Source organism: Gossypium hirsutum, chromosome D09 (assembly GCF_007990345.1).
Source record: "Gossypium hirsutum isolate 1008001.06 chromosome D09, Gossypium_hirsutum_v2.1, whole genome shotgun sequence".
NCBI lineage: Eukaryota > Viridiplantae > Streptophyta > Magnoliopsida > Malvales > Malvaceae > Gossypium > Gossypium hirsutum.
This window is the reverse complement of record NC_053445.1, coordinates 40,470,053-40,533,354: the sequence shown is the minus strand read 5'-3', so window position 1 is coordinate 40,533,354 and position 63,302 is coordinate 40,470,053. Positions and strand designations below refer to the sequence as shown.

The following is a 63,302-nucleotide window of genomic DNA, read 5'->3' as shown; positions in this document are numbered from 1 at the left end:
GATCCTTCCACAAAGCCGGTTAGTACTTCACCATTCAAAAATTTAATATCTTAATCTTTTAACTCCCTCATCGTTGTCCTTTTCTGTTTGCCTAGACTCTTAAGGAGTTTGTTTTTAAAAGACATAGGTTCTCTCACATCGACGGAATCTATAACCACATCCTCTCCACCAACTAGGTCCCCATCTCGTTGTCGAACCTTGTTCGTAACTCTTCCACTATCCTCGGGGCCGGAGGTGACCAGGACCACCGAACATTGACATATAAAGAAACTTTATACATTTACCTTTTAGTTACCAATATTCCCAATTGAATCCCATAATTTTGTTGAACGTACACTAAGCATAACTTCGTTTTCGTTCCAACATATACACCTTCTTTCTTTTTTAACCTTTTGATCTCACAGCTTCTGTCGAAAAGTAGGTTCACCGCCTAATTCTCACTAAATTTCTATTGCTATCATCATATTATTTGAAGTCAAAAGCAACATAATGTGTTTTAACGAAGCAACTAAAAAAAGCATTTAATAGTTAAATATTATCTTAGTATTTATTTTGAAATGACCTAAAAAATATTAAAAGATCCTAAACGAATCCTAAATTGACACCAACCTTGATATTCATCAAGATATTTAAGGAATCTCCTTGAGTCTATTCCCTTTTCTCACCTGATCTGGATTTCTCATATTTCTTCCCTATTTACTATACAGGGACTTCCAATTTATCACGGTGATTGCTACTTTTCCTTTACCATTGGCTTGCCACCTTTCTTATATTCCTTTTAAACTAGCAGGATTTTACAAATATTGTTAATAGATCTCATGTTGGAATTTTCTATCAACAGTCATCCAACATTAACAAGAAAACAAAGGAAACCTGGAAAAAGAGAAGATCCCAGTAAGTATTGAGATGGGGTCTGATTCTAGTAACATCTCTTCTTAAGGGTTTAAAGATCAACGAATGCCCAAAATAAAATACAACACAAGTTCTAAGAAGCAAATAATCAAACACCTGAAGGAGGAACAGAAAAAGAAACGAAAAGCAGAAGTAGGGTTTTTACAGATTTTGTAACGTTCTGTTGGTTACGAAATTAAAACAGAATAATATAAGTTTAATTTTTAAAACATAATGATTGATATTAGACTGAATTTAATTAAATGATATTTTAAAATTATTTTAAAAATATAAATACTAGTAGGTTGTGTGAATTTCTATTTTTATATGTAGTTTCTAACTTAATTTTAATTATTAATTAGTGAATGTAGATTGGTAATTAAATTTAAATATTGTGATTGCTAAACAATTTATTGTAACATTATTTATATTTTTAAATATCTATTTTAATTTTAATAGTGTATTTAATTTGTAAAAATAGTGATAAACTTAAAAAGGCTTTTTAAACAGGTTTTACAATTTACAGTGATTTATTATATAAAATTGTAAGTTGAATTATTGAATACAAACCAATTGAGAGGGACTTATTATAAAAATATGACTTGCAAAACACCATTAAAAATTATATAAAAAAAGACTGAGGGATTGGTACTACAATTTTTCCTTCAAAAAATTATTAGTTTCTTGTCATAACTCAATTTTTTATAGGTGAAAACATTAGAAGCTTAATAACCTTGCAATATATATATATTATCACTTGAATCTTATGATGGCCTGATAATTAAGGGTGTTTACCGTTTTAGGTGTGACTTGAGTTTGAATCATGCTAGTCACGTTTGTTGTTCGTGTTTTACCATCAAAAAACATATATTTTATTTATTACATCCACAGAATACTTAATTGAACTATTCAATTACAAACTAGTATATATCTAAACAACTTTAATATAAATATCAAACCCGTGAGACCAAAACCTAAAACATGCACTCCTTGTATAATTGGTAACATTCAAACTCTCTCTTTTTAGTTACCTATATATTTGGCTGAATTTAGAAAAAATAACCCTTAATGTGTCTGCAAATTATATATCCAATGCATTTAAATTTAGTTGTAGGTTATGCCAATGTAAGAGAATATTGCTCCCAAAAGCCATAATTAAGCACTTTAGCTACCAAATATCTGTTTGGTAGATGGGGAATCATAACCCTCATCCGTGGATTGCCTCCATAGTACCTCCTCCATTCTAGAAGCTAAAACCTGTTGCCTTCACATTGGTTCTGACTTTTATCTCCAATATACATTGAGAAACTATAATGAAAAAAGAAAACTAAAAAAGGGTTTGTCCCTTTGTCTAAAAAAGGTGCATCTAGAAGGTCAAAGATATCTGTTGATCCATTTCTTATTCATCCTTTTCACCTACCTTAATTTTGATTAATCTTATAAATTATGTGCAGTTCTGTGAAAATCTTACTTAGGCAAATGAAATTCATTTTTAAATCACAGTTCCTACTTAATACACTAGGTTCGTGCAATTGCATATATCACAATGTATGATTATTATATGATGTACACAGTAGAACTTTTAACTGTACAAGTAGTATGGGTTATAATTATTTTATTGTTATAGAAGTGCATGTCTATTAGAATAAGAAATTTTATATATTATAGTAAAATTTTATATCATGTATACTTTTTGTGTCTATAAATATAAATTTTGAAGAAAGTTATAAATATTCTCATTTGCTATTGTATTTTTATTCTTTTACTTTTTATTATTATTTATCTCATAACAACATGTATTTTAAAATTATATTTAAAAAGTAATAAATAGAACCTTCAACAAATTTAGGAAAGAAAAACATGTAATCTAGATACCAAACAAAAACTATAACCATTGTTCTAATCAAGTTTTGATAGTAATTCTTATTGATTTTTTTTTGTATTCTTCATATCCGTTTTGCGGTCCATGTTCAAGGGTAGTGGTTGACCCTCCCAATAATATCGTCTTCAAAGTTCAAATCTACATTCTCCCCTTAGGAGTGTAATGTGCCTTACCATTGCACCCAATCGCCTATTGGATAACAATTCTTATTGATTTTAAATGATCTTGTCTTATATAATTAACCACGTAATTAAATAGTTGTTTTCAATTTTTAGATAATTTATATAAATATAAGATCCATTGAGTTAGTCGTGGAAACTAAAAAAAGTTGTGTTGAAGCTTCCGATTAACATTAGTCCTAATTTCAATTTTTAGATAATCCCTACTATTACTATAAAAAATGTAGGGTAAACTACATTCAATGTCACTCTAAAATAGGAAAAATAGGAATTTTCCTATTTTAGTCTCTCTAAAATTATTTTTCAATTTAGTCACTTTAATTAAAATAATTGCGTGAATTAGTTGCTGCCATTAAAATTTCGTTAATCACTAATGGATTAGGTTTATCAGCAATCTTATGTCAACTGAAAACTCTAGTCTCCCCTTTGTATTGTCGACGTCTTCGCTGCCTAAGCTCCAGCACCGTTGCTCGGCCTCCAATTACCTTCTCCGATCGCTCTCACTTTTGTTGTCCCATTCTCTTTTTTATTTTTTGTTTTTAAAACCCCTGTCTGTCGCTTCCAAACTCACCATCGCCACAAGTCTCATTCTTTAAGTTTTTAGGACTCTTCAAAACAAGGGAATATATATATTTATTTTTTATTGCGGCTTTTTGGTTATTGGCTCAATGTTGCTATTGTTGGGGTATGATAATGGGTACAAGGACTTCAATGGGTGGGGCAATGGTTCACGACAGTGGTGATGGTTTGGGAAGCGGTGAATTGGGAAACGACAACAAAGGAATTCTTAGAAGGCATGTTCCTCCTTTTATTGTTTTTCTTTCTCAAAAGATTGAGACTAATGTTGAATGCAACAGTGACTATCTTCTTCTTAATGTTGTTGGGTCTAAGCATATTGGCACTACAATTGTTTAAACATTTATTCCAAGCACTTTGAAATTTAAGAGGAGGGGTCGAAACAAAGTCGGTGTCACAACACGGAACCTCTGTGTTGCAACACCAAACACAGGTTCATAAAATCGAGCAATTCAGCTCGATACGTGACACAACCCCTCCGTGTCTCGACAAAGAAGTCAATTTACCTTAGAATTCAAAAATTCAAGGCGTGTCGCGACATCGGTATCTTGCCAGAGGTGTCGTGACATGGAACCCTTATGTTGCGACATCGATGCAATTTTCTGCAAGGTCGACCCGAACCATCGCACAACCCAATGGTTTTAACCCTTATTTTACCCGATTTTTTACTTAAAAACACTAATTTTTTTAAACTTAAACACTTTTAACCTATTTCTAAATTCCCTCTAATTCTAAAACCTCTCAAACTCTTCTTTTTCTTCTTTTTTTTTCTTATATTGTGCAGGGACAAAAGTGTCACACCAACAAGGTAGTTACAACACACCTTCGTGAGGAATCACGAACTTCCAAACCGAGGTTAAGGATTCCTATCTTAACTATTTTATTACATTATTCTTTTGTTTATCTAAATATATTGTTTGATTTCGATTAAGTCTTCTAGTTTAAAGATCATTGAAAATGCCTTCTAAAAAGTCTAGAAGAACTATTGAACAAGAAGCACTATTGGTTTTGGATCCCTTGAAATTTCAAAACCCAAATGTCCAAAAATATTTTCTCGAGTTGCAATGCAAGACATTTATTCAAGAAAGTGAGAAGGCCCGTCGGAATAGCAAATGCGGGAAGATCTACTAAGAATGTAAGATGTGGGACCCCAATGGGGAAGCTTTCTATATTAGAGGTACATCATGGATTAAGATCTAAAGAACAACGTGAATGACACAATAAATTGCATGTATGCATAAGCGAGGTGCGTCTGAAAGGTGTGGATCTATGGATTAATAAAGGAATTCGCCAAAGACGATGCAAATTATGGCCAACAGTACATAAACCAAGTCCGTCAGAAAGGCGACACATATTATGAGAGTAGCAAGTGGCAACAGGTGATCCAGTGAATCCCGAACAATGAGGATTCGTAAATAAGGGTCCGCAATAGGTGAAATAAGCTCGTTGACTACCTAGCAGATAGCAATTCGCCATAAATAACCAAGAATGGGTAAGAAGGTAAAGTCGGAGTATGACAGAATTAGGTCGCCCCATCATGTGATCAATATCATGAAGGAATGCACTTGTTCTTATAAAAATATTGAGTTGGGACAGTTAGAGGCTATAAGAGAAATAGAGAGGCAACATCTCGGGCAAGCTCTGTAATATACCAAGAGGAAATAGGGAGTTGAAATATTTGCCCAAAACTTGTTTATTATCGTTCTCTTGCAAATTGGCTATATAATATTGTTTAGCAGATTCTCACTAAGTTCATCAGAACTTATAGGTTTACTGCTGAATTGCAGGATAAAGTGTGACAAGAGAGGTAAATGAAGGGACCAAGCTAGCTATCGTCTGATCAGTGTAGCATAGAAGAAGTTAAAAGTATATGTAGAGTGGCACCTATAGAGGCTTCGTTTTGGGGGTTAAGGCAAACATAATAGTTGTGGGATTAAATGTAAACAATGAAACTAAGCATAGAAACTAAGGTCATAAGAAAACATTATGGAATTTCTTTAGTGTTTGATGTTAGTGGTAATTAGACCAATGTGTTAAGGTGGCTATTATATGTAATTGAATTTATCACGGGTGTATAGTGAAATCAAACAGGTTCTTGTAGCATCTGGTACCCGAATCCAGCGATCGAGTCGAGTATGGGATGTTACAGTATCAGTGTCATATTTTTTATTGGCAAGTGATATGATATATATGTAAAGTTCAAGTTGATTTAATATTAAATAAGTGAATGCTTGATGTTTGATATGTTTTCTTGAAATTTCAAATGAAAAATGATGTTTCTATTGACTTGTTGATATGTTTTGGAAGTTGACTATTTTGAAATTATATGTTTTAATTGTTACTAGCCCTATTAAATGATAATGGATAGTTCTTGGGTATAGTTGACATGCCATAGGATATGTAAAGCTCTTTTAAGAATTTTGTATTTATGAGTTAGCCTAATGTGCATGAGAGATTCATTTTCTAGCACTTTGCACCATTCTTGAGGAACAGTTGGTTAAGTCATGTTATACACGCACTAGAGATTCGTTAAATTATGTACCTTACTATTGTACGTATTCACTACTTTTCAAGGATTTGATTTGATATACGTGTATCCATTTACGATTCAAAGCTCAATTAAAAAGGATAATGGTCTAATAAGAAATTATAATGGAATTTGATATGTGAAATTTATTAGTGAATGCTCATGTTGGTTTAAGTGGTGCAATGTAACTAAATATGCTATTGTGCTTGTTGTGAAAAGTGGAAATGTTATGGTTTTAATGTATATGCTAGATGATATAATGTTTTAAATGGCCTTTTTATTATGTTTAATGATGATGTGATATTGTGAAATGATATATGTTTATTATGCTTCAAATTTAGCTTATTCATAAGGTTTATTAGATATGCATCATTGAGCTTTATTGGAAAAGCTTAACATGTGGATTTGTGTTTTGTGTACAAGTTTAGGAAGATTGAGAGTGTTTCGTGAAATTGGGTAACAGCATTTCAGAGTTCTTAGTTGACATTTTACCTTTATGATGACACTTTTAACTTTTTATTAGTTTTGAGCATGTACCTACACGTAAGAGATTAGTTTAGGTATTGTTTATATCTTATTGGTATGTAAAATTTATTGGTATTAGTTTGGAATTATGCTAGTATGTTTTGGTATGTGTTTTGGAACATGTGATTGTCACTAAACTAACTATAAATACGACTAAGGCAAGCACACCTATCGAACAATAGTATAGTTACGGTGAATAGGGAATACCGTATCCATGAGGACTAGAAGCATTAGTAATTACCGTTTTTCTATTATTTAGCCAACAAATTGGAGTAATTGTTTTTAATCTAAAATTACTAAACTAATTTAACTAAGAACGCAACAGAGAATAAAATAGGAAAATACTAAGAACGCAACAGAGAATAAAATAGGAAAATAACCGAAGATACCAATGAAAGAGACAATACCCAGGAAAAAGTCCACCTAGACTTCACTTATTATTATGAATCTGAATTAAATGATTTATTCACTTGTGCCTTGATCCGTAAAAATCCCTAGATTATGTTAATATCTCTTTCGAGAGTAAGAACAACTGACTTTAGGTTGATTAATTGAAATCTCTTTCTAATTAAAACCTCTATTGTCACATTAAGTTGATCTATGGATTCTCCTATTAGATTTAACTCTAATTCGGTAGATTTATGTCGTCCTATTTCTAGGATTGCATGCAACTTCACTCAATTATGCTAGATCTACTATTAAATATGGACTTTTGCTCTACTAAGATAAGCACATTAAACATGAACTAATATCCTTAGATTATTAAAACATGAAATAAGCATACATAATTGAGAACAAGAATCAAGTATTTATCATGTAATTCATAAATCAAAATAATAAGATTCATCGTAGGTTTCATCTTCCCTAGGTATCTAGGGAATTTAGTTTATAATCCTAAATAGAAACATCTCAAAGTTAAGATAACAACAATACATAAAGAAACCCAAATAAGCATCTAAAGAAATTAAATAGAGATCTTCAATCTTGAAGAAGATCCGCTTCTGAGATGATTCTAATGGCATTCTTCGAGTCTTTTCTTCAATCTTCTCTGTGTGTCCCCTTAGGTCTTCTTCTAATTGATATTTATAGACTTTAGAATGCTCACAAACCCTAAAAATTAGGTTTTTGTGTGTTTGGGAAATAGGGTACGAAATTGACACGAGTTGGCACATGGGCATGTGTTTAGCTCGTGTGGCCAGCCCATGTGGAAATGCCTAGGTATCAATATCGATATCTCATACCAAGGTATTGGAATCTCATAGTGGGTATCGATACCTAGAGCTCAAGTTCTGGTACTTTCGAAGTCAATAGCCAAAATTTTGAAACAATAGAGGCTTGTATCGGTACGTAGACTTGAAAGTATTAATACATGCTCTCAACTATCGATACATCCTTGTTGGGTATCGAAAAAGGGAAACATCGAAGCTAAATTGTTGAAAAATTGTCCCAAGTTCTTATATACATAGGACCCAAGTATTCGTACCTAGTCCACTACTTATGTATTTTAAGCCTCAAATATTGTTCTAAGGATCATTTGAACCTGATTTTCATTCATGTTAACCTATAAACACCCAAACATTCATATATCATATTTCAAACTCAATTTAAATGCTTACCTTTTAAATGTTTGATTTTTTTGAGTAAGTTCAATGTAGAATGTGGCATTCTATATATGATTGTTTTTTGAGTATGGTGTAGGGCGTAACATTAATCATATTCATCAATATAATTTTCATGATCGAGTATTGATATGATTTGCATATTTAGAACAAAAAACAACGTATCAAATGTGAATTTGAAACTACAGACTTTAGATATACCATGTCGTAAAACACCTATATCATCAGTATGATTCTGCATCACATCTGTAACAGCCATAATCTACAACATAATAGTCGCAATAGTGAAAAATAACATTGCAATGTTGTTGTAATGCCATTTCTCTTCATATTTGCAATGAAATGTTGTAGTTAGAATTATATGTATTCAAATTTGTTATAAAAATAATGTATGAAGACAATAAGTTCAAAAGGAAAGTTATTTATTCATTTTAGAAGAAAATGTCAAGAAAAAATGCAGATAATGTGAAATATATAATTAGTAAATATGACTATATCTTGAAAAATGTTCATGGTAATTTCTAACTTTTAAGTTGAGTAATAAGTATAGAACTTCATTTTTCTTGCTTTTTATTGAGTTTTTATGAGTTTTCAAAGTTCTTCAAAGAACAAATGAAACAATGATAATGCAGAGGTTGGGTTGCACTATTCTTTCTCTTAAACTCGCCAACATCCTATTATTGTTTTCAATTTCTTATGTAACTTTTAAGTTTATCTAATATATGGACAAGGATAACTCCTCATAGTTTATAAATAATGAACTTATTAGTTAGTTAAATAATATTGTAAGTTTATTTTTACTCTAAATTTAATCAAGGTAAATTAATTCAATTATGATAATTAAAAATTAAGGTATTTCACAATAAATGTGATTACATGATAATACTAGGTTAAGATTTTTAAGTACATTATTTTAGAAAGAAATATGTAATGTTAAAATAACTTCACATTTGCAACAACCGTGGTGTTGTAAAAAGTGGTGATGAAAATCGTAACAAGTATGATAAATCATTTTAAAGCTTAAAATAGTACCACTTTTCTTAACTGCTTACAAATATACGACGAAAAAAATTCTATTGAAAGAAGTATTTTAAAGATTGAACCTACTAAGAGATAAAAAACCAACCAAATAAATTAGAGAAAATGGACACAACTTAATTAATTAAACTAAATTAAATAATAAATCTAAGAACTAACTAAGACCAACTAAACAACTAAAATGAAGTCCAACTTATATAATCTATTGACTCTAACTAGGAACATAAAAATAAAATCTTAAGTAATTATTAAGAGAATTCAAAGAGGTGTTCTGGTTAAGAAAACTTTAGTTGATGGAATTTAATGATTTATTTCAATTATTGATAGATCTAGGTTTCATAACTAAGATGGTTATCAAGGTGCAAATGTCACGGGCCGCGATTCAAAGCCCCTGAACAAAGTACAAAGAGTGTCTCATGGAGGTTTACATATTAAACGGGGCTCATTTGACCAATTTGAACTGGCTCGATTCGAAGAACAAGTGAAAAAGTCTATCTACTTGAAGCCTTTGTGGCCCAACGAAACACTTATGGTAAATTAGGGCTACCTTGGTAAACAAGGAAAGTAATTTTAGAAGTAATCTAATAAGATTTGGTTTTGTAATCTTGGGGATTATATAAATCCCTTTATTGTAAAAAGGCTTCGATCTCACCCGTCGATGTAACTCAAACTATATTGTCGATTTTTGGGGAGCTCAACTATAAACAAAGAGCCTCCCCCTCATTTGTAATCATCCATTGTGTTCCATTCTTTAGTAGTGAATACTAAATTGAGAGCATTTACTTAAATACCTTGTGTGCATTGCTTTTCTGTGGCTATTTTGCTCTTTCGAGCTTTTTTATCTTTAAGATTACTTTTGATAGATTTTGGTGCCTTAGAGAAATTTTACGAGAATTCTCACTTTACAAGAGTTAGGCTAACTTAGGTGTATTTGAAGTGAAGAAAGTGCCTAAGTCCGCATGGATTGCGAGACGAAAAGTCTAGCCATGTGACACAAGTATCTTAATTTTGTATATAGTTTAAAGTGTCTAGAGAGTTCCTAAGTTTATTTATATCTTGTATGAATTAATTAAACCATTGACTATCATTATCACCGCTACCTAAGTTGGTGTATATATTAGTAAGTTGAATAACTATCCAATTAGTTCACTAAGTTTAACAAATCATCTCTCATTGCACTATTCCCCAGGATTTTCATTAATCTATCTAACACTTAGGTTAACTATTAAAAGCAAATTAAATAATTAATCTAGTCATGATCTAAACCCATATTTAACCTATTTCAATTATTAATCCATTAACCTACAATTTCTTAAACAATTGAAAAGATTAGTTCATTGTGAAATTCAAATCAACACAAAACATAAACGAAAACATAATAAAAGTAAAGAAATCTTATTCAATAGAAGAAACACTCTCCTCAATTATCCGATTCAAGAGTTGGTTGAAATCAAAAAATGAAATCTCCAAGCGACCACTCCTGGGAAAACAAATAAAACTGAAAAGAAAATGTCTAAAAAAATAACATAAAAGTTGTATCCTTAATAACACTTATTTAACCTAACCTAAAATATGATATTTGTAGGTCTTTGCATGACTTTTCTAGGGTTACAAATTGTGTTGGGAAAATCGGTTTGCTAATCTTGGCCTCAACTACTAGAGGGTTCTATCCGCAAATTGATGAAAACTTTAATGAACCTTTCAAGAGCTAGAAATTGAAGATGACCTCTATCAAAATATAAAATCTATTTCGGGTAAATAATTGACTACATTTTGACAGAATATCAACATATATATAGTGTATATTTGACTTAGCCCTTAGTTATCTATATATAGAAAAAATAACAAGAGTTTCAGTTAAACAAGTTGTAAACAAAATAATATTATTTTAATAGGAAAATCAAATCTCAGTAGGAGAGTACTAGTAGGGCGATGGTGGAAACACCCTTTTCTAGGATTAAAGTTTGTCGCCCCTTCCCTTACACCGGGCCTATTTGGGCCTCGTACTTATTGGGTCAATTATATGTATTATTTAGTCTTTAAACCAACTCATATAATTTATCCAACCAAATAAATATACTTCCTATGCCCAAAATATTGTTTTTTTCATTTAATTAATCAAATTAAACTAATTAAATTATTTTCAACCCAATTTTAATTTTATTAAAGTCATGTCGACTTTATCATACTAGAATCTATGAGTAAATCAATTTAATTAACTTGCTCTTGTGAAACTATGATGACTTCATTAATTTAATTTTCACTTCGAGCTTCAATTATTTAATTACAAAATAAATAATAATTTGAAGAAATTAGTTTAATTCTCGAGTCATCTCCTGTTTATAGTGAGAAATCGCATTCACTACGGATAGTGATACAAGCGATCTATTTCTCTAGTTTGTCCTTTCTTATTTTCATATCATCGATTAATGCAAACCATCAAGGTTGTACCAAGCTAACGGAGGGATTGATTGAACATATATAATTAGGGCTCATATAATTTATAATTGAGTTTCGGCTCTTCGTCTATTAATTACAACATTATTTATTCATGTAGTCATTACACTAAAGTACCACGACTAAGCTTTCTCCATTATATACCATTACAAAAGCTACTAAATCAAGTGTTCATCCAATGGCCTTGTCATATGTGTGTTACTCTCATAAGATATTATTTATCTCTTTAAGATAAAATATATTCTCCTAATATGATCCTATTTTATCTCATGATTATGTCTTCCTTCATGAAAAGTCAATTGTTAACAAGTAGTATTTAAACCATTCATCTTAAGTCAAATGACTCATGGCCGTGTTACTTTTCATCTATCGTGTAATGCCAATGAGAGAATATCATTTACCATTTATTGGGCTATGAGTTCCACTATTATAAGTGAAGTTGTGTCATATAGAAGTTGTATACCTAACATTCTAGATTTTGGCTCTATTGCTAATTGAACTCAAGCTTTTAATACATCAAAGCATACAAGTCATACACACATAATCTGTCACTTGCTTAGGATTAAGGTAAACTGCACTATGAATGTTACATTCGAATAAATCCATAAGTGGATCTAGGATTTATTCTATACTCAGGTATTGTCTGATGTACTGTTAGTCTAATCAATCACATCTATATTTATCTTCTAAGAGTCTTCTACTTCAATACCCAAGACAAGATATTTCCCTATTTAGACTTTATAAATGACAAAATAGTCTTTTAATCAACTTGCTCAATTTCGATTAAACTACGGACTTGTTTAGATTATCTAATAATACAAGTTGTCTTCTTGCACTATAATTTGACCACATAATGCAATTTAGTGTTAGTTAAATGTTAGATAATTAATGAGATAATATTTTCTTTCATTTTATTTTTCGTGCAAAAACTATTTAAAGATATTATATAAAAGATATTAATGATAATGATGGAATTTCTTAGGCCAACTTATTCCAAAAATTACAAGTACATAAAGTATATAGACGGGATCACGGCACTAGTGTCACGGGGCTAGACCTTTCGTCTCGCAAACCGTGCGGCCTTAGGCGATCCGTTTGCTCCAAACTCGCCTAAGTCAGCCTTTACGCCCAAAAGTGAGGATTCCTTAGAACTCCTCCAAGGCACCAATTTGTATAGCGGAAGCGATTGTGCCAAAAGAAGCTACAAGAGAACAATAGAAAGAGCGCTCGCAAAGTGTTTGAGTAAGTGCTCTCAATTCTTATTCACAAAGAATAATGAAACAATTCAGGAGTGAGTACAAATGAGGGGGAGGCTCTCTATTTATAGTTGAGCTCCCCCAAAACCGACGGTTAAGATACAATTACATCGACGGATGAGATTTAACCATATCCCTTAATTTTAGGGATTTACAAGATAAGCCTTATCAAATCTAATCTAATCTTTACAAGATATGATTCCCTCTATCTTCTAAGATTAGTTACCATATTAGCCTAAGTTGCCATCTCTTCATTATCGGGCCAACCAGGCTTCAATTTGACAGGCTTGTCCAATATCTCTTTGAATCGGGCCAGTTCTTGTGGGCCAAATGATCCCCATCTGAGCAACAGACCTCCATTGGATGCATTTGGTGCGCTGGTCACGGGCTTTGAACTGCGGCCCGTGACACTAGATCCCAACAAATCCAACTTAGCATTGAAGGGCCAACAAGGGTTGAAAGTAGATGAAACAGGGCCAAAACACCCACACCACAAGACGGGGCACCGCAGCACTCGGACCAGGTGTTACAACGCCTACTTCCAGCCCCTCCTTTGGCCATTTCACGTTTTGCTTCCCTATTTTGCCTTCTACACGTTCTCGATCCTTAGTTTCATGCTCAATTTAACCTACAAACTTGTCATAAAATACTTAATTCTAAATACTTAAAAACACATAAAATATTTTTAAAAATCTACTAAAACTATAAAGAATGCAAAATATATGCATGAATGCAAATTACACTGAAATACTATGAATAAATGCAACTTAAGAAACGAACTAAAACTAAATAATAATAAAAAGGCTTAAATTATAGTTACAATGAGCACTTATCAATCCGCATCATGCTAAATAATGTTTGCGACACTTACATCCACAACTAAATCCGCAACCATTATCCAATTAACTTCTATTATTTTTAGTCACTCTTACCCATATCTGTAGCTTCAAATTCACGTGTGTGTTGGGGGTTCATGAGATGGGAAAAGGAAGCATTATGTGAGTTTGAAGCAAATTAAAATCTTGGCTTGGTTACAAACCAATGTCTCTATTAGATTTATTTTTATTTTTCCATTCTTTAGTTGCTTTTCATTTTTTTTTAAAAATCATTTTTTTTTCAATTTGTATTTATAAGGAAATGAAAGAAAAGATCCTAGAGTCAATGACAAGAGGATCACCCTCTCTTTTCTTCCTGTATCATTATCTTTAACTCTCTCTCTCTCTCTCTCTCTCTCTCTCTCAAGTCCCCTTCCAAACCGTTGTCTACTTAGACCCATCAACCAACTCTCTTTCTCTCTCCTTTCTTCCCTGTATTCTAAGCAAACCCCACAACCATCAGCATCATCATGAGCACCATTTCCGCTCCATGAAGCCTTCTCCTTTCTCTCTCTTTTCCTCTTTTAGTTCCAATCTATAAAGCGTGCCCACTAATCTATATGATCAAACTAGTTAGGATCAACAAAAATAACCCACCAAGATTATTTATTGTGGTTGTTGGATAGGATCCAAGGCTTATCTCTCAATTAATTTCTCCCTTAGGAGATATTGGTTTGATGATGAGGAAGCCTCCATCCATGAAGGGTAACAATAGTAATGGGACCAATAAGCATAAGAAAGGGTTATGGTCGCCAGAGGAAGACGACAAGCTCGTCACCTATATGCTAACAAATGGCCGGGGTTGTTGGAGTGACGTGGCTAGAAATGCTGGCCTGCAGAGGTGTGGCAAGAGCTGCCGGCTTCGATGGATAAATTATCTCAGACCCGATCTCAAACGAGGCGCGTTTTCGCCTCAGGAACAAGAGCTTATCGTCCATTTACACTCCATTCTTGGCAACAGGTGCACTTCTATATCTTGCATGCAAAGCTAATTATTTTACATTTTAAGGTAACTTATTTCCCTTCTCGTTGTTCATTTTCTTGGAATTCAGTTAAATTTTCATTGAAGTGAAAGAGCAAAGTAGAGTGATCAGATCTTTTTCTCTTCCAAAATTTTATGCCAATCACCTACAGTAGTTAACTCTAGCATGAACCTCTTTCTATGCCTTCTATTTCAAACTCTATTTTTTTTTCTAGGTTATTAGCTCTATAACATTCTTACCAGGTATAGTACAACTCACATTCATTAGCTAGAAATATTCTAATTGCTTGCTTCATCGGGTGAAACGGTGAAACCCTTTTTTTTTTTAGTAAGCCAACGTTTTATTCATTAAAACCAACATATAACAAGAAGGAGATGCATACATATATACATATGATCATAGTCTTCTACATAATTATAGGGTATATACAATCCCCTCAGGCCTCAACCTCGATTATTGTCTAAAGAAGTACAGGGGCAATAAGCAGAAGCTCCGGTTGGCCTCAGAACTTTTGATAATCCTTGCAAATATCTTAAATTTTCGCTTGCAAGTAAGGTATAATTATAATTTTCCCCTCCCCAGAAAGTTCAATTTGGCCTTCCTTTGTAAAATTCGTACATCCATAAGGTAAACTTATTACCACTTCTTAATTTTGATTGACCTCATTTTTTATTAGCACAATTACCTCTATTCCTTTCTATTCGATTAAATAGATATTCTAACATTATTTATTATGTTAATATTTTTTATGCCAATAGAGAAATAGTTAAAGAATGTACTTAGCTATAATCCTTAAGTATTCTTTTCACATGGAAAATTTTTTTCCTTTAGTTATTTTTTTAGAATTGTTTTTTTATCATCGAGCCACCACATGGGGTTCGATACCATTATATTTAAATTTAAAGTTCTCACAAGTAATTTCATTTTTCATTTTAGTTATAGCATTATACATACATAACACAAATACAAACTTAATTCTCCTAAATTGAATTTTTGGTTTCACCTTTAAGTGAGTGTGTAAGAGATATTAGTAACTCAAAATTATAAACTTGATGACATGAATTAAAGGAAATATGGGGTTTATTAGATGGAAGAGGGCTTTCTTTCTTGTGTAGATTAATACCTACATAAAGTGATACTTGTTCATAAGCTCCCAAAACTTATGAGGAAATTCTAACTAAGACAAAACATGAAGGGCTAAGTGGGAAGCTGATGTGGAAAAACCTGTGGAGTAATTTGAGGATAAAAAAAGATAAGCACCAATCAAGAGCTCTCTTTGTTGTTTGGTAGCTAATTTGCACATGCATGCCATAAAGCACTCGAATCATGGGTGTTTAGGATAGTTGGTGGAGAGATAAGAAGCAAAAAGTAATTATAAATTACAAGTCTATGGACATATATAATATATGCACATGCATCAGTCAAAGTTTGTCCATTTTTAGTATTTGGATACTCTATTTATGGAAATATGAAGCTGAAAGTAGCATGAAAATTTCAGGGTTTTTTTTTTTATAATTGTTGAACATGATTTGAGTGTTTGGTTTGCATACTCTATATACGGATACATAAAGTTGTAAGTGAAATGAAAGACGTTTTTGTAATGTATCAAGAATCTATAACCAAATCTAACGTTTAATTTGCAAGGGAAAGATATTATTTAGAAAAAAAAAGAAAAGGCTAAACAAAAACATAGATCCTCTATATGATACACCAATATTTTGAGATGAGGCTTTTGCACTTCCTCGACGTATACATTCCTTTATGCAAATAGCAATGTAAACTCTCTTTTTTTCAGAGGCATTTTTGCTTTGGTCTTTTGAAATCATGTCGCACTATTTCAATCAATTAAAATATTCTATTAGTAATACCAAATAATATATATCACTTCTAATATACATCTAATATAAGATTTATGTCTCCTCTTTAGGGCCATGCATGAAAAAATGCATGTGATTGCCATTACTATACTTAATTTAATTAGTAGGGCCATGCATGAAAAAATGCATGTGATTGCTATTACCATAGTTAATTTAATTATATATTTAAGAGGGAATATTTGATGTATTATCTGTACATAAGTTTCACGTACTATCAATGGATAATAAGATGACACATTATCATTAAATAAATAAATAATAGTGGAGGGCTTATAAATTATGCTAAAACCCTAAAAATTAAATTTGAGACCTAGACCTTAAGCCCCATTAAACCTAATATCATAAATCCAAGAGTTATTAATATTTATTTATAATAGTTACGATTAATGTTCAATATGTTTGAATAAAATTATTAGTGTTTTTAATTGTTTAATTTAATGATGATGAGTCATACTATTATTCAATGATGGAGTATGAAACTTATACACCAATGATCCATTAAGTATTATTTTTAAAACAAAAATTGTGATTGTTTTAAGCTACTTGAATAGGAAAATGGCATTGAAAATGGTGTTGTTTGCTTCTAACCTCAATTTCAAACACACTCTTGTTTAGAATTTGAGCATTCATGCATTTTATTTATTCAAGAAACATGCAAAACCCAGCGACACTTTTTCATATACTACTGATGAAAACGTACTGACTCTTTCAAACCCCTCAAATCAGGTGGTCTCAAATAGCGGCTCGCCTACCTGGTCGTACGGACAATGAAATAAAGAACTTTTGGAATTCAACAATAAAGAAAAGGCTAAAGCATTCATCATCTACTGCCTCACATAACGCCAGTGATTCATCGTCGGAGCCTAACAAAGATGCCATGGCGGCAGGGTTCATGACGATGCTTGAACAAGAGGTTCCGCCAATTTACCTGGATTTATCATCGGCTTGGTCGAATTCTTTCTTGCAATCCATGGTCCTTAACCATTCCGGCAACTCTTTACCGATGCTCCAGCATGGCAGAAACGTTGTTGGGGCTGTCGGATACTTTGATCCGGCAGGCTCATGCGTGACACAGGCTGAGGTGAACGGGGACAGTTCCTTGGGTGAAAGTGAGATATTTGGAAGTGTTGATAATGGGATAGAAAGGGAGTTATATGTGCCTCCGTTAGAAAGCATTGGGAAAGACCTTAAAACTGAAAACTCAGTTGATGGGAACATCAACAACGGTTTCAATATCATAAATACTAGCGGTGTTAGAAGCGACAACAATAATAACATGTCGAAAAACATGGACAGCGACGACGTTGGGAGTTTTTGGATAGGAGAGGAGCTAAAAGTTGGAGAATGGGACATGGAAAATTTGATGAAAGATGTTTCTTCCTTTCCTTTTCTTGATTTCCAAAGCTGAAAATAGTTAATTCTAAACTTTAGTTATAATTATAAACCTCCAATATATATATATATCCATGTATTTGAACAACTTTTGGAAAGGAACATCTCAAGGAATGTTATTGAGATTGATGTACAAAGCAAAAAAAAAAAATCTTTCTAAGCCAAAAGTTTTATTAATAGCTAGCATAAGACTAAGTCATAGAGTACAAGCTCAACCCAAAAAAAACCTAAATACAAGGAAACAACACCTAAATAAGTAGCTCACATCACAGGACACTAAGAAACAGAAAAATGATATAAAAAAACCCAAACAAGACACAAGCAAACACCAAAATACTCAAAAGACTAGGAAATCTCCTCAAGTATACCCCTCCTCCAAGTCAAAACATAACTCACTTCACCAATTCAAAACAAAAGAAAATCTCAGCAGAGATGTTCCAAGAAGAAAACAGGATAAAACTGCTTCTTTTGCTTTAACTCAATTGCACTTGGCAATATGAAAGTGCTAAAAAAATAAACTTCAGTCAAATCAATTGACCACTCATCAATTCGTGAGATCATCTAATTCAAAGCCTTGACAATCCACGGTAATAAGAATATAAGAAACATTTCCATTTTTTTTCAATATGATTCAACCTCCAACCATACTCCAAAAAAAAAAAAAATTGATGCAGAGTTCCCCATAAACGACGTACACGCCCAGCATCTCCATTCACCAAAACTCTCCCAATATAAGTTGAGATTTTCAATAAGCCTAAATAATTCAACACCAAATCGATGCTAAGTTGAGAGAAAAATATCCCAGAGATTATTACATTTTAATAACAAATATAATAAAACCTTGATCTCGAATTTTTATGGTAATACTCATTTTTAAAAATATGTTATACATGTGATATTGCGAATTATAATATGATACTTTTTTTTATATAAAATGTAACTAAAATCATTTTTATTATTCTGCATTAATTCCATTTATCTTTGTTACTATATTGTTGTTGCATTAGTTATTAAACCAAGGAATAGGACAAAATAATAAAATGTGAGTCCAAGCAATTTTAAACTTTTCCATCTCTCTTCATTGCCGCCAGTGGATAAATTTTAATCCACCTTAAATTGATTCCATTTGTACAAGATTAAAGGCGAGGACGGCATCATCAAGGAACAAGATCAGCATGGAGAAGAGCGGTTGTGTGAGTCTTTGTTAGCGATCTCCCATATAGAATGAGTTGCGATGGCTGAAGCAATTGTTAATTGGTTACCAAATGCCTTCGTACTAAGCAAAACAAGTATAAAACGTAGAAGATTCGGTTTCATTAGATTTTCTTGCATGGAGGATGCTAGAAGAGCCATATGGAGACTGAACGATTGTTGGATGTTTAATAATCAGTTGACTGTTAACTTGGTAAATTTCAAAGGTCATTCACTTTTTTTGGAGAAAAAAGGAGTCGAGGACCCCAGAGAATGTCAAGGGTGTTTAAGACGAGTCTAGGGTAAAGGTTAAATTACCATTGGTGTGATTGATGTGGAGAAATTATATGTTTTGCATACAAGTTTGATTGGGTGGTGTAAAAGGTTTTATAAGAGTAAGGAGCTAGCAAAGGATATTGCAGGAAAGGGTATTAGGGGGCGACGATTATGAGATTATCTAGGTCTATGACTCTGTTGATGTTTGAGAGTGTGGAAGTTTTGAATTATGTCAGTTCAAACCATTGGGATACTCTGGATTTTTGCTTCACAAAGAAGTAGCGTTGGTCGGGAATATCAAGGTGGATAGTCGAAGAGTGTGGCTAGCATGTAGGGGGTACTGATTCATGCGTGGGTTCCCTTACTTCTCAGAATATTGGTGAAAGATGGGGTGAATATGTATCTGTTGACAGTGTGACTTTATATCCTAGTTCCTTTATGAGAGCAAATATACAAATTTTAACAGTGTTCATCTCGAATTGATGAGATGATTCAACTTCAAGTGGGAAATGAGTGATACAGTGTTCGTGTTAATGAATTTGGTCCCAATGTGATTAATCAATATCATGAATGTGATATTGATTCGAGTTTTTCCATGGAAGAAAGGTAGAAGCGATGGGGAAAAAGACACTGGAAAGAAATTCTAATAAAGATGAGGGGTCGTCAATGGATGTTCACGCAAACCAAGGGAAGGATGATTGAGCCAAAAGAGGGCTTGTGAGGAGGGTAAGGTTATTTTAAAAGGTGCAGTGGGCTTTGAGACTATGGTTTAAGGAAGAGGAGAGCCAGGGTGATTCCCCTAGGACTACGGAGATTCTAAGTTTCCCAAATTGCGTCGAGTCAAATGTTGGTCGTGGTCGGATTAGAAAAGTTAAGTTGTTGAGAGAGCTAGAAGAAGTGGATAATAGCCTAAAAGAAAAAAGAAAAAGAAGGGTTGCAAAAGGTATAATCAAAGGAGTTTCGAGGTGAAAGCCAAAAGAAGAAGAGCAAGTGTTTGGTGGCTAATGTCTCATTATCAAATACTGACTTTAGAAATGGAAAGAAATTTATCTAAAAGAGAGGGGGAGGAGACTCTAATTTTGGGAAATTAGTGGGCTACAAACAGATGGTTACGACGATCTTATTAAAAAGGACTTAGTATGTATTTTGGAAGCTAGGGGAGTTAACTGGGAACTACGTTCTTGGATTTTTGAGGCGCGAGTAAGTTGGTGAATTTGGGCACTTTGAGGAAAGTACTACGAAGCATTGCTAGATTGGTGTTGATTCAAGAGTATTAACTCATCGGATTGATTTGGTATGGCTTAATTCTGATTTTGGTTTCATATTTCTCCTTCTCTAGGCAGTTGGGTGGGTTTATTGCTATTTGGGAGGGGTAAATTTGTGTTGAATGATATTTTGGTGCTATCTAATGTGGCTGCTGATAAAGGTGAGTGGTGTAAGTGTAATGTGGAGGTGATTTTTGCTGCTATTTATACTCCATGTTGTTTGGAGGGTCAGAGACTTATTTGAAAGGTATTTGGTGTTTAGGGGGGATTTTATGATTGAGCTGTTGAGGAGATTTTAAAGGGGTTGATGCATTAATCATTTTCATTTTCATTGTTTTCTGATGTCCAGGTGAGTCGTGTTTGGTGGCGTTGGGATCGTTCTTAGTTAATGGTATTTGCATGATTTCGATTGGGGTCTCAATACCTTCAATGCCTTAATTGGCTGGAATGAGGAGGAGCTGATGATCGAGAAGGTTAAGCATATTTTGGTGTAATAGGAAATGTTTTCTTCTAATAAAACTGGAGCTTGCTTTTAAGTTTTGAAGTTTTAAAATATTCTTTAAACAAGGAATCAGTCTGATTTTGGAGTAGCAAAGAGGGACGTCTATTGAAGCTGAGATTGGGAGCAATGGGGTAGGCCAGTTGGAACTATGGAGAACCCATAAGATTAGGAGTCGACTTGGCATTAGTTTCAAGTATTTTGTGGTTGAAGGCATTCTTTCATAAGGCAGCAACAATCAAAACTGAGAAATACGTTGGCGGGAGATGCTTCGGTCCTCTAAGGTCATAGGATTTTAATAAAGCAGAGTTTTTGCTCGGAAGTGGGAACAAGGTTGCTACATCTTCTGTTGTAACAGTAGGAAGCACATTTGCTTCTAGATTTTATTACAAAAATATGTGGATAATTTTACAAAATTTTGTTTATTAAAATGATAGAAACGTTAAAAAATTATAATTCTAAGATAAATTAACATTATCAGTATTTTTAATATTATTTATTAAAAATATGTTTACTATTTTATAAAAACAATTTAAACTAGAAAAGTAAAAATAATTTCAATTAGAATTTTTATAAATTATAAAATATTAAAAATAATTATCTTTTCAATCAAGATTAAATTTATCTTTTCAACAATTTTTTTTAACATTTTCCCCTAAAAAATGTTTAAATGATTTAAAAACATTTTGACGTTTTGTTAAAAAACTTTACACATTAATATCTTGAAAAAATAATTTTTAAACATTAAAATTGAAATATCTCTTTATCAATAATATTAAAATAAAACCATTTTAAAAGAATGTTTTAAAATGAAATTTCCATATACACTTTTAAAACTTCTTCAAAATTTTAAAAACTGAATTTTTAAACTATTTTACTCTCAAAAAATAAATAAAAAATATTTTTAAATACGATATAAAAATAATTTATCAAAAGTTTTATTACAAGTTTTTAAAGTTCAACATATTATTTATTAAACAACTAAATAATTTAAATAAATTATATAAGTTTAAAGTAATTTTTTTATGACAGTGACTGTTAAATATTTTTAATTGGTATTTAAATAACAATTTTTTAAAATATACAACAAGCATTGCATAAAATAAAAAAATAATTAATTAATATAACACATGACAAAATTAAATATTACATATAAGATATAAGACTATATTAAATTCTTTTAAAGAATAGTTTTAACCTATTTTCATATATTTCAGTATTATCGTTTAAATTTTAATTCTATTGTCATCGTTATTGTTGTGCAATTTGCAAAATATGAATTCGAATATAATTTACCGTAGATATTGGAGGATATGAGTAGTTTAAGTATTAAATTATTATTATTTTTAAATTGTTCTATAAAAAGAAGGATAAACTACATAGTTGGTCACTTAATTTTTATAAGTTGTCATTTTGGGCTTCAAAAATAGAAAAAATTATAAATTTGGCATTGTCGTTAACAACCATTTTCATTTTAGTCACTTAATTTTAATATGTTTTCCATCATTAATTTAATGTTATTTTACACTCATTTAGTCGCCCAATTTTAATAAATTTTTATTTTGGTCACTCATTTAGCTATTTAAAAATTAATTTTAATTTTTCTATTTTTTGAAATTAATTTTAGTTTTTTCGATAAAGGGAAAAACTTGAGGTTTTATAGGGAATTGTCTAGCTTTTATGGGAATACCTTGGATTATTACAAGAAAAAAAACATTTAATCTTTTAATTTCCTTTATTTATTATTTTTTTATTTTTTAGAATTAATTTTATTTTTTTAGTAAAAGGAAAAATGAGATTTTAGAGGGAATCATCTAAGTTCTTTTTTTAGGAAAAACCAATTTATATTTTTTATTTCATTTATTTTTCTTTTTCTAAAATTAATTTTGATTTTTTTTCCTTGGTAAGAGGGAAAACCCCTGTGTTTTAAAAAAAAATTATTTGATTTTTTACAGGGAAAATCATTTTATCTTTTAAATTTTTTAGAATTAATTTTTAGTTTTTTAGCTTAAGAAAAAACCTAAATTTTTACATAAAAAACTTGTGTGTTTGTCGAGAATTGAGTTACAGAGAAAAACATGGATTTCATCTCTGCAACTAAATAACTCAATTTCTTGCAAAAAAAACCTAGATTTTTTTGGAAAAAATAAAACTAAATTTGAAAAAGATAAAATGAGAGACTAAAATGAAAACTTATTAAATTGGGTTACTAAAATAAGTGTAAAATAACATTGAATTAACAATAGTGATCAAAATGAAAACTTATTAAAGTTGAGTGATTAAAATAAAAATGATTGTTTATGATAGTGCCATATTTACAACTTTTTTAATTTTCAGTGCCCAAAATGAAAACTTATAAAAGTTGAGTGACTAACTGTGTGGTTTATCTTAAAAAGAAAAAAGTATTTTCAAAATGATTGTTATTGTATACGTACTCGTTTCTCTAAGATTTTATTTAGCATTATTTTTCAAAAGTGCTTTTGGGGTCAAAAGTACTTTTCAAGCAAGAAGTAATGCTAAATAAACAACTTTTGGAGTTAGAACTGCTTTTGAACTTAAAAGCAAAAACAGTTTTTTTTTTTTTGCTATTAACAAAAGTGCTTTTAGACCAAATGACATTTTAACCATTATAATATATTTTATATAATATTTATATTTTGTATGTAATTATTTTCCTATTAAAATTTATTAAATTTTTATCGGTTATATTTTATTATTTAAAATATAGTATATATATTTGAATTAAATTTTATGAATAATTAATATTAATTTTTTAAATGTATTTAAAATTTATATGTCATATATTAAAATATTAACAACAAATTATAATAAATTATTTTTTAATTCTTACTAAAATATCATAATATTAATCAATTTGAACATTATTTAAATGCATATTAATTACTTTATAATATCATGTTTAAAATAGACATTTTATTTCTAAAAAATACTTTTTGACAGCAATACTAATACTTAAATCTTAAATCAAAATTTTCAAAAACATTTCTCAAAATTACTTTTCCATAACACTTTTTAAGAGTATTTCTCAAAAATAATATTAAATTAACCCTAAGTAATAATAGTTAGAAAATCAATGTTTTTGAAAATGAATTGATTGTTGAACTATTTAAAATTTAAATCAACTGCTCGAAGTTTGATTGGTTCAACCGATTTAAATCAAATAAATTATTAAAAATTTATAATAAAAAATAATAACTATATATATACTTAGTTTTTAATCGTATTTTGGTCGGATTTAAGTAATCTCCACTGATTCGTAGTTGAATCACCTTGGGGCGGGTGAAATCGGAACATAATAGTAAAACCGAACTTGGGATGGCAACGGGGCCCCACCACCCACCGCACCTACACATCACATGCTCTTCGTTTGCTTCTTCTCTGCTTTGAAATCTAATGAATCCTATTATATATTTCGCATCTAGTATCACTGCACATGCATTTCTGCGGCTCATATTCGCTACTCACCGGGCCCTTCAGGACATCCTTGTCATTTCACTCCGCCCTTTTGGCCCCCCATAGCCTCATACATCCAAATACCACAACATAAATTAACTCCCACTTTCTGTGTCAGTGGTGTCAGTCACCCGAAACAGAAATCACTCTTCCTTTCCGGATCTCCCCCTCAGAGCTCCTTATCCATTCATAGCCCGCCACGTGGAAACGTTTATTCCCATTGGTCCACCTACCACTTCACTGGGAACAATACTATCCAATAATCAGAAGGCACGTGGGCGAATGTTATACATGTGGGCGGTCGCCAAACCATAGAAAAATTTGGACGGAAATCCCAACCTCTCCAAAATGAAATCTCTTGTAGACCACGACAACCTCATCGAGGCTCACTCTGTTTTTTCTATCATATAATATAATAATATATAAAGTTCACATCTCAATAGCCAACCATAAATTCCAAACCTCCACACCGACCGTTTGATCAAAATCAAACGGCCAGCGTTAACCCTCTCCCATCATTTACCCTTTTAAATATAATCTCCGCCTTCCTTCACTCAGTTCCACCATTTCTCGTTTTTCCGCCGTCGACGCAACCGTCTTAAATGGCCTCCGTCGCATTCACCTCCTCCTGCCCCCTCGGCTACTCACGTATCAAATCACTTGCTTTCTCTTCCAGATCATGTCCAAACCCGGTCTTTTCCCACCCGTTTCTCCCAAAATCCACTTCACATAATTCCAGCTTCATTAAACCGTTAAGTCTCACTCCAATCATAACGAACAATGGAATCCAGAAAAGACACAGCAAGTTAACTGCCAAAGCGGCGGCGTCAACTCCAGCCGCCGTAACTCCGCCGTCCCAGCAACCATGGCAAGGTGCAGCATTAAAGCCATTGATAGCCTCGATTGCTACAGGTGTCATTCTCTGGTTCCTTCCCGTCCCATCCGGTGTCTCTCGTAACGCCTGGCAGCTACTTTCCATTTTCCTCGCCACAATCGTCGGCATCATCACTCAACCATTACCACTCGGAGCTGTGGCTTTACTTGGACTAGGAGCTTCCGTCCTCACCAAAACCCTAACCTTTTCCGCTGCCTTCTCCGCTTTTGGCGATCCCATTCCTTGGCTAATCGCTCTCGCCTTCTTCTTCGCTCGGGGTTTCATCAAGACTGGACTTGGTAATCGAATCGCTTACCAATTCGTTTCCTTATTCGGATCTTCCTCTTTAGGTTTAGGCTACAGCTTAGTCTTCAGCGAAGCTTTATTAGCGCCGGCAATTCCATCCGTATCCGCACGCGCTGGAGGAATTTTCCTACCTCTAGTCAAATCTCTCTGCGCCGCGTGTGGCAGCAACGTGGGTGACGGAACGGAAAATAGATTAGGATCTTGGTTAATGCTGACATGTTTCCAAACTTCCGTTATTTCTTCTTCGATGTTTTTAACTGCAATGGCGGCGAATCCATTAAGTGCTAATTTAGCTTTCAATACCATTAAACAGCAGATCGGGTGGATGGATTGGGCTAAGGCGGCATTCGTGCCGGGTTTAGTTTCGTTGCTTGTTGTGCCATTGATTTTGTATGTTATTTATCCACCAACGGTGAAAACTAGTCCCGACGCGCCAAAGCTTGCTAGGGAGAAACTGGAGAAGATGGGGCCGATGTCCAAGAATGAGATTATCATGGCTGGGACTCTATTTCTAACGGTATAATAATATTAACATCTATTGATAAAATCTTCTTAACCTTTGATTCTTTATGTTTTAATTATACCTAATGCCTTTACAACTGTGTAAGTATGTTTTGTCTGCTATCACAATCTATCAAGTGGAAATGTCGCACTTAAAAAAGAATTATAGGGGACAATAGTGACATGTGATCACGAGGTTAGCCACATTTTAGTTGGAGAGGCGCTCATTTTCCGCCATCATTTAAAGTTCTTCATCTGTTTTAGATTATCTAGTTTTAGCTGTTGCTTGTGGTAATCGTTCTGTTGGATTCTACAGACAGTAGTTGGCCTTGACCTTATGACACTGGCACATGTCTCTGTTCCCTGCTTTGTCTTTCCTTGGAGAGCTACACTTAGCAGCTAGTACATCCTATTAGTGCGGAGGGAGAGAGATACTATAAAAATTAGGATTTGGGGGAAAATGTAATTTTCTATGCTCAATCTGTTCATGTGGTTATATATTTTGCTCTGCTTCAGTATTTGCGTTTAATTAAGTTGTTACATCAATTTATGTTGTGTTAGTATGGTATCCACTAAGAGTTCAAGACATGGTTGTTACAGTTAACTCCTACCATCTTAATGGACTAAAGAGGTATAAAGTTTTCGGAAGTTTAGATGAGAGCTATGTTTGATCTGGTTATATTTTGCCATCTAGGAGTATTCATGCTAAGCAGGTCTCAAAAGAGTTTTTGGAATATAAACATGGATGCATTGCCACTCAATGTGATTTTGGAAGTGAACTTTTGAAATAAATCTGTTTTTGGAGTTAATAGGTTTGACAGATACGGTAGTAAAAAAATCAGGTTATGTTGTGGATTCATAATCTTGCTTCCTAGATACTTCTTAACAAGTAATTTGGTCAAATATAAAATTTATCATGCCATATTCTCTTTGTTAATGATTATCAAATAAAATAAGCATGATAGAAATGACTTAATGTTCCCCTCACAAGCTCATGAAAATCTAGACATTATTATGCTTTTTATGATCTTGCAGACTTAGCATAATTAATATGGAATTCTTCTAAAGATGTTAGATATATGTAGGATTTTGAGGAAATACTGCAATTTTTCAGGTTTTCTGTTTGCCATATTAATTGTTCGCTACATAGGCCTCAAAGGTTTTCATATTTTATGTGCTTCATAGCTGGATCCAAACCTCAGAGGTGCTGCAATTTCATTAGCTGGAAATGAATCATGCATGTGATAGTATCTCTAGGTGCCTTGATATTGATTTGAATCCTTGAGTATTGATAAAGGAAATACTGAAATATGGCTAGGTTTTCCTGCATTTCATTCAATTTTATGTTCTGCAGCAATATTTTGATTGCTCTCAACTGATTAATAGAATTTCAATGCTTTTTCTGGTTGTATTACTTTCTGCTCTCATTTGATGCGAATCTTTTACTGGGCGTATAATGGCATGAGTAACTATGGCTACTACTGATGAGCGTGAAAGCTACTTATGTGAGAGTTTGTATGTTCAACTATCAAGAATTTTCTCTTATCTTCCTCTGTTGCATTAGGTGGGGCTCTGGATTTTTGGAGGGGTGTTAAATGTGGATGCTGTTACTGCTGCCATTCTTGGGTTATCTGTCCTACTTGTGACTGGGGTAGTAACATGGAAGGAGTGTCTTGCTGAATCAGTTGCATGGGATACACTTACTTGGTTTGCTGCACTCATCGCTATGGCTGGGTATTTGAACAAATATGGTCTCATCTCATGGTTTAGTCAAACCGTTGTTAAGGTTTGTCCTGTTTTCCTTGTACTTTCGTCTTATTTTCTCTCTGCCATGTCCAATTACTAAAACTTTTTATGGAATCACCAAAGAGCCATCACCATAATCTACATGCGGTGCTTTGCTTTTTCTGGAAATACTTGGGGTCACATGTTTTCTTAAAAGGAAAATAGAAAGGAAAAACCAGAATACCATTGGCTATTTATATCTTCTCTTAAATAATGCAAACTATTGAAATACTTGTGCTCTACATTGTAATATATATATCTAGTCAGTATGATTATTTGGCTCTCTCTAGTTCTGTTTTCATGTTCTATTAATATTTTCATATTACTTTGGCGTGTCCATTTGAGTCTTATTAAACAATGCCCTAGGATGTTCCTTTTCTTTTAGGCTAAGTTGTTCTGACACTGCTGTATTCAATGCTTCTGCTTTGGCAATCACACTAGGAACCTTTTTTATGAAGGTTGTAGCACAGGTCTGATGGAAATTAAAAATTCAGATGTTTGGAATTGCCTTTCATGTCAATGATCTGCTCATTTTTACAGGTCGTAGGTGGATTAGGTCTTTCATGGCAAATGTCATTTGGCATTCTGGTTCTTCTCTATTTCTACTCGCATTACTTCTTTGCCAGTGGAGCTGCTCATATTGGTGCCATGTTTACAGCCTTCTTGTCTGTGGCTAGTGCTTTGGGCACTCCATCGTATTTGGGAGCCCTTGTTCTATCATTCCTCTCCAACCTAATGGGAGGCATTACTCATTATGGAATTGGATCCGCACCTGTATTCTATGGGGCGGGCTATGTACCACTAGCAAAATGGTGGGGATATGGTTTCCTGATATCGGTGGTGAATATTATAATCTGGCTTGGAGTAGGAGGCATCTGGTGGAAGGCTATCGGCTTGTGGTAAGGCAGAATGTCATAAAATTTGCTGATACTGAGCTAAGAAGGATTTCTCACCTAACTTGAAGTTTACAGTTTCTTCTTCACATCGGAAACTTATTTGTCTTTGATTCTTTACGTTGCAGAAATAATTTTTATAGTGGGGTGGGGTTTAGAGGGTTGGAAAAAGAAGAAAGATTTGAGTTTGAGGTGGAGGTATTAGAGCAGAACTTAGATCTTTACCACAAATTTTGACAAATGGAAAATACATTATTATTTTGAATACGAATTTTTGGGTTATGGATTATGAGGCAAGGTAAGGTGGTGCAAACAATGTCACGGTTTTATTGTATTTTTTAAAATGCCTGTTGGGTTCTTGTGTTAGAAATGTCACACGCAATTCATTTTGAGTTAGAACTCTAATGGAATTTTTTGCCTTCATCCTTTTTTCTGGATTTCTTACCTCTGTTTACTTTAGAAGAAAAAAAACATAAGCGTTTTTCCTCATGCACTCCTTTCATTAAATTTTAAGAAAATAACACTCCTGGGTCTGTAGCAAAACCTTTTGTTAATAAAAATAAATTTTATTAATTGGGTTCTGATTTAAATATCAAGGAAAAGTGAGGGCAAATATGAGTTTGAGAATATATATTGGAATTCCTAATGAAAATGTTGAGCGATTTAGATTTGATAGTAGCCATGCTTGCCTTAACTCTGTAGATCAACTTGTGTTTGTTTATTTTGAAGGTGTTCAGGTTGAGCCCTCAATTAGACTTGAAATAACATTACATTTTGCCACATAATTATTACTTAATTTATTCTTGCTCAACTTGCGCCACTGCTATACTCAGTAAGGTTTGGCTTCTCTTCAATATTTTTATATCTATTGATATTTATTTGAAAGATAGATGAAAAGGTAATGGACTGGCTTCAATTCACCAAAAACATATTCCTTACACTATGTTTAGACTAAAAGTAAAAGCTAAACAAGTATCTCGTTTAGATAATTAAAATTAGCCAAGGAAAGAAATTTTAAGTAATTTTAATAGTTTTTGTTCGGATGTTATCATTAATTCTTACAATTGTAACATTTCCATAGAGCCATTCATAAAAGAAGAAAACAACATTTTTCTTCTTACAATTGATTTTGTTTTCCTTCCCTTAGCTTTCCTCCCAAATTTAACTTCCCAACAAAAGAAAAGGATACCCAATTTCCCTTACTTTTCTTGACCTAACTTATAAAGTCTATCACAATCATCCTTTCCCTTCCCCTCCCTACTTTCAATTCAAACGTAAGCTTAGAATTGAATATTATAAAGATGTAGCAGCTGGGAGATGAAATAGCTTTACCCACCTTTTCCTAAATAAAAAAATTTAGCTTTATTTATCGGATTATAGAAAATTTTAGATATAAAGATTTCTGGTCTCTCTTAATTTTGTTATTGATTCAATTGAAGTCATTTAATCCTACATATTTTTATTGGCATAATAATAAATTTAACTATCAAAATTAACATATTCAATCAATTTAGTCTTGATTTAACAAATTTATTCTACAAATTTTATCAATTTAATCTTTATTTAACAAATTTAATCTATAATATTTATATATTCTATCAAATTTTCATAGAATATAAAAAGATGGATTATAGATGGCACCAATTGTTCGATGTAAGATGTGGCGGTGGGCTACAATGATGCAAAGATCCATTAGTGATAACTTTAGAAATCAAGCGAAATCTATACAAAATCTGGATAATATTAATGTCTTTGGAGTTTCTTTTAGTGAAAAAGTGGTATTTTTATAGACTAGACCTTGTTATGGTCCTTGAGTAAAAACTTTTAAGTTGATTTGATGTAACAAGTAAAGATAGAACAACTGAGAAGTGGAGTGACGAACTGATGTTCCCAAAAATTTCCTTAAAATTTGACAAGTCCTCTTCCCATAAGTTCCTCTATTCGAAATTTTTCGGTAGGATTTTATGTTAGCATAACAAATATATCGAGTAATTTGATAAATAAAGTTTTGGACTTTTTTAGTTAATTTGGATATAAGTGGAAGTTTGGGTATTCAAATCTTTTAAATGTTGTGTTTGGTGAAGGAAGATTTGTAAGGGTTTGTTAAGCTAAAACTTTCAAAACAAAAAATATAAAAATAGACAAAGAATAAGATATGTGAAATGACATATTTGATCATGCTTGCTCTAAACTTACGCAATTTACCACATACTCTCAAACCTAATGAAATATGTATCTATTTCTTGAATAATGATGTACTCTTAATATAAGTTCTTCTCTGCTCATCTTATCGAAAATTTTTAGGTTTAAAGGAAAAGCATGGACAGGTTATTTTCGTTATTATTAATAATAATTTTAGATTATTATGAGTTGCTATGTTTTTTATTTAATTTTAAATGTGCTTAATTTCGTTGGCAGCATTTGGTTTTTTTTTTAACTGTTGGGTGAATATAATTTTTTATTTTATTATAAAAGTTTTGGTAATTGTGTATCTAAAGTTTTAATTGTTTTTGACTTGATGGTGGAGACAATATTAGTTCATTGATATTTATAATTGGGCTTTATATGCTTAAGAATAAATGGTTTTATATTTAATTTTGGAGTTATATGTAGATGCAAAGTGAGTCGGTAATATTTTTATGATATGCATATGCATAGCAATAAATTTAAGGGAATAATGTATGATTTTATTTTGCATGATTGAGATTGATTTTAATGGTACGGTTATAAACTTTGGTCGAATTGGTTTGATGGGTGTTTTTATATAAACTCGTGATAATCATGAGTATTAAGTTCATTCTTATCAAATTTGATTTTGAATTTTATTATAAAATTTTAATAGCCGATTGTAATTTGTTATTAAGGCATTCGGTTTCTCATTAAGCAATAAATTAACCTTATTTTGGGTTATTATTATGAATATTTTAAATTTAAATATTGGTATGTTTATATATTTTTTAAAATAACTTAATTGAAATAATAAGTTGCCAATGTGACCTTCTTTATTGAAATTATTTTGTTTTAAAATATAAAAGGTTATGTGCATGTAACTTAAGCTACATTAATATTGATCGGCCCAAAGGAAGGTTCATGTTTAACAAAATTATATGTTTTTATTGGCAGTATTTGATTACTACAATAAGATATCACTTACAAGTTAATATTTTTGTCCAAAGATGAAATATTAATGGAGTGTCCGATATCTTGAGATGAGATTTACCTTTATTCAAATTATTTTGATTTAAATTTAAAATATTTTCAAACAAATAAATTCAGATTTTGACTTTAGGATTTAATTAAGGATGTTTAATATTTTAAATAAGATTAGTTGACACAAAATGTCACCAAAGTGACATCTTTTGCGTAGATTAGTTTATTTAAAATATCAAGATGATTATATATTTTTGTGATTTATGTGTTTATTAATTGACCCAAAGGTAAGTTAATATTTAACAGAATTTCAACGACATTTGTGGTGATAAATGTGTGACAATTATAAGTTATTTTATGTGAGCAATAAGTTAGTCCAAAGATTGATTTATTGTTTAACATAATTTATTATCAATGTTTGATTGTTACAACCAGAGTACCACTTACTGTTAATATTACTGTCTAAAGACTTGATATTAATGTTGTGTTTGGTATCTTGAGATGGGATTAGCCACTATTTTGAATTTGTTGTTTACTTCTGAATATTCATGTAAGCTTGTTATTATCTATTTTGTTCTATATTCAGCTAGTTCATCTTCTATTGTCACAATATCTACTGATTTAAATTCTATACGCATGCTTAATGAGACTAATTTCAAGGAATGAAAAAGACACTTACTTATAATGCTTGGTTGTATAGACATAGACCTTACATTAAGAAAAGAACAACTTGCACCTCTCACTGTGGCAAGCACCCCTGATGCTAAAAGGGATTTTGAAAGGTAGGATCATTCAAACCGCATGAGTTTAATGATCATGAACACAACATTCCAGAAGCCTTTAGGGGCACAAAATCTGAAGAGATTGTTCAAGCCAAGGGTTTTCTTGATGAAATTGAGAAACATTTTTTTCCCAAAACGATAAGGTTGAGATGACATCAATTATGACTTCTTTGATGTCGGTAAAGCATAAGGGTCAAGGAAACATGAGGGAGTACATTATTAAGATGTTCAATGTTGCTTCAAGACTTAAAGCACTTAAGATCGAACTTTCAGAGGAATTGTTTATTCTTATGGTTTTGGTATCACTTCCTGCATAGTCTAACCAATTTAAAATTAGTTACAATTTTCAAAAGGAGAAATGGACTCTAAATAAGCTCATTTATAATTGTGTGCAAGAGGAAGAAAGGTTGAAACATAATAAGTCTGAAAGTGCTCATTTGGCCAATGCCTTTAAAGACAACAGCTTACATTAGAGTACCTACTAAAGCAGTTGCAAAAAACACCTTATGAGTTTTGGAGAGATCAAAAGCCTAGTCTAAAGCACTTTAACATTTGGGGATGTCCAGCTGGCCTTATATGCCACATGAAAAGAAACTGGAGTTCAAAACAATGAACAACTACTTTATTGGTTATTCTGAGCTATCTATGAGCTATAAGTTTTATGATCCCACAATTAAGAATATTTTTTAGATGGGAACTACAATATTTTTTGAGGATGTTGAGTTTGGAGGAAGAAATAAGGTTAGAGACATTGCTTTTAAGGAGGAATTGGATTCTAACTCAGTTCCTACTATCACTTTTGACGATGTTTAGGTTCTCATACCTATCATTGATCAAAAAGTGAATCCAGAACCTCAACAAGACAATATTGAACAACTCCCTATTCAAAATGAGGTAATTGTTCCAAAAGAACAAACTCAACAACCTTAATAACAAATTTTATTAAGGAAGTCCACAAGAGAGGGAAAATGTCATTTCAAAGGATTATGTTGTATTTCTCCAAGAACATGACGATGACAATGGAATCATAGAAGATGATCCAATCAACTTTCGTCAGGCCATAAAAGTTTCTAGTTCTAAAAAGTGGATTAATGTCATACAAGAAGAGTATAAGTCTATGCAAGATAATAAAGTTTGGGAATTTGTCCCATTACCTAAAAGTGCAAAATCGATTGGTTGTAAATGGATATTCAAAACCAAGAGGGATGCAAATGGTAATGTGAAGAGGTATAAGGTGCATCTTATAGATAAAAAATATAGTTAGAAAGAAGACATTAATTTTATAGAAACTTCCTCTCCAATTTCATCGAAACTCTTTCAGGACAATCATGGCGTTTGTTGCTCATCTTGATCTTGAGTTACATCAGATGGATATTAAGATTGCGTTTCTCATTGGTGACATTGAAGAAACAATTTATATGGTGCAACTAGAAAACCTTGTGTTGGAAGACCCAAAGAATGGTACCACAAGTTTGCAAATTAACAAAATTCATCTATGGACTCAAGTAAGCTTTCCTTCAATGGTACCACAAATTTCATCAAGTAATTGTGTCATTCGATTTTGAGATGAATATTGTTGATGATTGTGTGTATCACAAATTCAATGGAAGTAAGTATAAATTATTGGTTCCATATGTCGATGACATTTTGCTTCCCACTAATGATATAAGCTTATTGCATGAAACCAAGATATTTTTATCCAAACACTTTAAGATGAAAGATGTTGGGGACACCTCTTTTTTTTTAGGAATTCAGATACATTGAAATCGATCTCGGGGTATTCTTAATTGTCATAAAAGAGCTATATCGATAAAGTACTCAAAAGGTTTGGCATGCAAGCTTGTAAATCAGGTGACACCCCTATTTCTAAAGGAGACAAATTTAGTCTTACTTAATGCCCTAAAAGTAACCTTGAAATTCAGGAAATGCAAAAGTTTCCTATGCATCAAGTATGTACGCGTTCGGATGTTATGTACATTATTGGGATGTTAGGCAGACATTTAAGCAACCTGGTATGAAGCATTGGATAGCAGCCAAGAGGGTTATGAGGTATCTTCAGAGAACAAATTACATACTTACATATCAGAGGTTTAATAAGTTAGAGATCATCAGGTATACAAACTCCGATTTTGATGGAATATTGATGCAAAATTTTGTCACTAGGGTGCAAATTGTGACAATAATTGGTAGTCCTTCATTCCAATAACAACAAGAGCACATCAAAGTCAAAGCACATAAACTTTAAGTTCCTGATTGTTAAAGTAAAAGTTCAGAGTGGTTAGGTGTCTATAAAGCATATTGAGACAAACTCCATGATTGTAGATCCGCTTACTAAGGGACTACACCCAAGGTTTTATAAGAGTACACTGCTCATATGAGTGTAATGTCATTCCAGGATATTCAGTTTTAGTGGGAGTTTGTAATTTAAAATGTTTTTCTATTATAGACAAATTTTCGGTTATTTTCTACAGAAATAAAGTTTATTTGGTTTATTTACACTCTGATTTTGATAATGTTTGATATCACTAAGGTTTAAGGAGGACCAGTTGGAAATAGGCATGTTTGGATCATATTGCATGTAATTTCCATGCAGCACATCTATACTTGATATATGTCATTTGGTTGTGTTAATATACGTGATAAGGGATATATTTAGCTACTATATATGTAACAAAATTTGCCTTGGGTTCTATATTAACATAATTAATGGACGAGATTGTTTGAAATACCTTTTGGATATGATAGTAAAGTTTTGAGCTTATAAGGTTATATAATGACATGTAATTAGAGAGTAATTAGCAAATATATGCGGTCCAAGTGGGAGATTGTTAGAAAATATGGACATCACATATATAATAAGAGTAATTACATGTTATTATTTGCTATCATAAAATGTTAGCCCAAATTAAAAGTGATCTAATTTGGTTAAGGTTTATTAGGCTTTAGTTATTAAATAAAGTATGAGTCAAATATACTCTAGTAACTAATTCTAATTAAAGTGTGAGTGTTATTTGTGAATTGCGAAACAGGGAATTTCAAAACATTTCAACAAGGCCAATCCACCGTCAATATATAAAGAATCACTCCAAAGCTTAAGAAAAGATCCACCACAGGCAATTGGTGAAGCATATGTGGTCTCCACTTAATTCACACAATGGAATTTAATATATTAAATGTAAAGGAATGGTGCTTAAAGTAGGCTGGACAGTTGATGTTCACATCTTTACTTTTTAGCATATTTTTTCTATACCTTTTTAATTAATGAATTTCTTTTTTCAAGAGAGAAATTTAGTCCTTCATCACTTTTAAATCTTAAAATTTTAATTTTAACCCAATAATTTCAATATATACATGTAAATGGTAGATTGAATTTATATTTTCTAACTTGATATTTTTAATTTTTTTTTAACTTTAAAATTTCAATATTAATTTATTAAATTGATACATAAAATATATTTTAAAAATAATAAATTTTTTAAAATCAGACTAAAATTTTAAAATTAAAGAAACATAAAAATTAAAAATAACTGAATTAAAATATAAAAACTGAATAAATAATCGGAGGAGCTGTCCCTGCTATAAAGATTACGTGATCTTCTAATATAAGATGAAGATGTGTGGTTGTAAAATAACCAATAATGACACTCAATTTTGGTCTATTATGGAATTTACTCTCGGATGGGACTACTCACACTTTCCTCAAACCATTTACTTTTTACACATGAATTATAATTAATTAATTAATTAATTAGAATTATGTATTTCGAATAAAAACAATTTTAACATATCAAAATCTCATCATCACAATGTCTACTAACACCGCTAAAACATCATTAACTAAATTTAAGAATAATTATTATTATTTTGCAAAAAAAATAATATAGATATGAAATATCTTAAAATAATTAGTAAAAAGCTCATATACAAACTCTATAGTAGCCTGCTGCCCTACTTATACTATTATTTCAATATTTAATTTAGTGACACAAATCACTCAAGCATTAATTTAATTAAAAATTTATTTTAATTTTTTATTTAAAATAATTTAAATTATTTAAAAATATTTTAATCTTTTTATTTTAAAATATAATAAATATATATATAAATGGCGAGATTTGAACCTATGACTTTATAATAATTATTCATTAATCATTTCCACCAAAACCATATTTAACTCTAATATTAATTTTCAATAAATTTTTTACATAATTATTTTGACCTGGTAATCTAATATATGTATATATATATATATATTATAATCTTTAATTCTAGAGCATTTTTACTTTTAGATAAATAAGTCCGTAGTAAATTTTATTAATAAATCGATTAATATGAATCATATACTAAATTTAATAATAAATTATTTGGTATATAGATTACAATAATACAACAAACTTTATTAGTATATACAATAAGTTTAAATTTGGTACAAAGTATATAAATTGATTCTCATTGTTTAACTTTTTTTTTTAAAATACTATGTTTAAAAAATTAATTAATATATTTTAATTTTAGAACAGGTTTTGATTTGCATTAAGTTTCATACCAAAAGTATCGTAAAATAAAATTAATTATGGATTTGAAAAAAGTTATGTTTACTTAGTTTAGTACAAGAAGTCTACAATTCAATTGAATACTGAACAAAATTTATGAATAAATTTAAATTTCATACATAATGTCAACCTAATAAATCAATTCATCAAATATTAATTAATAATTTTTCAAGAATTAAAATTTCTTTATTCGTATTTTCAATTCAGAATTAATCAATTATATCAACTTAATAATATTTTCAAATTCATTAATAACAGTTGTGACAAATATATATTTAATTTAATTAATAAACTATATCATTTAAATAAATTTGAGACAAAATATTGGTTAGTATTAAAAAATTTCTTATACTATAATTTAATATTTTGTCTTCATATTTTTATATTTCCTTTTATAAATTTTAATTTTAATAATATATCGACTAAAAGTTTTTCATGTTAAAAGGCTTTCATGTAATATAATTGTGATATTTAATTTCTGTATAAACTAAAAGTAAATATAATAAATGAAAGTGTAAGTTAAAAAAAAGGCAAATAATAATTAATTTATGATTTAAAAAATATGTAATTTAAATTATTTTCAATCACCTTTGTGCGAGTGTCAAGGGCCAAAGTGTAAAGCCTATGACCATGGCATAGGATGCGCCCCATGGAGGTCTATCGATTAGATGTGGATCATTTAGCCCACGAGAACTGGCCCGATTCTAAGAACTGTTGGAGAAGCCTATCAGATTGAAGCTTGGTTGGCCCGATAATGAAGATATGGCAACATAAACTATTTTTAGTAGATATGGGAATTATATCTTGTATATTTGATTTGATATGATGTAATCTTGTAAATCCCTAAAATCAAATGATAGACTAATCTCGTCCGTCGATGTAATTTGATCTTGACCGTCAGTTTTGGGGAGCTTAACTATAAATAGAGAGCCTCCCCCTTATTTGTATCTCATCCATTGTAAGTTGAATTCTTAAGAGTAATAGAATTCTTTGAGCATTTACTTAAACACTTTGTGTGCGTTCTTTCTGTGGCTTTCTGTTGTGCTTTTGTAGATTCTTTTGACACAACTGTTTCCGCTATACAAATTAGTGCCTTGGAGGAATTCTAAAGGAATTCTCACTTTTGGGAGTAAAGGTTGACTTAGGCGAGTTTGGAGCGAACGGATCACCTAAGGCCGCACGGATCGCAAGACGAAAAATCGAACCCTGTGACAAGTGGTATCTGAGCTATTGGTTCGAAGGTACTGTTAGGATGTCGAAAGAAGTTATTGATCAGAATAAGCTAATTCAGACCCGTGGGAGGGCCAGAAAAGCAAGTCGCACGAGGGACATGCTGACAGCTTTGGAAAAATCGAGTGGGTAATCTCGAGGAGCCCGTAGGGAACATGAAGGAGACGCTTGAGTTGGTCGAAGGACGCACAGATGGGTTTGACTCAATAAAAGAGCAACTTAGAGAATTTGTGTTGGATTCTCTCGGTGCCAATGTGGAAAAGATGAATGGATTAGTCAATTTCACTGTAGAAAAGCTGGCAGAGAGGGATGATACTCTCGAGGATATAGTGCTAGACATGAAGAAGGAAATCGAAAAGCTTAAGGGGGAGCTCACAATTTACAAAGCTGCTTTGAGTAATGGGATGCTGTCTTCAAGGCCGAAGTAACAAGCAATGAATGTTCCTAAACAGGAGAAGTTCAAGGGTGGTCTGCAAAGGATGTGGACAACTTCTTGTGAGAAATGGAGCAATACTTTCGAGCGATGAGCATCGAGGATGATGTCATTAAGGTAAACACTGCTTTAATCTATTTTACTGGTGTGGCTCTCTTATGGTGGCGTCGTTGGTCCACGGATGAGAAACGTGGTGGGAATGCAATTGGGACTTGGGAGGAGTTCCAAAGATAGTTGAAGAAGCAGTTTTACCGACAGTATACCGAGAAAGAGGCTCGAGCTAAGTTGCGTCATCTCACATAATAAGGCACTATTCAGGATTATGTTCAGGCATTTAGCCAGTTGATGCTTCAAATCTCCGACTTGAGCGAGAAAGAAGCGTTTTATTGGTTCGAGGATGGGTAAAAGCCTTGGGCAAAGCATGAGTTGCGTAGGCAATGAATCACTGAACTTACTGTAGCCATGGCCGAAGCAGAGTCCTTTGTTGAGCTTAGTCCAACGAAGGACAAGTTCGAGTTGTCTAAACCTAATGCAAAGGGTAATTGTGAGAGAAACCATGAGGAAGATGAAGAGGGACATAGCGATGATGGCAAAAATACCAATAACGCAAGTGGAAATGAGAAACCACGAGATGCGAAATGGGGATCCAACCCAAGAGATAAGGGGAAGAGGATAAAATGCTTCATTTGTCAAAGACCACATATGGTGCTAAAATGTCTAAAGAAATTGATGACTTCAACTATCGAAAAGAAAGATGAGCCAAATGAAGTGAAGCCTGTAGAGAAAAAGATATCGATGGTCAATTCAATGGTGCTTTTTCGTAAGAATAAGGATGGTGAAGAAGGGTTGATGTTTGTAGACACCAACATTGCGGGTCTGAAGTGGAGTGCTCTTGTTGATACGGGAGCATCGAACTTGTTCATATCGAAAAAGGTTACGAAGAAACTTGGTCTCTCGATTAGAAAGTCGAACAAGAAGATCAAGAAGATCAACTGTGGGAGTAGTTTGAAATGTGGAACTACAAATCGACGAATGGAAAGGTAAGGAAGAATTTGAGGTAATCCACTTAGATGATTACGGTTATGTTCCTGGATTAAATTTTCTTGATAGGATTCAGACAGTTTTGTATCCATGGGCTGATCAAATTCATATTGTCGCTGGTCCGTTATAAAAAATTATGTCGGTGTATCAGGATATGAACCGAGGAGTTATCGTCAATCCAACTAGTCAAAGATGTTTCGTATGGGAGAAACACTAACTCGATAGAACGGAATGCTAAGAAATCCCCTTCGAAAAAGTTAGTGAAGCATGAAACCGATATGAAGCCTTTGTAGTCGACTGTGGAGCCGCCGGCTTTGGGAAATGTGGGTTGTGTATCAGACTTCGAGGGGAAAAAAGCAATGCAAAAATAGTTGAAACGAGTAAATGCTGAGAGTAAGGTACATTATGAACACTCTGATAGTATATTAAATTCTGACTTATTGGCTTGGCAAGGTCATAGGGGACTTTTCAAAGTTCTTAAGCAAGGAAGTCGAGGGACTATGGGCAGTACGAAGCCAAAATGTGAGAATCAAGGGGGTTCTAATGGGAACAAGTCAAAATTGGGGCAAGTTAGAGCGGAGACTTCTTGCCAACGAGATGTACCAACGAGTGCAACAGTTCAAGTTAAGAGGCGACGGAAGCCAGACAAAGGTTTCGAAGGAAAAGACAACCCAATCGCAATACAAGTCGAGAAGAAGCTAAGGCAACGAGAGAGTTCCAAGGTAGGCAACGAGAGAGTTCCAAGGTGAATCAAGTTAGTGCCATTCGGAAGTTGCAACGTGGGCGTTGCGAGAATGGGTGGGAGAGAATGTCACGGGCCAAAGTGTAAAGCCCGTGACCATGGCATAGGATACGCCCCATAGAGGTTTATCGATTAGATGGAGATTATTTAGCCCACGAGAACTGGCCTGATTCCAAGAACTGTTGGAGAAGCCTGTCAGATTGAAGCCTGGCTGGCCCTATAATGAAGATATGGAAACATAAACTATTTTTAGTAAATATGGGAATCATATCTTGTATATTTGATTTGATATGATGTAATCTTGTAAATCCCTAAAATCAAAGATAGGTTAATCTCGTTCGTCGATGTAATTTGATCTTGACTGTCGATTTTGGGAGCTCAACTATAAATAGAATGCCTCCCCCTCATTTGTATCTCATCCATTGTAAGTTGAATTCTTAAGAGTAATAGAATTCTTTGAGCATTTACTCAAACACTTTGTGTGCGTTCTTTCTGTGGCTTTCTGTTGTGCTTTTGTAGCTTCTTTTGGCACAATTGCTTTCGCTATACAAATTGGTGCATTGGAGGAATTCTAAAGGAATCCTCACTTTTGGGAGTAAAAGTTGAATTAGGCGAGTTTGAGCGAACGGATCACCTAAGGCCGCACAGATCGCGAGACGAAAGATCTAGCCCTGTAACACAAGAAGTATCATATTAATGGGTAAAATTGAAGAAAAGGTCGATTTTAAAAAATAATTAGGGATTTAAACCATTTTTATATTTAGAAAAATAGATCGATTTTGAATAGAGGAACAGAAAATGCTTCAGGATGCGTTTTCAACCCCCTAGTTGCCACTTTAGCAGAAAACTCTTCTTGCATGATGCATTTTCTGTTTCTATTTTTTTTGTAGAAAATTTAGGGAGAAAGATTTATTTGTATTTGTGTTTGAGGTAGATATTGTGATAATTTTAAGGTATGTTTGAGTTCACAGTGATGCGATGACGCTCAGAGACCCACACATTTCATTTGTCATGTGAGGATGAAACCATCTCCATAAAAGTCCATCGCGTTGCAACTTATGCTCCTCCATCTGAAAGTCCTTTTGCCCTCAACTCTGTCACAAGTTATGGACAATAAGGTTAAAGATACTACTTTGGTGGAGATGGAGAAAAAGAATAAGTTAATTATATTGAAAAATTCTTTAGTTTTTCCCTATAATTCTGATCTCAAACTTATGTTTGGGGTTTATAAATCATCCTCTTTCGGTATCATGAAATTTGAACTCGTAATCGCATAACCCTATCAACTATAGGCCCAAGTTATAGTTCAACCCATGACCACATAACCACCAGTCTCATATGAAAGTATGTGGTTGCCTATCTCAAGCGCTCCATTCAAGTTGGTATCGAATTTTACGTTGCGTCGAAAGTCAAAAGGTCAGCCGAATTCTACCCATACATATGGCAATATGAATATTTGGGAGAAGATAGACCAACTGAGGTTATACAATTATTGTAGGAACCCAAGGCATACTAAGCCAACATGTCCACACTTGGGGGCAACATTGAGGATAAAACCTAATTAAAACATTTATTCATTTTTTATAGACATAAAAACAAACAAACAATTTATTCATTTTTTTATTGCCTTTCATTTTTTTGGTAAATTGTAAATATTGATATATTATTTATGTAAAATACAGTAGAATACAATATAAACAAAATTTATATTATTTTTGTAGATTGTAAATAAATAAGTATATACTATTGACATGAAATACAATAGAATACAATAACGCAAAATTTTTTTATTTTTTTCTTAGATTGTAAATAGGTATATTATTGATGTAAAATACAATAGAATAACTTTTTTATATATATAATTGGAGTAAATACATTACAGATGAAAAAAATTAATAGAATACAAATTAGAAGTTAACAAAGAAAATAATGATTTACTTGACAATAATTAAAAAAAATTATAGGTGTCATCGGCCCAAATGTGTGCGACAACCCGGTGGGCGTCGATTGCGAGGATTTCTTCGTAGTTGGGGTTCCGACTCCTCATCATCTTCATCTCGTTCTTCCGTGCTTAAGTGTCGTGTGGTCTTAGGTTGCCATCGTATATTGTATGTTGTAGTAATAAGTGGTTGCAAAGATGAGCCACCTTAGTATAACAATGTTGCTGAGAGTGTTTGTGACGCTATCGATGGATAAATGTATAGTGTCGCATAACCCGGTGGTGGATAAAATATTAGAATTGTCAGAGATGGTGGATACATCGATGTTATTGTCGACATTGAAGCTCCATATGGTGTTGGAGATGGAGGTGGTGCAAAAAATACACCCAGAGAATGTGTTGATGCATGGTATAATGGTAAATAATATGGTGCTTGTGTAAAAAAAATAAGGTTAGTGAAACCACCATAATAATATGAACCATATTGATCAGGAGGTGGTGCACCCATCGGTGCCTCGTGTGGGGTTGGAGCTGATGATTGGTGCTGTAACAACCCGGTTTTGACCCTAATCGGAATAGTGATTTCGGGACCACAAATCCGAGTCCTAAAAATATTTTAATATTATTTTCTATAATTTTTATGTGTGAATTTACTTGTGTGAAAATTTCATGATTTAATTTCGTCGTTTGAGTGTCCGATTAAAAAAAAGGATTAAATCGCGTAAAATAAAAATTTTGTGGTCATTTTTAAAAGGGCTGAATAGTGGATGTTCTTTTAATATGGAGGTCTTATGTGGCAATTAATTCATTTAAATGCTAGTGGACGGCATTAAGTGATAGCATATAGTTTTTATATTATTAATATTAATTATAAAGGTTATAATTATGTATATTATATTATTATGTTATAATAAAAATATTATAAGCCATCATCATTTTATTTTATTTTTTCATCATCTTTATGACCGAAACTAAACAAAAGAAAGAGAAAGAAGAACCTAACTACATTCGGCCATTTTAAATTTTAATTAAGGTTAGTTCTTTGTTCAGTTTTTTATAATTTTTACGTTTTTGATATCGTTGTTTTGTGTTCTTCAAAACCCATGCTTAAATTTTGTGAATTGATGATGATTTTGAAATGTGCCATTGATGGATGTTTGAGTTTTATGATGTTAGTTGATGAAATATGAAATATATGTGTTAGATTAACATGTTTTGTCTTGGGATTTTTGATGAATTTGAGTATTTAGGGCTAAATTGTGAAAATAAATTTTTGAGGGACTAAAATACGAAATAAATGAAATGCATGGACTTGTATGAGTATAATGAAGTTTCGGCTTAACCATAATATAGTCAAAATTTGAATGTTTTGTGTTTTGTGTAATTCGGACTAAATTGTGAAAAATGTAAAATGTAAGGGGCAAATTTGTAATTTTCCATTTATGTGTTTTTGGATTAAATTGAAGTTAATAATATTTAAACTAGCTCATTTTGAATATGTTTAGATCAAGAACCAAAGAAATCGGAGCTAGATCGGGGAAAAACCAAAATCGTCGACTAATTATCCGATTTCAATTTTTCACTGTCCGAGGTAAGTCTGTTAGCAAAAATTCATGTTATCAAATCAATATATATATAAGTATATTTATTTTATAATTAATGAGTTATAATTACAAGTATAAAATTTATGTTAGTTGATGTGTGAATTTCATACATATACATGTGATGTTCGAATAGGTATGTATATAAAAGTATAAATTTTTGGATTCAATTAAAAGTTCAAATGTTATGGTGGTGTTTATATAATGTGCGAATATATATATGTGTGTAATATATATATATGTGAATCGAATAAGCTTGCATATACATGTATGATACCTTATATGGATTTGGGAATGAAATTATGGATGTATATCTATTAGATTCGAATATGTATGAGTATACAAATATAAATTCATGCTTTGATTATGAGTACGTAATTATATATGTATACGATAGACTCAAAAATATATATATAAATGTATTCGGTTGAATCATTAAATTTTCAAGTTTGGAATTGGTGAATTGAATCAGGTTATAAACCTAGCAGGCTAAGTGCCGGTGATATGAATCAGGCTATAAGCCTAGCAGGCTAAGTGCCGGTGATATGAATCAGGTTATAAACCTAGCAGGCTAAGTACCGGTGATCTGAATCAGGCTATAAGCCTAGCAGGCTAAGTGCCGGTGATCCGAATATGATGAATTAAGTGATTCTAAGCATTTAGTATAAATATAGATATGATTTTATATGAAATGGATGAATGTATGAACATTGTTTCAAGATGTTGATGAGTATATAATTGTTTGAATCTTTGTGATTAATGAGTATGTATATATATATCTCGGATGTCATGAAAATTGTTGGATATTTATGTGTGCATATGTAGGCATTCGGCATAGGTGGATATATATTTGTATGCATTCGGCATAGTTAGATGTAAGTGTATATATGTATGCATTCGGCATAGGTGGGTATAAGTGAATATGTGCATTCGGCCTTTATAGTTTATAAGTATAAAAATTATGCTTTTGGTATATGTAATTGAACAATTATATATAAATAGATCCGATGAAGTACGAACAACAAGTACTCTAGAAATCTGTATATGCAGATAATGATTATGTTAGTAATTTGATTTTATGCATATAATGTATATACCTTTGTCCGTTTATGTATATTAGTTAAATATACATTCTTTTAGATTTAAACGAAATGACTTAATATAGAAATGTTTGGTTAGTAATTATATTTGATATTTGTGATTTCGATAAATTTACTTAAATAATTATGTGATTCTTTTATATGTATTTTTAGCTACGCTATAGACTTACTAAGCTATAAAAGCTTACTTTGGTTATCTTTGTCTATCTATTCTTATAGATTTTGGAGACGCGTTATGACCTCGGGGATCATCAGCATAATCTATCACACTATCGACTGTCTTTGGTATTTTATATATTTTGAACTCGAACCTATGGCATGTATAGTCTAGTTAATCTGTTTAAATTTTTGGGATATGTGAATATGAGCCATGCGAAAATGGCTTATCTCTTTTCGTTTTGAATTTGGTATTAACGAATATGTTTTAATGGTCTATTTCCTATGCTTAAATTCGGTTTAGTTAAAAATGGCTTGATCATTATGTTTAAACTTAGTTTTATATATTCTAGGTTGAATGTTCAATGTGATTGATTTAAATGATTCGACCATGGTATAAGTCTATTTGTATACATGATAATTAGTATGATTGATAACTTGATTATATTTCTTGATTGGTTACATCATGAATAAATTATGAATTAGTTTGTATTAGTAAGTTTAAAACATAGTAAAAATGCTTGTAAGTTTTTATTAAACAATTCGGCTAAAGAGTATGAAAGAACATAATGTATATTTGATCATGATCTAACCTTAATTTGAAGTGGTGTTTATGCTGTAAATTGGTTAAGGGATGAGTTTCGGTTGTGCTATGATATTGAATTGACGGATATGTATGTTTTGTATTAAGAATTGGTGTGGAAAAAAAATGGTTATGTTTGTTCGGTAATGCCTCGTAACCCTAATACGGTGACGTATACGGGTTAGGGGTGTTATATTTTATTGGTATCAGAGCTACGGTTTAGTCGATTCTTGGACTAACGTAGTGTGTATGAGTCTAGCTATACATGCCATAATTTTTATACCGAGATAGTGTGATGATTGCTGACATCTAAAAATGTGTTTTCGTATAGTAATGGATCCCGATCGAGCCGTAGCCGATGATGTTGAGAGTATAGCGCCTGCTCCCGCGCAAGGGACAGATCCGGTGGACTCTCGACCGACCTCGAGTAATCAGGAGGGAGAGGCTAAACAAGCCTTTTACCAAATGATGAATGACTGGTTTACTCAATATGTCCGAACTAATTCGGTTGCACAACAACCTCCGCCCCCGACTAATCTATCTTCGGTTCCTGTTATACCTCAAGTAAGTGATCCGATGAGATTACTTAAGCCTCCTGTTGATAAAATTCGAAAACACGGGGCCGAAGAGTTCAGAGCTACTGATGATGATGATGCTGAACGAGCTGAATTCTGGCTTGATAATACTATTCGAGTGTTTGATGAGTTATCTTGCATCCCTGATGAGTGCTTAAAATGTGCCATATCTTTGCTACGGGACACTGCATATCACTGGTGGAATACACTAGTATCGGTGGTTCCGAAAGAGCGAGTGACCTGGGAATTCTTTCAGACTGAGTTCCGTAAGAAATACATCAGCCAGAGATTCATTGATCAGAAACGTAAGGAATTTCTTGAATTGAAACAGGGTCGTATGACCGTGACAGAATATGAGCGAAAACTTGTGAGACTCAGTAGATATGCTCGAGAGTGTGTTTCGACTGAAGCTATTATGTGTAAAAGATTTGAAGATGGGCTGAATGAAGATATTAAACTGTTAGTTGGTATACTTGAGATAAAAGAGTTCGTAGTACTTGTTGAACGAGCTTGTAAAGCAGAGGAGCTCGGGAAATAGAAGAGAAAAGCTGACTATGAAGCTCGAGATTCCCGTAAACAATTATTTAGTAAATCATTTCAGTTAGCCTCAAAGAAATCTAGAGAAGATCATAGTCGATCTAAAGCTACTGCAGGGTTTCCTAAGCATGATCGAGATCGACCCCCTGTGAGTTCACGAGCTACTTCAGTTGCAAGCGTTGGTAGTGTTCGACAAAATAGATCAGAGTGCAAGCATTGTGGGAAGTGGCATCCTGGAGATTACAGATTTCATGATCGGTCTTGCTTTAAGTGTGGTTCAAAGGATCATTTCATTCGAGACTGTCCGATGGTAGCTGAGCAAAACACTATGCAGAATACCAGACCGAGTAATGTGTCAGTACAAGGTAGACCACCAAGACATTTGGGTAATGTAAGTGGTAGTCAGAGAGGGACAAAGGACACAGCAGTTCAATCTGAGGCTCGTGCACCTGCCAGAGCATATGCCATCCGTACTCGAGAGGAGGCTTCTTCTCCAGATGTTATTACTGGTACTTTCACTCTTTATGTACTAATGTTATTGCATTGATTGATCCTGGTTCGACTCATTCTTATGTGTGTGAGACTTTAGTATTCAGTAAGACTTTGCCTGTTGAGTCTACTGAGTTTGTAATTAAAGTATCGAACCCCTTGGGCCGGTGTGTTTTGGTTGACAAAGTGTGCAAGAATTGTCCGTTGATGATTCGAGATTTATGCTTTCCTGCTGATTTGATGTTGTTGCCATTCGACGAGTTTGATATAATTTTGGGTATGGATTGGTTAACTCTGCATGATGCTATTGTAAACTACAAACGGAAAACTATTGATCTACGGTGTCGGAATAATGGGATTATTCAGATTGAATCGAATGATCTGAATGGTTTACCAGCAATAATATCGTCGACGTCGGCTCAGAAGTATGTGAGAAAAGGTTGTGAAGCTTATCTTGCATTTGTTCTTGATAATAAAGTGACCGAAAAGAAAATGATTTGGGTTTATATAGCAAATAAATTAGCCGTTGGAAAAAATTTGGCCGTTGGATTTATTTACCATTGGGAAAAGTTATTGTATGTTGTCGAACAAAGAAGTTTGTGCGAACCAAAAATGTTGGGAACATATTCTTCAGGTCTATTTTTCCTTGTTCAAAATATTTCGCAACAACCGCCATCATTGTATGCCTCGACTTCATAATACGCCTCACTTGGAAGTTCCTGGACTCTGGCATCATTTGGTCGTGTGCCTAATTTTAATGACATAACTTACCTTTATTTTGGCTTTCTTAATAATTATGTGTATGTCGCACCATCGAATACAACAACACAAGTGAATGATGGAGTCAATTTGGGTGATGAATACATTTTGCTTAACTGACAAGCATAGCTTAGTCGTCGACGAAGACTATTCCAACAATTCACACCTCACATCACTCTGTCAAAGCACATATTTTTACTGTTGTAATTGTTTCAATGATGTTAGCATTTATATTTTACAATATTTCGATTACCTGATATTTTGAGTGTTATAATATTTTGGAACTCATGTTTATATGTAGAGAAAATGTGTTAAAGCTTGTACACATCATCAATATAATGCATGCCACCGACATTGACACTAGCACATGCAACCACATCATGCGTTCATGTACACAATAATGCTTGAAACCTCTCACAATTGCACCACCGACGCTAAAGATAAACTTGGTATGACCTAGCCAGGATACATGTATGTTATCCAATAAACTTAGTCATCTGTAAAGTTTCATTCTCATTTGAAAATATATGCACCATCATCAAGTTTTCTTTTCTATGATTGGCAACCATCACTTTGGTTAGAGTATCCGAGAAGTTATGACTCATTGTCATCATCCAAGTTTGTTTTCTCCTCCATTTCAACAATTAATGTCTCCAACCTATAATATGTTAATGTGAACACAACAGTTATTAGTAGATGACGTGCCCTCTTCATAACAGAATTACAACCTTCACTAGGTTAATAGTCATATGACTGTAACATCGACCTTCATCATATGATTGAGCTCAATGATGCTTAAGGATGTCATCTAACCAAATCTTAGCGTTTGATTTTTTAGCTTGTAATATCACCATTCTTCGACAAAACCAAGGTTCTTAAAGCTCATACCCTGTTAAATTTCACATTTAGTTAACAATTGCAAGAAAACATTAAATTAAAACATACGATATTGAAAAGTATTGAATATGTATCCATGTTAACAACTTGTTTACGTAGATTAGGATTTTGGTACTTTTGAGGACATGTAATATGTCGACTGCAATAAATAAAATTTTATAAAATTCTAGAATGCATTATCTCAATTATAATCCTTTTGGCTTGATTAAATATCAAGCATATGATTTTTTTAACATGTCTGTGCAAGTTTGTGAAGAAAAACTCGTATTGTTTCATGTTTTCTTTGTCAACAATGGCAAATGTTATTAGCAATATGTTTTGGTTTTCATTTTCCGCAATAGAAATAAGAAGGGGGTGTGTATATTTCTTGTAAAACCAAGTCTCGTCTATTTGAATAATAGGCTTATAATAAGGAAACTCCCTAATACAAGGCCTAAATGTCTAAAACAATCTATGGAATATTTTATTTCTCTTCACTAGTTGGTCGGGTTGATCATATAGATAAAGAGTTTGCAATTCCATCATAGTTCTAGGAATAAACTCTTGCATTGTAGCCAATTATAATTGTAGATCGTTTATGATTTGTCATAATCACCAAACAACTTTATCATAGATTTTTGTTTAACTACCCAAGCTTTTTGATATAAGATAATCTACTAATATCAAAACTACTATCAACGATCAAGATTGAGATTGAAATTGTTAGCTTTGCTTTCTCCAAAGGCATTATGCATTATGCATTATACAATTCAGTTTTCCTATGATCTTGTGTCAACTGTGCAACAGTGCATACATGAGGTCCTTTATATTTTTGAATCTCCCAAATCTATATCATTTTCAATATGAAGCCCTAACTCTCCGCTTGCACCCTTCCCTTAACCTTCGACACTCACCAACATACAATGCCAGATTAGATATGGTGGCTTTGTAGTTTACCAATACTTTAATGTTGTAGTGTTTGATGGCCACTACACAAGCCTCCTTTGATGGGAATTATAAAACTATGCGCAAATCTTTTAAAATTTGAAGTCGAGCTCATCATATACCTCAATAATATACCAAGATATTTGATAAATTTTTAAGGCATGCATTGCATCTATGTCAATGCTCCACTTATAGGTTGAAGGTTCAGTAGGTATAAGAACGTGTATAGGTCCACCAAATCGAAAGACATTTGTAGGAGTTACAGTCGAAACATCCTTGTCAAAATCATCATTTCTTTCTTGGTTATTGGTGTCATGGGAAAATCGTTGGCATTAGGATCACTAAATTCATCTACATTTACATTATCATATGTAGTATCTTATAGCACATCCTCAATTCTAGTATCAACATCATTCACATTTGTTGTCAATTTCGAACCAAAACTTCTACATTACTCTCTTGAAAACCTAATCTAAGTTCAAATCCATATATACCAAATGTTGTATCTCATAATTTGGACTCGGATTAAGTAAACTATTTTGATTGCCATCGGATGTCGATGTCGTGTCATACTTATATGGATCAACCAAGCTTACATTCAGATCAAAATCCAATATGCATACTGAAGACAAGTTGATATTGTTGACCTATTGGTAAGAAAATATAAATAACTACTTTTTACCATATTCACCATAAGAGGTGAGCGTTCGATCGAATCGAATCGAGTGAAAAATTTTTCGAGTTAATTGAGTTCACGAGTCTTATTTTATCATTCTAACTCAATTTGAATTTTTTTCGAATCAAGTTGAGTGAAATGAAATTCAAGTCGAGTCGAGTCAAATGGAGTGAAATTAAACATGTCAAATAAAAATATTGTTACAATATAACTAATTCCTTGTTAGAGTACATAAATTTGAAACTATATATACTTGAAATTTTTTTCAAAGCAAAATAATAATAACAAAAATAATATACTTGAGTATGATAAATTTGAATCGTTAATTAGGTCTCCAAAATTATTATTTTACAATATTTTTAAAATTTTCAATTTTTTTATATATTTTTTAGAATTTTTTAAAAAGTTTATAATTTTTTTAAAATATAAATTTTGATATTTTTATAAATATTTTGAATTTTAAAAATTATTTTAAATTTTTTTGTAATTTTTGTTGAGAGAGAGACCACTTTTTTTATTTTCAAAGTTGACAGGGACCAAAAGGGTATTTATATTTAAATTATTCGAGTTATTCAAATTGTGAAATTCAACTCAACTCGAATCGAGTTATTCGAGTTTACTCAAATACTTTGAATAACTCGTTCGATTAACTCGAAATTTAATTTTTTTTTAATTTTTTCGAATTAAATCGAGTTTTACTCACCCCTAATTACCATAATCCAACCTGGTTGAGTAATGTAATGGTATCATCGACTCAATTGGAACGGTTCTTTTTGTGTTGTATCACTAAATAAATGAGAAACTATTTTAGGCATTTGTTTTTAGTTTTATACTAATTTCTTTATTTTTAAACTTTTAATTTATTTTTTATTTAAAATATACCTTCTTCTATTGTAACAGCAATAATTAGGCTTAGTACTTTTGCAACTCGCCTTTATTTCATACCTATTTCGATACTTACGATCGTCATTTTTCGTGGCACATAAATGTTTTTGAAAAGTAAACGTTTTTAAGTGGCTAAGGAAAAAAAAGGAGTCAAAAGTTTCTGCGGAAATTCGTGTACCAGTCTAACCATAATTTAATTGTACGTTATGACTGTAACTATGGTTTCCACTCAGTAATTTTCTGCATGCCACACTTGGCACACTTTGGCAAACTTTCATGTGCATGCGGTCGACACTGTTGGGAGTTTTAGTGCAAAAGGGTTGAATATGATACTGACACTTGTAAACCAACTTTGTTGGCATCTCCATTGAGAATCAACCCTTTTAGTGGGACAATGGGCCTACTTGGAATTTCTAGTATTCTTTTCTAACCAGAGGAACGCATCCTTCTAGACTGCACCACACGCTAGTCTTTCCTCTCATTCTTCTCTCTGGCACCACCAGAAATAGTTGAAGTATTTACGTCCTGTTTTAAGGTCAATTTAATTGACTGTGTGTGTGGGTAATTAGATATTTCTTCTAGTGCTGAATTCAGGTAGGTGGTGAGTTGATAAACAACAGCTTTCTTTTGTTTTGTTTTGTTTTGTTTTGATGGGGCATTTGAGGTTTCTAAGATGAAGTGTAGTATTAGCTTTTTCAAATTCCAAATTCATTTTCAGAATTCATCATTTTTTAGGTGATAGAATCAAGAGGATACAGGGATCAGTGACTCAGTCCTGCAGAAATGATGACTGAAGAAGATGATCTATATCCATCTAGTGTTAAGATGAGATACCCCATTTTCATTTTCTTCAAGGATGTCAGGCATGTTTCCCAGAATTTGCTTTGCTTGCATTTTTTTTCAGGATTGTTGTTTTGATTGGGTCCTTTGCTCTGTTTCAGAGCACAACAATGGTCTCAAAGACTTGAAAACTTAATTTCTTTATGTAATGTTTCTCTTAACCGATGTATCTTGCAATTATATGAGCAGACATGTTTTCAAACTGGACGAACTGGGATCAGAGATAGCACAAATTGCTTTGCCTGCGGCACTGGCTTTGACAGCCGACCCTATTGCTTCTCTTGTTGACACAGCATTCATTGGCCAAATAGGTAATTTCTTTATTATTTCTGTCCTGAAAATGCCTGCCCTTTCTTTACACTTAACTTCTTATCTTCTGGTTGGAGTGTTTTCTGTTTCTTTTACATGGGATGGGAAGACTTAAAAGCATGGGTTTATTTTATGCATGTAGGTGCTGTGGAACTGGCTGCTGTAGGAGTCTCTATTGCCTTATTCAATCAAGTCTCAAGAATTGCGATATTCCCGCTTGTTAGCGTCACAACCTCCTTCGTGGCCGAGGAAGATACAATTGGAAGAGTGAGCTCTGAAGCACAAGAAAGTGATTACGTGGAAACAGGTTCCTGTGTAGATACTGAAAGCAATGAGTTAATACCACAAAAAGGTGCTGCTTTCCTTTTCCAAATCAAAGATCAAGTTGATTCAAGTTTTTGGTCTGATCAGTTTCATTTGAAATCCTTTAGACTTGAATTGGTACCATGGAAAATGTGTAGTAATTCTGTGTTGTTCCTATATTTAGAATGTATCGAGGGTACATATCGGCCAAAAACACTTGGAAGCAGTTTTGATGTTGTTAAAATTGAGCCGGAAAGAAGGCATATCCCATCAGCTTCATCAGCACTGGTTATTGGTGGCATCCTTGGTCTCCTTCAAGCCTTATTCCTGATTTCTGGAGCAAAACCTCTATTGAACTTCATGGGAATCAGTTCAGTAAGTACTCAGATTGAAATATAAACTACAGTCTCTTGATTTGAACCACTATTTTTGTTTTTTGTCTTTATTTTTTAGTTTAATTTTCAATTTCTTAATATCAGTGACAGCATATCTTCCCATTTGTGTAGGATTCGCCCATGCTAAACCCTGCACAACAGTACTTGACTTTAAGGTCACTAGGTGCTCCTGCCGTTCTTCTCTCCTTAGCCATGCAAGGTGTCTTTCGAGGATTTAAAGACACAAAAACTCCTTTATATGCCACTGGTACCAACATCCTATCAATTCATTTTCATCTTTAAGAGTTTTCTTTTGCCCATGTACCATCTACCGACTGTTTTAAATGGTTCTTTTCGTAAACTCAGTGGCAGGAGATGTAGCAAACATCATTTTGGACCCAATATTTATGTTTGTTTTCCGTCTGGGTGTCAGTGGTGCAGCCATTGCTCATGTAATATCTCAGTAAGTTACATCCAAATCATCGTCCAACAATCGGTTTTTTACATATACATGCAATTGCAATGACTTTTGCTAATGTCTATGGTGATTGCAGGTACCTGATTTCCGTTATACTCTTGTGGAAGTTAATGTCTCAAGTTGACCTCTTACCTCCTAGTTTAAAACATCTATATTTTGGTAGATTTCTAAAGAATGGTAATTTTAATTTCACTTCTACAAGTTCTCAAACATCTAACTTTGTTTTCAATTCAGAAAAAAACTTTTCATACTTTGAGTTGATCAAATTACCATCACTGATCCCTCATTGTTTGTGTTTGGATCCAGGTTTCCTATTATTAATAAGGGTTATGGCTGTTACATTCTGTATCACCCTTTCAGCATCAATGGCTGCTAGACTGGGATCAACATCAATGGCTGCATTTCAAGTATGCTTGCAGGTCTGGTTGGCGACTTCTCTTCTTGCGGATGGATTGGCTGTTGCGGGACAAGTAATAACAACTGGTTTTGTTTGGTCACTTACAAGTTACACCGTTGTGGTGATAATTTTTATGTTACCAAAACATAGACTAAAGTTGTATCTTAATTTAACTGCTTTATAGCTGCTCTTATGCTGTTTCAGATTTCAGATCTTATTGTAACTTAATGGCTTTCTCACACTTTCAGGCAATACTTGCAAGTTCATTCGCAAGAAAGGACAATGAGAAGGCAACAGCCACGGCGTCTCGAGTATTGCAGGTGATGTATATCATATTCATATTACCATAAACATCGCATGACCTTTCGCTAGCACGAGATTCCTCTAAAACTCCATGTATATGTGGTGCAGCTAGGATTGGTTCTAGGATTGATACTTGCTGTCATTCTTGGAGGCGGACTGAGTTTTGGAGCAAAATTATTTACCAAAGATGCCGATGTCCTCCGCCTCATTGGTACAGGCATTCCAGTAAGTACTATAACCAATTTCAACCTTCTCCAAGTTCTAAACCCGAAAACAGGCAAGTAATTAACGTTAATTTCCTGTATTTGTTCAGTTTGTTGCTGCTACTCAGCCCATCAATTCTTTAGCATTTGTTTTTGATGGTGTCAATTTTGGAGCATCTGATTTTGCATATTCAGCCTTCTCCTTGGCAAGTCTTTTGATAACCACCAAAACTTGCTCTAAAAGAGACACATAAAGAGAAGTTATATATATTAGCAATGTTGATTTTTGACAGGTTCTTGTAGCTATTGCCAGCATTATATGTTTATGTATTCTCTCCTCCACTCATGGATTCATCGGACTCTGGATATCTCTGACGATATATATGAGTCTTCGAGCTTTTGCTGGATTTTGGAGGTAATTTTTCCATTTTCACTGCTATGACATGATTATTTAAAGACTGTTTTCAAAAAGTTAGAAATACACACTTATTGGTATTTAACAATAAAGTAAAAAAAATATGTGGTGTATTTGCAGGATAGGGACAGGAACAGGGCCTTGGAAGTTTCTGAGGGGCTGAATGTAGGCTTTTGTAAGTTGATTATTAGCTTTCAAACCCTCCCTCTGTATCTGATAATTATGAGTTGTGGGGGAATTCTTTGAAAGCACGTAAAAGGCCCACAAATCTGTATCTTAACAAATATAGTAAACAGGCGGTATACCAAAATATTTGTTTCAGTCTTATAAAAGAGAAAAAAAATGAAATAAATAAAAGAATTTGCTTACTTTTTAGATACAAATCATGAAATATTTATGGATAAAATTGGACTAAAAACACAAATATTCTTCATTGCAAGACTGATAATTCTTCTTCAAGGATTATTGAAGCAAGTAGTCATTTTAATTGAGATTGAATATTAGAGTTATTATAAGCTTCAATAAAATTACTTTTAGATCATGAAACCGATCTTGGATCGAGTCAGGTCGACCTAAAATTTTAGGTCCATGTTCAACTTAAAAAATGGGTTTTAAATTTTATTCCAGTTTGGTTCAGATTAAAAATGTTAAATTTGAGCTTGACCCGGTCTGCTTGTATTAATTTTTTAGATTCTTTTTATATAAAAAAATTAAAAATGTAATACATCAAATACACTAAAAACTTTAAAATAAATGTTTACTAACAAATTGAAAATACATTTAAAAAAAGTCTTTATACTTAAATATCACTAAGATAGTTGCAACTTAATAAACAAATATTTCTAAAATAATAGTAAAGTTAACAATAAAATAAGAGTTATACAGTATTTAAAGCATAACAACAAAGTAGTAGTGCAAAATGGCAATAAAATAGCAGTAAAAAAAGAAATTTAGGTTGATTCGGATTGGGTCCAGGACTAGGCCAAAAAAGCTTATCTGAGGACCGATCTCTTTACAAAACAAGCATTATTTTGTTGTGTAAGCCAATTTTTTGAGCCTATATTTTTAGTCAAACCCTCCTATTTTTCGAACGGACATTCGAATCTAAGTAGGTAACCTGACCCATGACCCAAGTCTAGTATATAATGAATTTTTTCACAACTAAAAATAAAAACTAGTAGAAGAATGGACTTTTTTTGCTTTTATTTTAAATTTTAATCTTCAATTTTTTAAATAATAATAATAATAAACCAATGGCATGTTTGATTTAAGAAAACCATTTGCTCTCGTAAAAAGTGATTGGCTAATTATAAAAAATTTAATATGTTTGGTATAAAGCCTATTTTTACCCATGATTTCTTTTCATCCTTGGATAAGAAGAAAGATGAGCTTCATTTTCTGTTTTCTTTTCTCTTGAAGAATGTCTTAGTTTCCGTATCTTAAAATAGGGTAAACTACTAAAAGAGTCCTCAAATAATTTACTTTTGTTAAATATATTCCTTTACTTTTATTGTATTCAAATAAGTTCTTATACTTTGCTTCGTATTTAGATTAACATTTATTCTAAATTAAGAGTTTCATTTAACTGTAAACTACTTTCTGGTCTGCTATTCGTTTCATATATATTATAACTTTTTTAATATTTTATTACTTAATCAAATATTAAAAACTTAAATCAAACAATAACTGTTAGAATTAAGTGATTCGAGTCCTTATTTAAATAAAATACAGTGGTAAAATAAAATAAAAGTAAAATCTATATAGAATTACACTTCTTTTATTTTATTTTAGAATAAGGTTTAAAAATTAAACTCCATCTATTTGATATTGATTAGAATAAGGTATTTCAATCTTATTACACTTCTATTAGAATATGGTTTTACAAGCCTATAAATAGACATAGTCTACTCCTCTTGTAATCATTCGAATTCGACATAGTGAATTTTCTTCTTCTCTACCCGTGGTTTTTTTCCCGAAAGGGTTTTCACGTAAAAATTTATGTTCTTTATTTTTTATTTCTCTTTTCTTTGCGATATATTGTCATTACCGGCATTCTATTTTTTTTACACATTAGTATCCGAGCTTCCGGGTTGTTAATCTCGATCACGGTAATGGCGTCTTTCAAGTATGAAATTTACTGTTGGATCGCAACACCAGATTTGCGTTGTGACAGATTAAGATACAAGCAGTTCTTGCATAGCTGGATCTAGAGGATGCCCTGCTAGGGATAGATAAGATGCCTTCGACATTAATGGATGAAGAGAAGAAGCGTAAGGATCGAAAGGCGTTAACATAATTACATTTACATTTGTCAAACGATATTTTACAGGATGTGATAAAGGAGAAGACCGCCGCTGCATTATGGAAGAGGCTAGAACAAATATGTATGTCGAAAACTCTAACCAGCAAGTTGCATATGAAGCAGCGTCTTTATGCTTATCGTTTGGAAGAATGTGCATCTGTGCATGGACACTTAACAGTGTTTAAAGAAATTCTCTCAAACTTGGAGGCCATGGAGGTTTAGTATGATAAGAAAGATTTAGGGTTGGTTCTACTTTGTTCGTTGCCCCCGTTTTATTCAACCTTTAGAGCCGCGATTTTATATAGCCGCGAGTCTCTCAAAGTTGATAAGGTTTACGATTCTTTGACCTCGTATGATAAGATGAAACATCCTGTGGTTAAATCTGACTCTCAAGGAGAGGGTCTCATTGTTCGTGGGAGACAAGGTCGAAATGTTGATGATTATTGTGGAAGGACACAGGAACAGAATCCTCGCGATAAATCTAAGGGTAGATCGAAGTCTTCAAACAGAGGTAAAACTTGTAACTTCTGCAAGAAGAAAGGGCACATTAAATCTGAGTGCTATAAGCTACAGAACAAGATCAAAAGGAGGCTACGAATCAAAAGGGAAAACAACCAGAAAATTTCGGTGAAGTTGATGTTGTAGAAGACTACAGCAATGGAGAACTTCTAGTCATTTCTGTCAACAATTCTAAAGTGAGCGAGGAGTGGATCCTTGATTTGGATTGCACCTTCCACATGAGTCCCAATCGGGATTGGTTTACAACTTATAAAATAGTGTCTGAATGTGTTATTTTGATGGGAAATAATGCTTCGTGTAAAATCACACGCGTTGGAACGATTAAAGTTAATATGTTTGACGGAGTTGTCAGAACACTTAGTGACATGTGACATGTTCCAGAATTGAAGAGAAATTTAATTTCGTTGAGTACTACTCTTGATTCAAAAGGGTACAAATACATAGCTGAAAGTAGGGTTTTTAATATTTTCAAAGGTTCTCTCGTTGTGATGAAAAGGCGGAGAAAGACTGCCAAGTTATATGTTTTGCAGGGTTCCACTGTTACTGGTGATGCAGCTGTCGCTTCCTCTTCTTTTTTAGATGATAATATTACTAAAATTTGGCATATGCGCCTAGGGAATATGAGTGATAATGGTATGGCAGAATTAAGCAAAAGAGGACTTCTTGATGGGTAAGGAATTTACAAACTAAAGTTTTGTGAGCACTGCATTTTTGGGAAGCAAAAGAGAGTTCGATTCACCAGAGCAATCCATAACACGAAAAGAACGTTGGAGTATATTCATTCTAATCTATAGGAGCCATCCAGAGTTCCTTCGAGAGGTGGAGCTAATTATATGCTAACTTTTATTGATGATTTTTCCAGAAAAGTTTGGGCGTTCTTCCTGAAGCAAAAAAATGATGTGTTTTTCACATTTAAGTCTTGGAAAAATATGATTGAAAAATAGACGGGAAAACAAATAAAACACCTCCGCACAGACAATGGCTTAGAGTTCTATTCTGATGAGTTTAATGAATTATGCAAGTCTGAAGAGATCGTGAGGCACTTGACAATTCGTCATACTCCACAACAAAATGGTGTTGCAGAATGAATGAAAAGAACGACCATGGAGAAAGTTTGATGTATGTTGTCGAATGTTAACTTACTGAAGTCATTTTGGGCCAAAGTGGCCTCTACTGCATGTTTTTTGATCAACCAATCTTCATCCGTTGCCATTAAGAAAAAGACTCTATAGGAGGTATGGTCTGGTAATCCTACTGACTATTCTGATTTAAATATCTTTAGACGTCCTACGTATGCTCATGTTAATAATGGAAAATTAGAACCGAGATTCATTAAATGTGTTCTTTTTGGTTATAAAGCTGGTGTAAAAGGGTATAAGTTATGGTGTCCTGAAAATAGAAATGTTGTGATTAGCAGATATGTTGTTTTTGATGAAACTGCTATGCTACCTAACTTATCTCTTAAAGACTCTTCCAATAAAGAAAATCAAAAGTAGATGGAGCATCAGATTAATCCGGAATCTATAACAGAGTCGACTCCTCAAGCCAATACAAAAATTCAGAATAAAGTTGCTTCTTCACCATAATACTCTATTGTCAAAAATAGAACTAGAAGAGAAATTAAACCTCTAAAGAAGTATGCCGAGGTTGATCTAGTTGCTTATACTTTAAATGTGGCTGAAGATATAGATGCAAACCAAGAGCCATCTAATTATTCTAAGGCAGTTAGCTGTGAAGACTTAGAAAAGTGGATGTTTGCTATGTAAGAGGAGATGAAATCACTCCACAAAAACAAAACATGAGATCTTGTGAAAATTCCTAAAGGTAAAAAGATTGTTCGTTGTAAATGGGTGTTTAAAAAGAAAGAAGGAACTTTAGGAGTTGAAGAACCCAGATATAAAGCAAGGCTTGTTGCAAAGGGTTACAGTCAAATTCTATGAGTGGATTTCACAGATGTGTTCTCCCCAGTTGTGAAGTATAGTTCGATTCAAGCTTTGCTTGGTATTGTGGTCATGCATGATTTGGAGCTTGAACAATTAGATGTAAAAACTACATTTTTGCATTGAGAACTTGATGAGGATATTTACATGTAACAACCAAAGGGTTTTACAGTCTCAGAAAAAGATGACTATGTTTGCTTGCTGAAAAAATCTTTTTACGGTTTGAAACAGTCACCAAGATAGTGATACAAGAGGTTTGATTCCTTTATGACTTCTCATGATTTCAAAAGAAGTAGCTTTGACGGTTGTGTTTACTTTAAGAAAAACAGTGATGGTTCTTTTCTATATCTACTCCTTTATGTTGATGATATGTTGATAGCAGCGAAAGATAAATGAGAGATAAGAAAGGTCAAAGCCCAACTAAATGAAGAATTTGAGATGAAATATTTGAGACTAGTAAAGAAGATACTTGGTATGGAGATTCTCAGAGATAGAAAAGCAAGTAAATTGTACCTAAGTCAGAAGGGGTACATTGAAAAAATTCTTTGCAAGTTTAATATGCATAATGCTAAGCTTGTTAGTACTCATTTAGCAGCCCATTTCAGACTTTCATCGGCTTTGTCTCCACAATCAGATGATGAGATTGAATACATGTCACATGTTCCATACTCTAGTACAGTGGGATCTCTCATGTATGTTATGGTTTGTTCACATCCAAATTTATCATATGCAGTCAGCGCAGTTAGCAGATACATGGTGAATCCCGGTAAAGAACATTAGAAAGCAGTTTAGTGGATTTTAAGATACTTATGAGGTACTACTGATGTTTGCTTACAGTTTGGATGAACTAGAGATGAAGTCATTAGGTATGTTGATGCTGATTTTGCTGAAGACCTTGATAGAAGAAAATCTCTCATAGATTATGTCTTTACAATCAGAGGTTGTGCAATCAGTTGGAAAGCCACTTTGCAAACTATAGCCGCTTTGTCTACCACTGAAGTTGAGTACATGTCAATTTCTAAGGCTTATAAAGAAGCTATTTGGTTGGAGGGACTCTTTAGTGAACTCAATGAAGACCTTCAAATCAGTACAGTATTTGTGACAGTCAGAGTGTCATCTTCTTTACAAAAGATCAAATGTTTCATGAAAGAACAAAACACATTGATGTTCGGTATCATTTTGTTCATGATATTATTGCTCGTGGTGATGTTGTTGTGAGTAAAATTAGTACTCATGAAAATCCTGCAGATATGATGACTAAGTCACTTCCTATAACCAAGTTTGAGCATTTCTTAGACTTGGTTGGTGTTCATTGTTGAAGTTAAACCTTTAAGGGGTTTGATGGAAGAGGTGGAGAACTTGTTCGTTGAGAATTCGCGATGAAGAACTTGTTCATTGAGAATTCGTGTCAAGGTGAAGAGTGTTAGAATTAAGTGACCCGAATCCTTATTTAAATAAAATACAGTGGTAAAATAAAATAAAAGTAAAATCCATACAGAACTACACTTTTTTATTTTATTTTAGAATAAGGTTTTTTAAACCTTATTAAACTCAATCTATTTGATATTGATTAGAATAAGGTGTTTCAATCTTACTACACTCCTATTAGAATATAGTTTTACAAGCCTATAAATAGACATAGTCTACTCTTCTTGTAATCATTCGAATTCGACATAGTGAATTTTCTTCTCCTCTGCCCATGGTTTTTTTTCCAAAAGGGTTTCTACGTGAAAATCTATGTGTTCTTTATTTTTTTATTTCTCTTTTCTTTGCAATATATTGTCATTACCGACATTCTATTTTTTTTACAATAACTTTAAACATAATTAAAAACAATTTACAAGAATAAAAACTAAGTGAATAAATTTTGACATGAAATCATAAAGAAACAAACAAATAAAAAATGGTTAAAACAATCATTTCATACTAAAAAAGATAATACAATAATTCAAATATAAACAATAGTAAAAATAATTCAAAGAAATACCTTCAAGCATGGATTTCAAGGTTTTTGTTAGTGCACACAACTGTTACTTTAGTTGTGTTTACTTGTTACAACAAGCAGTCAAGAACCTAAGAGTTACTTTTATATTTAGCAATTTTTGCATTTACGTTTATCAATATGATTGTTAAATATCATATGGTCAGCAAAAATTTAGAAATTTATCTTGTAAAGGAAACTTAATGCAACATACTTTAGAAGATTCCTAATTCGACTACACTTGAATCATGATCAAGTTTGATAGTTGATAAGCTTTTGGATTAGGCTAAAGTATTTTGATAAAAATTTAATCATCATCTTAAATCTTAGTAGTTGATGATAGGTTGAAGTTATACAGACTATTAGAAGCTTTTGGATTAGGTTAAACTATTTTAGATAAATTTTTAAAGGTAATCATTGGATTCAAGTCAAATAAAAATAAATGCTCTACAAGCTTGGTAAGAATGCTTGTTTATATTTTTGTTGAAAATATCTTCTTCTTTTTTAAGAAATTAAAAGGAGGAGTTGGTTTTGTACAAATATACTTTGATGATATCATCTTCTATTCTACATTACTAGCTACGAGAGGAAGCTTTGTGAAGCTTAATCTAAGTTAGAGATGAGCATGGTAGATGAGCTATAATTTGTTCTTAGTTTTCAAATTAAACAACTTAGGAATGACACGTTTATCTTAGAAGAGAACTGTGCTCAAAATCTTATGAAGAAATTTGTATTAGATTCTTCG

At 32.6% G+C, this 63,302-nt stretch overlaps 3 protein-coding genes and 1 long non-coding RNA gene across 15 annotated transcripts; all 4 read left to right on the top strand.

The window, feature by feature from the left end:
* Positions 1-4,261: 4,261 nt before the first annotated feature.
* On the top strand, positions 4,262-5,748 carry LOC121220887 (uncharacterized). The gene is made up of 2 exons (XR_005918124.1): positions 4,262-4,383; positions 5,316-5,748. It is a non-coding gene; the product is annotated as an uncharacterized lncRNA (long non-coding RNA).
* Positions 5,749-14,215: 8,467 nt separating this feature from the next.
* On the top strand, positions 14,216-18,237 carry LOC107891397 (transcription factor MYB46). The gene is made up of 2 exons (XM_016816184.2): positions 14,216-14,786; positions 17,412-18,237. The coding sequence occupies exons 1-2, from the start codon at positions 14,503-14,505 to the stop codon at positions 18,091-18,093; spliced, it is 966 nt and encodes a 321-aa protein (XP_016671673.1). The 5' UTR covers positions 14,216-14,502; the 3' UTR covers positions 18,094-18,237.
* A 6,236-nt stretch (positions 18,238-24,473) lies between these two features.
* Positions 24,474-29,564, top strand: LOC107891399 (dicarboxylate transporter 1, chloroplastic). The gene is made up of 3 exons (XM_016816185.2): positions 24,474-26,479; positions 28,028-28,249; positions 28,789-29,564. Exons 1-3 carry the CDS (start codon positions 25,385-25,387, stop codon positions 29,149-29,151), a joined length of 1,680 nt encoding a protein of 559 aa, XP_016671674.2. The 5' UTR covers positions 24,474-25,384; the 3' UTR covers positions 29,152-29,564.
* Positions 29,565-52,425: 22,861 nt separating this feature from the next.
* On the top strand, positions 52,426-56,183 carry LOC107891400 (protein DETOXIFICATION 42). Of its 12 annotated transcripts, none has more exons than XM_016816192.2 (14): positions 52,426-52,787; positions 52,929-53,056; positions 53,223-53,344; positions 53,485-53,694; positions 53,830-54,020; positions 54,152-54,287; positions 54,386-54,482; positions 54,574-54,674; positions 54,804-54,967; positions 55,143-55,214; positions 55,306-55,422; positions 55,511-55,606; positions 55,694-55,815; positions 55,936-56,183. In XM_016816192.2, exons 2-14 carry the CDS (start codon positions 52,977-52,979, stop codon positions 55,976-55,978), a joined length of 1,551 nt encoding a protein of 516 aa, XP_016671681.1. In that variant the 5' UTR covers positions 52,426-52,787; positions 52,929-52,976; the 3' UTR covers positions 55,979-56,183. The 12 variants fall into 12 exon arrangements, with proteins under 12 accessions (XP_016671681.1, XP_016671679.1, XP_016671685.1 ...); XM_016816190.2 differs by having other exon boundaries at positions 52,609-52,787; positions 54,804-55,015; XM_041100652.1 differs by having other exon boundaries at positions 52,610-52,787; positions 54,804-54,916.
* The last annotated feature ends 7,119 nt before the right edge of the window (positions 56,184-63,302 follow it).

Coding starts and splice junctions, on each gene's coding strand:
- LOC107891399 (XM_016816185.2), top strand. CDS start 25,385: ATGGCCTCCGTCGCATTCACCTCCTCCTGCCCCCTCGGCTACTCACGT. Junction 26,480..28,027: donor CTGGGACTCTATTTCTAACG/GTATAATAATAT, acceptor CTGTTGCATTAG/GTGGGGCTCTGGATTTTTGG. Junction 28,250..28,788: donor TTAGTCAAACCGTTGTTAAG/GTTTGTCCTGTT, acceptor TCATTTTTACAG/GTCGTAGGTGGATTAGGTCT.
- LOC107891397 (XM_016816184.2), top strand. CDS start 14,503: ATGATGAGGAAGCCTCCATCCATGAAGGGTAACAATAGTAATGGGACC. Junction 14,787..17,411: donor CACTCCATTCTTGGCAACAG/GTGCACTTCTAT, acceptor CCCTCAAATCAG/GTGGTCTCAAATAGCGGCTC.
- LOC107891400 (XM_016816186.2), top strand. CDS start 52,977: ATGATGACTGAAGAAGATGATCTATATCCATCTAGTGTTAAGATGAGA. Junction 53,345..53,484: donor AGCATTCATTGGCCAAATAG/GTAATTTCTTTA, acceptor TTATGCATGTAG/GTGCTGTGGAACTGGCTGCT. Junction 54,675..54,803: donor TGGTAGATTTCTAAAGAATG/GTAATTTTAATT, acceptor GTTTGGATCCAG/GTTTCCTATTATTAATAAGG.